Source organism: Adiantum capillus-veneris, chromosome 1 (assembly GCF_014529385.1).
Source record: "Adiantum capillus-veneris isolate H3 chromosome 1, ASM1452938v2, whole genome shotgun sequence".
Lineage (NCBI taxonomy): Eukaryota > Viridiplantae > Streptophyta > Polypodiopsida > Polypodiales > Pteridaceae > Adiantum > Adiantum capillus-veneris.
The window spans coordinates 13,388,267-13,460,355 of record NC_140931.1 but is presented as its reverse complement, the minus strand read 5'-3'; the positions used below and the strand labels follow the sequence as shown (position 1 = coordinate 13,460,355).

At 43.3% G+C, this 72,089-nt stretch overlaps 1 protein-coding gene across 2 annotated transcripts; it reads left to right on the top strand.

The window, feature by feature from the left end:
- Positions 1 to 28,325: 28,325 nt before the first annotated feature.
- Positions 28,326 to 60,018, top strand: LOC147464345 (beta-glucuronosyltransferase GlcAT14B-like). Of its 2 annotated transcripts, XM_086514306.1 has the most exons (5): positions 28,326 to 29,006; positions 58,564 to 58,639; positions 58,731 to 58,846; positions 58,928 to 59,447; positions 59,720 to 60,018. In XM_086514306.1, exons 1-4 carry the CDS (start codon positions 28,373 to 28,375, stop codon positions 59,440 to 59,442), a joined length of 1,341 nt encoding a protein of 446 aa, XP_086370432.1. In that variant the 5' UTR covers positions 28,326 to 28,372; the 3' UTR covers positions 59,443 to 59,447; positions 59,720 to 60,018. The 2 variants fall into 2 exon arrangements, with proteins under 2 accessions (XP_086370432.1, XP_086370424.1); XM_086514298.1 differs by lacking the exon at positions 59,720 to 60,018 and having other exon boundaries at positions 58,928 to 59,466.
- The last annotated feature ends 12,071 nt before the right edge of the window (positions 60,019 to 72,089 follow it).

The following is a 72,089-nucleotide window of genomic DNA, read 5'->3' as shown; positions in this document are numbered from 1 at the left end:
TGCTTTGACAATTCAAAATCTTAGTTGCTACTCTTCTTAGCTTTTAAAAGTAAGCACCTAAGTATCTACACCCACGGCTTGAATTGGTTAATTATAGAGAGTAGTGGAGTGGGTCTAACATAGCAGAGTTGCCGAGGGATAGCTCCTTTCGGACTTCTTATGGCTCAATAATGGTAAAGCCATAGGCAAGTCTAAGAAGACTTCATTATTAAGACCAAAGCTCCCGAGGTATGCACCATATCCCACATAGTGGGCTCAACAAAACTGATTATAGATCCCAATCCCACTTACCCTAATATAATTAACAAAATCAACCATTAATAGTCTACTTAAGGACCTCTCTTCTTAAGCAAGAAAAGAGAAACCAAATGCTCTGATACCAATGTAATGGAAATGGCCTATCAACTTTGAGAGTAGTGAAATTAGGAAATTAGATGAAGCACTTTTGTGAGATTACTTTGTGAGCATAGCGGATGAACTTAATTGATGGTAGCAACATAAACATGGTACTTAGTTAACTTGACAAGAACAATAATTTTGCAAGAGAGAGAATTTAGAGAACATGACAATAGTTGAGGACCTGATTCAGACTGAGGCGGTCCCCCCTCCAATAGGCATTTGTATTATAGTTTCTCCCATCAAGAGAGACTTGGTACAATACGATCTTTGTGTTCCTTGTGACCTAGGTGATGCAATGAAGATGGAAAGTTTGATGCATCACAAGCATAACATAAACTTTGTAGAAAGCATTAACTATCCCAAGCCTCGTTCTGAAGGCCTCAAACACCTTCGAAGGTGGAGAGAGCTAGCTGGAAATGAGGGTAGGGAAGAGGAAGGAAGAAACATTCCATAGGAGAAAGAAACAGTTCCTCACTTATCATCGCTCTTCTTGCTAGCATACATAATAGCATAGTAATGAAGATGGAGGAGATGGCAAGCTTAAGCATTGAAGCATGGCTCTTGGTTGGATTTGCATTCCATAGCCAAGAGTGTTGGTGTAGGCTCTCACTTCTCGCAAGCTTGGAGAAGAAGGTGTAGTTCCTCTACTTTCACCAAGCGAGAATGAATCCACCAAATGAGTGTGTGTGTGTGTGTGTGTGTGTGTGTGTGTGTGTGTGTGTGTGTGTGGTGTATATCCCCCCAGCACCCCCCTTGCTTGCTTGGGGTGAGTTGTAGCTTTTGCACAGGTTTCAAGCTCATTGGACCCCTCTCCCCCCTAGCCAATCACATGCAGCATGCATTCAAGTACATGGGTAGTCTTTGTTGGGGTGTAGGCCAGGTGGCCGTGGGAAACCACCCTTGTACACTTTATCTCACCTAATCAATATAGGGAGAAAAAGAGGTAGAGTTGACTCTTCTCTTTCTTCTCCACTAATCCACACAGTGGCTGCCTATGCATCTCCCCCTTCCCCATATCTCTTCTTCCCCTCTCTTGCACACACTCCGTACGCGCTACACACGCTCATCAATTGGTATCAAAGCTCAGGGCATCCGACCCCGAGCCCCGACTCACCGTGCACGCAGCGACCCTCATCGGAATTTGGGGAGCGTTGAAAGCCTTGGAAAATCAGAGCTAGTAGGTCGAGCATCACAGAGATCGAGGAGCAATCGAGCCTCGTAACTTGGCTTGGGGATTTTGGGTAGCCTGTACCGGGCAGTAGGAGCCATGAGCAGTCTCGATAAGGGTCAAAGCTAATCGAATAGCTCAAGAGCTGCGAGCACACAGTAGCTTTTCCTTGTGTAGAAAAGAATGCACTCTGTTGTTGTAGTTTTGCCAGCATCGATGTGCGCCATGATACCAATATTGCGATAGTCTTTTCAAGGGTACTTCCCGCTTTTCGCCATCAGCTGCCATGGCAATCACAGAAGCCCTTTTGGAAACACTTCTATCTGAGGGAACGTGAGCCTATCTCATGGTCTTGTACCACTGAGAAGTAACAGCAGAAGAGGAAGCAGTGGGGAAGCTCGCTCCATTCTTGAGGGCAGCAAATGAAGAAACGCCATTAGACTTTCGATACTCTTGAGCACCCTTGCTACTGGACGCATGCAGAGCAGTGGCTGAGGAGCTGATTCTAGCCACAGTAGAAGCCATTGGGGGCTGCGAGGAAGAAGAGGGCGACGTCGCCCAGAGACTTAACCAAGACCCTAACAGGAAGAGAATGAGGTGGTGAACTACAGCTTGGCTAAGGTGACGTAGCTTGAGGTATTATAGCCTTGGATGCAAATCAAATGCACAACAAGAATTCAGGCTGGTAGCGAAGCTTTGGGGAATCGGGCATTGTGCAAGCAGTCAAGGCCAAGCAATGCAGTAATTAGTAATTCGGGCAGCAATGCCGTGAGCAGAGGAGCCTATGTGTGTGTATTCAGGCAGCGCTGACCAGGGCCGAGCAAGACATCCACACATACACAGTGCCGCAAGGCAGCGAGCTTGTGATGGTGGTGGTACAAACACACACACACACACACACACACACACACACACCATAACCCCCTGCAGCTCGTCAGATTTGACTGAGAAATCGATTTCTTTTTTTTTTAAAGCCATAAAACTTCTTTGTGTGCAAGGGCTCTCTCCCATGCGAGACCTCAACCAACCTCCCTTAATCACCTCGTAGTTAAATCCACGAGCCCCCCCCCCCCCCCCCCCGGACTCCTTGATCCCGCTTGAAACACAGCTGACAACACAAGAAGCACTCTTTTCAGCCACCTTGGAGACAATAGCTTGAGAGAGAGTGAGAGAGACAGATAGAGAGCTTGACACCGTGCTTGCGAGCAAGCACAAGCGACCGAGTCCGACAAATTTGAGGCAATCTTCGTAGATCGAGCAAAATCTGCAATCGATACCGATCCGACTCAGTATTGACCGCTCGAGCATTGGCGTTTTACGACTATTCGGCTAGCCACTTCCGCTCGGCGGCGGAAGGCGACATCGACATCGACACCGCTCATGCGCACTGGCTCGACACTCCTCATTGCGGCGGATTTCCTACATCCGACCCACATCGGGCGCTTCCCCACACGAGCGCGTTCCCGCGATCGACGACCGTGCTTGCGACATGCACGGGTGAGGTACCTCTAGCATGGAGGAGTGACACCCGGCATCGGTACCAAGCGCACCGATCACCTTGTACTACACAGTTTATGGATACGACACCTTTGGCGGCTATTCGACTAGCATATTTCTGCTCGGCGGCAAAAATCGGCACATAGCGACACCGACACGCAAGTTACAAGCTACAGGGGGGTTTTTCAGCCCATTCATGTTGAGATAGTCATGGGACATCCCTCTACACCTCATTTGAGTTGATGTTGACACCTTAGTATATTTGCTGTAAACACAAGAATAAGCCATGTATAGGCATTTGTGCCAGCGGTATAATATCAAGGCCCTATATAAAGCCTTGTGCTGCACATATAATATAGGCTATGCAATATGATATCCTACTTTTGTGTGTACATCAATTTGTCCCTTTAGTGGTAGTGCATCTTTTATTAAGTGTGTGCAGCTCACTGTGTAACAATGGAGCCTTTCAACTTTGAACCTCCTTGAGCTCCCTTTCCCCTTCCGATCCTTACAACTGGTATCAGAGCCAGTGAGCACCATAATTAGCTTAGCCATCTTCTTCTCATTACATAGACACCCCACTTGCCCACTTTCTACTAATCACACAGTCGATTAGAATCCAATTAACATTCTTAATCACCCTCCTAAATTGTGAGAAAATTAGCCTATTCACTTGGAATTACGCCGATCGGAATCCACGGATGTGAATACCGGAGAGGCATTTTGTCTTGCAACTTCCGATCAAGAAAAGGAGCAATCTAAGCCAAGGCAAGGAGACGAGACTGAGCAAATTAGAGCCACGACACTCTTCACCATTGCATCAAAGTCTGAAGCCGGGCACCAGTGAAATCAGGTAGCGAGTAAAAGCGCTATAAGGTGTATTCAATAGAAATTGTGCTGCATGAGGGAGCTTGACAGCGCTGCAGGAGGAAATCACTGATCTTGTGAGCTTGATTGCTTCACACACACACACACACACACACACACACTCAATTGCAGTAGATAGTGGGCAGCAAGACCGAGCTGAGAGAGCACACAAATCGAATTGAAGCTTGGAGATTGGAGCAGATTGGATAGCGCTACTTCATTGGGGCAGACTGAATTGAGCAAGACATGATTGCTTTACACACACAAACTGTAGCGCTAGCCTCACTCAATGCAATTCAAAGCTCTGCTGTAGCGCTATCTTCATAACACACACACACACACAAACACACACACACACACACACACACGAGCTCATCATCAACATGTTCAACAAAATCCCGATCAGCCCACAAGGATGCCATCACAACAGCAAAGCGCTCCGAATTAGCTCCTCGATTTTCGAAATGGCTTAAGCTTGCACTCCCAAGCATTTCAACGGGTCCTGCTCGTTCTTGGCAATCGACAGATTTCGGAAGCTTTCATTTTTAATTTATTTTTTAAACTTTTTATGATATATAACCCCTTGTACCCACCCCTTGGCTCACTTATCCCTTTAAGCAGCATGTCCCACATGCACTGCGTATTGCACAATTATAAATCATTTGCAAGTGTAGCACCATAGGATCCTTATCTCATGGCGGCTCGACAACATCGACAAAACTCTCCGCAACACATAGCAACAAGCAACAACAAGCAACAACTTTTTTGTACAAAGTTTTTTTTTTAGCTTTTGTAAATTCCCTACAAGCAACTAGTGCAAAGCTGATAATCAAAGCTCTCCCTCGACTTCAGGGCTAAACCTTCTTTGTTTGTGAAGAGGAACTTTGCAAATCCTACTTGCAAAGAGTGACTTAGCAAGTTAAGCATAATCCGACATTCATATTACCTCCTGTAAAGGGCAAGACACTGCCATAGAGATAGTATCTCTATTGGTAAGACCGAGACCCTCTGCGTTTGGAACCACTTTGCATCATGGGAGAGAAAGGGATTGAAAAATTCAATGGAGATGGTTTCCACACTTGGCAGACCAAGCTGCGAGGATATCTTATGAAAAAGCAACTATGGTCTGTTGTAAAACCGAAAATAAGCGAACCATCCACTTCTGCTGAAGGCACTCTCACTAGAGCCCAAATCGCACAGGCACAAGCTAAAGATGAACAGGCACTCGGCATAATTATCACATCACTGCATGATAATTATGTGCATTTTACAGATAGCTGTACCACTGCAATCCAAGCATGGGATATTCTGGAACATAACTTCGGTGCTAAACAAAAGCAAAGTAAGATTAGCTTAAAGAAAAACCTTTACAAACTTACTATGCTCCAAGGGGAGGATGTTTCAAGCCTCGTTAACAAACTAATGAGCATAATCACGCAGCTCACTTACATTCAGTGCCAAGTCCCGGAAGAAGATCAAGTCGCTGTGCTGCTAAGTGCTCTACCTAAAAGTTTTGACAACATAGTAACAGTCTTAGAGCAAAAGGAACCCATTCCTTCTCTGCAATATGTTACAGGGGCAATCCATGAAGAAGAAAAGAAAAATAAGAAGAAATCTGAATCAGTGGGAGGAGCTTATTTCACATCATCATCATCATCATCATCATCTAGGGCGTCATCATCATCACCTAGATTAAATAACAAGAAGTGTTATGAATGTGGGAAGCCTGGACACTTCTCCAACGACTGCTACAAGAACAAATATTGTAGCAATTGCGGCATCAAAGGTCATCCACCATCAAAGTGCCAAGGAAGCAACAAAAATAAAGTCAATATTGCAGAAGAAAAGGACGGAGATACAGCTGAACAGGAAGAGAACTGTCTCCATGTGTGTGCCGCCCCCAACTACTTTTGAAAATATACTGATGTACTGTAAAATGGATAGTCTTCCACCTTTTCTGTTTAAGGGGAGGACTTCTTAGTCTGTGTGACACCATGTAATGAGACCACTCACTCTGTGTGACTATAGTCTATGCGACTACCTCGGTCTGTGTGACCATTAGCCTGTGTGGCCTTAGGTCTCGATTCAGCTTCATTCAGTATAGTCCATGCCTAAGGGGAGGATTGTTGAGATAGTCATGGGACATCCCTCTACACCTCATTTGAGTTGATGTTGACACCTTAGTATATTTGCTGTAAACACAAGAATAAGCCATGTATAGGCATTTGTGCCAGCCGTGTAATATCAAGGCCCTATATAAAGCCTTGTGCTGTACATATAATATAGGCTATGCAATATGATATCCTACTTTTGTGTGTACATCAATTTGTCCCTTTAGTGGTAGTGCATCTTTTATTAAGTGTGTGCAGCTCACTCTGTAACAATGGAGCCTTTCAACTTTGAACCTCCTTGATCTCCCTTTCCCCTCCCAATCCTTACAATTCACTCACATATTCTCCAGGTTACCAGACACAGTGCTTTGATGATTTGGCATTCATTTTGACAGCAGATTCTCTGCGGACACATGCGTTCACAGATGCATTTTGTTGTGCGCACACATAGTGCTACTGAGCTCTTTTGAGAGCAGATATCCCCGCAAGGATCACTTTCACTGCATGCAGCAGTTCTTGGCGCCTGTTTGAGCGCGGTTTTACTCATGTACGTTGAGTTGCGGACACTGCCCACTGTACTACGTGTGGAGCCATTTTTGGCTATTTTGGTAGTTTTTTTCCCGGCCGTTTCTGAGACTCGGACCGGAAGAGCCCTTTCTGAGATTGTGGCTAGTCCATTTGTGTTTGCATTAGCCTTTTGGAGGGTCGATAGTGTGAGGTTTTCTTTGAGCTGGGGTGTGCTCGAATGTTGAGACACCTTCGATGATACAGGTAGCTGGAGTTTCCCTTTACGGTACCCTCGCCATAGGATATGTATCTGGACGGTTATTTATGCTTTTGACGCCAAGTTGGCACTCACATAGCAGTGGTTTTGTGCAGCAGATGCCCAGTTAGTGCAGTTGGCACATTTATATACATTTTGAGTTGAGTTTTGACTCCTCATACAAAGGAGACTCTGCCGGATTTACTTCCCGCGAGTCGTGCCTTCCATAGTTGGCACTTTTGAGTCTATTTCGGTTGAGATTTTACTCCCGACACAAAGGTTACTCTGCCCAAATTTCTACAGCGTCTCGCCATAGTTTGGCACCTCTCAAACCCTCTTATCAGCGATGGCTTCTTCTTCAGAAAAGGAGGAGTATTTCATTCGGAAGTTCGATGGCAGCAACTTCACCATGTGGAAAGAGCGCATGAAAGATGTTTTGATAAACAAAGGCCTCTCAGAACCGTTGAAAGAGCGCGCAGAGGATGATGATTATACACAAGCTCAATGGGAGCTTTTGGATGCAAAAGCCATGGCTATGATACGTCTACACCTAGCCGAGTCAGTCTTCTTCACTATCATAGGGAAGAAAACAACCAAGGAACTTTGGGATAGCTTATGTTAAGCATGGGAGATCAAAAGTGCATCCAACAAAGTTTTTCTCATGAAAAAGCTTATGAAGCTCAACATGAAAGAAGGTAGCACAGTTTCCAGTCATTTAAATGAGTTCAACTCCTTGTTCAGTCAACTGACATCTCAGGGCTTTAAGGAGTTTGACAATGAACTCAAGTCTATCTTCTTGTTATGCTCTCTACCCAGTTCATGGGATATCTTTTGCACAGCCATTAGCAATTCAGCTCCGAATGGCAAGTTAGAGTTCAATGCTGTCGCAGATGCGTTGCTCACTGAAGAGATTCGTCGTAAATCTCTCGATAATGCTAGTCATGGAGATGCATATATGGCTGGCAGTTCAACAAAGCCAAGAGGCCGTGACAGGAACAAATACAAAAGCAAAAGTAGAGAGTGGAATCCTCGTAGTCCTAGCAGACACAGGAACCAAAGTAAAGACCGCAATGCCAAAAATGTCGAGTGTTACTATTGCCACAAGAAGGGTCATTACAAAAAGGATTGTCGCAGTTTCCTAAGAGATCAGAAAAACATGCAAAAGGATAATTATGGCAAAGACAAAAGTACAATAAAAATTGAGGAGCTCAACATTGTCGAGTCTCCCATGCCTACCACTGCAGTAGAGGATGCTCCTCCTCCAATGATGCTCATTATGCCCACAGAGATTCATGCCGAGGTGACAACAGATGCCTCAGATGTTCTCATTTTCACTTCAGATCTCACCCCAGATGCTTTGGTTGCACACGATGAGGGTTATGCACAGAATTGGATCCTTGATTCTGGTGCAAGATTTCATGCCACACCGCATAGAGAGTGGTTTTCCTCTTATGCATCCATGCATGGAATAGTCAAGCTTGGTGATTCCTATGAGCTTGACATTATTGGCAAACTTCAGATGCATAATGGTACTACTTTTGTGCTGCAGAATGTCAGACATGTACCCAAGCTTACGAAAAGCTTACTTTCTATAGGGCAATTGGATGATCTTGGCTACACTACAGTTTTTGGTAATTGTTCTTGGATGATCCGCAAGAACAACCTTATCATGATGAAAGGCAATAAAAATGGATCCCTGTACTCTTTGTTTGTTTCGAGTGTCGACGAACACTCTATCTATGTTGCCGAGCTGCCGTCTCCTGAGTTGTGGCATAGCCGGCTAGGGCATATTAGCCAAAAGGGAATGAAAACACTTTAGCGTTTTGGCTACTTACCTGTGTTAGATTACACAGACTTTCCATTGTGTGAGCATTGTCTATATGGCAAACAGACTAGATTGACATCTTCGCCATTGAATAAGAAACTAGGCGAACCTCTAGACTTGGTGCACAATGATTTGTGTGGTCCAATGCCACATAAAACTCTAGGGGGGGCGAACTACTTTCTCACATTCATAGATGATTCCACCAGAAAGGTGTGGGTGTATCTCCTTAAGCGTAAGGAAGAAGTTTTTTTGACATTCCAAAAATTCCTCGCCATGGTTGAGAACCAATCAGGAACAAAGCTCAAAGCTCAAATCTTTTCGCACGGACAATGGTGGAGAATACGTCTCCACAGAGTTCAAGGATTTTTGCAATAGAAGAGGCATTCGGCGGCAGTTTACTGCTCCATACACACCTGCACAAAATGGGATAGCTGAAAGAATGAATCGTACGATTCAAGAACGAGTTGTCTCTATGATGTCTATGGCGAAGCTTACTCCAGAGTTTTGGGGGGAAGCTGTTCTGACAGCAGTGCACATCATCAACAGGTCACCTAGTTCTCCTTTGAATTTCAAAATTCCAAAGGAATTATGGACTGGCAAAAGGCCAAGCTATGATCATTTACGTGTATTTGGATGTGAAGCATATGCACATGTGCCCAAAGAACTTCGTTGCAAGTTAGATCCCAGATCACACAAATGCATCTTTATTGGCTATGGTGCAAACGGAGAGATGGGATATCGTCTCTGGCACCCAGAATCAAACAAAGTCATTCGTAACTCACATGTGATTTTCAATGAATCAAAAATGCACAAGAAGCCCATCAAAGATGTTGAGTAGAGACGTGTTCATTTTCAGGATGTAGCCTCTGAACCAACTCAGTTCAGTAGTGTTGCACCCACTCCTCAAGTGCAAGATACTACTATTGCTCCGGAGAGAGCGGAGTCCAGCAGTCAGGCACTGAGACGCTTTGAGAGAGTATCACGTGCGCCCGAGTGGTTTGAACCGGGTATACACCACATTTTGGTCACTGACAGTGGAGAGCCAACCTGCTACAAAGAAGCTATACAAATGGAGGATAGCGTTAAGTGGGAACAGGCTATGCCATCAGAATACAATTCGATTCTGGCTAATGAGACATGGGATTTAGTTGAATTACCAAAAAGCAAAAATGCTTTACCTTGCAAGTGGGTATACAAAAAGAAGTATACAACGGAAGATCCCGAGCCTAGATACAAGGCTCGTCTAGTTGCCAAGGGTTTCAAGCAGCAAAAAGGTGTGGATTTTGATGAGATTTTCTCTCTAGTAGTCAAGATGACTACACTTCGCACCGTGCTTGGCTTGGTTGCTATCTAGGACATGGAACTTGTCCAAATGGATGTGAACACAGCATTTCTTCACGGGGATCTAGATGAAGATGTCTACATGAAACAACCAGAGGGATTCGTATGTGAAACCCAAAAACCAACGAGGACAGAATTGGTTTGTAGACTTAAAAAGGCACTCTATGGCCTCAAGCAAAGTTCAAGGCAATGGTATCAAAAATTCGACAAATTCATGCAGTCTCAAGGTTACATAAGAAGTCAAGAGGATCACTGCTTATACACAAAAAGGTTGAACGATGGTTCTTTAATCATCTTGATCTTGTATATAGATGATATGCTTATCGCAGGAAAATCCATTGATGAAATCAATCAGTTGAAAAAGATGCTAAGCACTCAGTTTTCCATGAAGGATTTGGGAGATGCCAATCACTTTCTTGGTATGCACATCAAGAGAGACAGGCAACGTGGACTTCTTGAATTATCTCAAGAAAAGTACATTCACAAAGTCTTGCACCGTTTTAGTATGCAGGGGGGGAAGTCATTGAGTACCCCAATGCAAGCATACTCCAAACTTAGCAAGGAAGACTCTCCCAAGACAGTGGCTGAGAAAGAGAAAATGGCGAAAGTACCATATTCTTCAACAGTTGGCAGTTTGATGTACGCTATGGTAGCCACAAGACCATACATTGCACATGCAATGGGAGTGGTTAGTAGGTACATGGCAAACCCTGGCAAGAAGCATTGGGAAGCAGGGAAGAAAATCCTCAGATATTTGAAAGGTACAGCTAGCAAGTGTTTACGCTTCGGAAACAGTGATGCATCTATTGTAGGTTACACGGATGCGGATTATGCGGGTTGTGTGGATCGTAGAAGATCCACATCTGGCTATGTGTTCATGTTTGCTGGAGCAGCTATCTCTTGGAGATCGTGTCTCCAAGATTGCACGTCTTCATCTACCACTGAGGCAGAATATGTTGCTGCGTTTGACGCAAGCAAGGAAGCCATATGGTTTGCTCGTCTAGTGGGAGATTTGGGCATTCACGAGGTTCCAGTACTACATTGTGATAGTCAGAGTGCCATTGCTTTGGCAAAGAATCCAGTGTTTCACTCAAAGTCAAAACACATAGAGGTCAGATATCATGTCATACGAGATGCATTGGCTGGCAAGTGTATCAAGCTTGTCAAGGTTCACGCTGACGACAACCTCGCAGATGCTCTCACAAAGAGCCTAGCCTCGGAGCGATTTACACATTGTATAGAACTTATGGGTGTAGGATGAAGCCTCGGCAATGCTTCATCAATTTTGTATAGACTAACTATACTAATGCCACTATTGGCCACCATGACCTTCAAGTGGGAGGTTGTTGGGGTGTAGGCCAGGTGGCCGTGGGAAACCACCCTTGTACACTTTATCTCACCTAATCAATATAGGGAGAAAAAGAGGTAGAGTTGACTCTTCTCTTTCTTCTCCACTAACCCACACAGTGGCTGCCTGTGCATCTCCCCCTTCCCCATATCTCTTCTTCCCCTCTCTTGCACACACTCCGTACGCGCTACACACGCTCATCAGTCTTTGGACAAGTGTCCTCCTTACACCTTAGAGAGAGAGAGAGCTTGAAAATATCTAGATATTTGTTGGATGGAACTAGAAACTCATTGGACCCCTCTTTAGCCCAACCAATAGCATTCAAGCACACCATGTGGTTAAGAATAGGGAGAGTCTGACATGCGTTCCATGTGTCCTTTTGAGAAAAGGGGTGCCCTTTGGGTGAGTGGAAGGTTAAGCCAAAGATTCCCCTAACTTTGGTTCTTTCATGCATAGGAAGCTTCTCGAGCACTTTCCTCGTTAAGTTTGTAGGGTCTCTTTTTTACTCAAGCACCTTACCCCCCAAGCATGGGAAGCTTCTCAAGCACCTTCCTCATTAAGTTTGTAGGGACTCTTTTTGACTCAAGCACCTTACCCCCCAAGAATGGGAAGCTTCTCAAGCACCTTCCTCATTAAGTATTACAAGAACCTCAAGTACCTTAGTCATCAAGCACGACAAGCACCTCAAGCACCCTAGTCATCAAGCACGACAAGCACCTCAAGCACCTTAGTCATCAAGCATGGCAAGCACCCCAAGCTTAGGTCGGGTTCCCACCTGAAGCTCAGCCCTAGCTTGCCTAAGGGCAAAGGACTTTTAACACTAACCATTGGAGGTCTTTAATGAAGCTAACCCTAAGGTCTTTTAAGCTGCATTAGATGCACATTGCTCTTTGATAGACTACCTGCTTTTGAACCCCTATTGAGATGCAACCATCTCTCCTTTTGGTCCCGTGTTGAGATAGGTCTAGAAGCACATGTCTCTATTCTAACTCTTGTTCCCATTTATTCTCCCACATTAAATAATCAGTTTGATATGAGAAAATCATTTGGTAAAGTTAGATAGTATATTTTATGACAGAGGATGTATCTCCAAGGGACATAAGCATGTTTGAAGAAGTCCAAATAGAGGAATTATGCATAGATAAGTCTAGGTGTATGACTTATGGTCTCAATGTGATGGATGTTGTGGACGACATCAAGGGAGATGCTTCCCTTCTGCCTTGTCCATAATTTTATGAAGCAAGAATTGAAAGCTTTTTGACAGACGTTGATTATATACAAGATTGTACCTTTCGAGAGGATGTTGTTGTACTTGCGTGTCTAGATGTTGATAGTGTGGATGGAGCTATATGGGATAAAGTGGTTCTCCATAGTGATTCCAACTACGAAGTTGGGATGTCTATGGTGTGGAATTGGTTTGATAAAAGATGTATGATGGTTCCAAAGCTAGAGAGAGAGTGAAGATGGTGAATTGGCTTGTCTGCCAATGCTACAATGGAAGCAAAATTAGAAGGAAACACTTGCTAGTCTCCTTGGAGGGTGTGCAAGTTATGATTGGCTTATAATGCTTTCTCTTTTCACAATTGTCAGTGATGTTATGACTATTAGTAAAAGGAAGTGATTGCTCTTATTTGTATGCTAATAGACAGCTATTGTTTTCAATTACCAATGGGCTATGGATGCTTTCTTTTGATTTACAGATGGTTTTGATTCATTGTATGGATCATTGTTGTTGTGTTGTACATGCATGGATACATGCGCGGGAGATGGAAGAGGAGAAATGAGTGAGAGAGAGAGAGAGAGAGAGAGAGAGAGAGAGAGAGAGAGAGAGAGAGAGAGAGAGAGAGAGAGAGAGAGAGAGAGAGAGTTGGAACCGCACTACAAGAAATGTGTTTAGGATTCCTTTATTGTATATATGAGAAGGAGAAAGTATGAGTGAAAGGTCAGTGTGTAGGGAGTTAGTCGAGCAGGGCTGCCAGTGGCTCTTTACCTCAACAATCTCTCACTTAAAAGGTCAATGTGAATGTGGCCATATGTGGCTATGAATAAAGTTAGTACGTACACACCTTCCAAGTGGAATACTCTATAAAGGTCACAAAATAGCTAGCTCCTTCTAAAGATTAGGATTGCAAATGTTGCTATAAACAAGTTCCAGTTTGCTACAAATGCTTCTTATTCAATGGTGATGAAGGGTTCCTAGTTTGTTTTCCATAAATGCATTGTCACACATAGAAAAGTAAAAAATACTTAACACGGGTAAGTAACCAAAACGTACCAATGTTTTCATTCCCTTTTGGCTCTTATGGCCTAGCTGGCTATCCCAAAACTCAGTAGACGACAGCTCGGCTATGGATATATAATCTTCTTTTACACATGAAACAAACATAAAATAGAATGTTCCATGCTTTTAACCTCTAAGGATAGCAAGGTTTTCCTTCTTGATCATCCATGAACCATTCCCAAAAGTTCTCGTGTAACCCATGTCGTTAAGTTGACAAATAGATATCAAACTCTTAGCTAGCTTGGGAACATCTCTTACATTCTTGAGTATGGACTCCGTGCTATTATGAAAAAATAGTTTAATGTCTCCAATACCATGTATCTTGAGCTCATAAGCATCATCAAATTATGCCACATGTATGTATATAAGTAGAGAGCCGGTCTCTATGAGGTGTCACATGGGAGTTGCTCCAAAATCTTTGCACTCTGGGTGCTCAAAGAGTGGCTCTATTTGACCTTTTTGGATTAAGAAGATGTCTTGAAATATCCAATTTCCATATGAAAAAGTCCATGCCATCACACTTCCTTATGTTGCAAATGTCTTTCTTAGAACAAGAGGTTGTAATTGCAAGAGTTAAACACTATGGCAAGAATCCTGGGGAAATTTTGAGAGAATATCCTCTATAACAGGAGCAAAATCTCAACTCAAAACAAGACTCAAAATGCCAAAAATGTATAAATTAGACTCGCGAGATTTTTTTTGTAGATTCTTCTCTATATAAAGAGTATAATCTCAACCAAATAGAGCATAAAATCAGACCTAGACTAAAAAGAGGATAAGTTGTGCGTATATAAAGTCATAATTGACCCAAAATAGACTACCAACACAGTGTCAAATGCACCTAACCCTCTCTATACATAACCTATAGTGAGGCCTCGTAAAAAGGGTGCTCCAATGGACCGGTATCACCAGAGGTATCTCAACTTTTGAGAGTACCACAGATCAAACAAAACCTCTCCATGACCCTCCAAAGTCTCAACACAAATGACATCTACAATCCTGTCTTAGAAAGGACTATCTTCCAAACCAAGTCTCCAAAAGGGTTGAGTAACTGTGAAAAAACAAGCCAAAAAATTGGCTCCACAATCGTCATACAAGGGCCATGTCCACAACTCAATAAATGAGTGACTAGTCTCTAATGTGTGTAGTAGGACCCGCACACAAACAAGCACCAACAAGTGCAAGCAGTTGTGAATTGGGTACTTGTTACCACTTGTAGTCTCAAAGTAGATATGTATGCCTCCGACCCAAGGAGTGCCTCAAAAACTACGTCTCTTGAGAGACCACTGTGGGTGTGTAACTCTTGCATGTTTGTGTTTGAGAGTGCAATAGTGGGATGTTGATGTGGATGTGAGCCATTAATGTTGTGCCTCTACTACGAGACGAAGGTGCTGCCTTCGAGAAAAAAATGCTCACTGGAGTTGTGAGTCCGGGAGCCGCAAAAAGAAGAAACTGCTAGCTAGCTCATGGGCTAGCATACTGAAAAGCCAAGAAAAATGCAAAAAACTCGATGATGATGCCAAAACCTGGATGTTGAGACCAAAGTGTGTTTGAATGTGTGTTAGAGAAGAATTGGTGGGTGTGTGCCAATGTAGACGGAGAAAAAATTGAATACTCTATCTCTCTCTATCGTTGAAGCTCTAGAGTGGCTTCGATAGGCTATGATGCCCTCTCTCTCTCTCTTTAAAAGTTGTGTGTGTGTGTGTGTGCACTGGAGCACACACTCTCTCTCTTCCTTCCTTGTGAGCGCACACACACACCCTCTCTTCTAGACCTATGCAATATCTTTTCAGTTCAGTGCTATAGCTTGCTTTTTGCTCCAAGGCCTCTTAATTTCTAGTGTTGCTATTTGCATGTCCTTGCTTGCCTTATTTTACTAGGTGTGCTACTTCCTTTTTGCAAGCTTCTTTCTATTGCGTTGAATTATCATACGCTCCCTTTTGGATCACTTTTCCAAGACTCATTGCCTTAATTTTTGTACTTCAGCACTACTACAGGACTGTCGATTACATTTTTCTATTTTGCAAGGCCATTTTGGTTGCATTAATTCACCATGAGCTTTTAGCACTGCCAAGCTACCCCTTTGCTTTCACCATTTTGTGCATGTCATCACTCAAAAAGAAACTGTGTTGAGTTTGGTATCCCCAAATGAAAGTTCTGCGTAAAAATTTATGCTATGCTACTTTGATTTGATTTCTTGGATGTGCTAAGATTGAGCCTTAGCCACTCCCAATGGAACTGCATGTACTGGAGAAGATCCTACTTTTACCACTACCAAGCTACCCCTTGCTTTCACCGTTTTGTGTTTGTAAGTCACTCAAAAAGGAACTGTGCTGCCTTTGATATCCCCAAATCAAGGTTTTTTGTAAAAATTTATGTTGCACTACTTTGATTTGATTTCATGGATGTGTTAAGGTTGAGCCTTAGCCACTCCCAATGGACTTACATGCACCAAGGAAGATCATGGCACTGCCACGCGTGATCTCTAATACCGATTGTTGTGTTGTGCCTGCACGGATGTGTACACGAGAGAGAGAGAGAGAGTTTGGGGTGAAACAATACTACAAGAAGTGTGTATAGGGTTCCCTTATAGTGCATATGATAAGGAGAAAGGACGAGTTAATGGTCAGTGTAAAGAGAGTTAGTCAAGTGAGGCGGGCCATTGGCTCTTTACCCCAATAATTGTTGCTATTTTTGTCTATGGCATTTGATCCAGGTGGATCCAAAGGTTTTAGAAATCATATTCAATATGGCTACATGTTATTAGATGTATGCTATGGTGGTATGTTGTTTGAAGTAGATAGGCCTTCTTCGTTGTTGTTTGATAACATATAAGTTATGTTGTACCATGGTGCTTATGGGTTTTGGCAGGTTACTTACATGTGCTATAATTCAGGGAGTTTACTAATTATTGAAGGCTTATGCTATGTTGACAATTAATTTTTGAGCTTTTGCTAGGATCTTGCAGGAGTTTTTGCATACAATGGGCAAAGAGTGGATCCTTACTGATAACATGTACACAATGTGGAGATAATTGGGTGCTTGCAAGTTTTGTATCTAAAAATCTAAATGTGGCCGGCACATGTCAAAGGATATGGAGGTTTAGAGGGGATGCATGTCGTGCTATTGTTTAGGTACTCCGAGAAAATAAAAAATTGGATGGCACTGGTGCATTTTTGTCGAGTTGGTACAATATTGTACTTGATTTGTGTGCCATATGCAACTACAAATGGTGGACTATAATTTTTCAATTTGAGAAACAATGTCAAATACCTACGAGTTGATCCCAAGTTCAAGCTATATTTTCTTAGGGTTTGGAACGGGCCCAATACGTTCAATTTTGCTCCACTTATGAAGGTTTTAAGGGGTTTGAGAAATTATGGATGCACGTCAATTCAATGCAATGATCAAGGGATTTGATGATTTGCAAGAAAAAGTCAGGTTTTAAGTGATGGACATTGAGACCGAGGTCTGGTAAGGCTTTGTAGGGTTCAATTTGGACCCAAAATTGGGCATCTAAATGTTGGAAAACCTCTTCAATGGTCAAATTGTGTGGGGATTTTTGAAGTCCAAAGGGGTGGACGCACCACAAGATTCCGCGCTCAATCTGCATGGCAAGCGACCATCCCATACGCAAAGGCAACCAAGGGATAGTCATGGTATAAAGGCATTCTTTCTTGGGGTATCATATGTTGGCAGCTCCCCATTGGGGAGCTCGACATTGAGGTTGGCTATGGCTACCCTATTTCGACTCATGCCAATTGCAGGTGCAAGTGTGGGGGAAGTGGTGGCACTATTGATTGATTCCATAAACGAAAACAATGCACTAGAATTCGTCGGTGGTGCCCTTGGAAATGTTCACATGCGGGTGGCCCCAAAGGGTTGGCCCTTATGCATGGGAGAATTCACCTGTCACGGTGTCATGACAAATCCAAGTGGAAAGATTGCATGAGAATGTGTGCTTGGGGTACGAGTCACTTAAAATGATAGAAAGGGCCATTCTTTTGGGTGCTGTTTTGGATGTCACGTGCCAAGAGGTGAAGATTATGAAGATGGGGATGGATAATTCTGATGAGCACTCTCATGCAGAGTAGGGAAGAAGGGCAAAGAAGGGATTTTTTGGGGCTATTATGGACGTTCTTTTGGAGGGTATCGGGGATTCATGTTTAGACTGTTTTTGGAGGAGATGATGATTCATGGGGTACAAGTTTTGAAGAGCTCCCTTGATAGAAAATAGAAGGAAGGTCGCTTGCTCTCGATTCAAAAGAGAAGAGGGAGAATCAACTCTGTGTGTGTGTGTGTGTGTGTGTGTGTGTGTGTGTGTGTGTGTGTGTGTGTGTGTGTGTGTGTGGGAAAGAAGAACTAGAAGGAAGGATTGAGATCTTTCTCTCAATGTGGAAGTGAATTCGATGGCTTTGGCTTGATCTCGTGTGAGGACTAGTGAGCTCTCTCATAGGGAGTTGTGGAGTGGGAAGTTTAAATGTACCCGTGGGGGGTGGGGGGGAGAAGAGGAGGATTGGGGGGCTCCTCTATTGAGCTCTCTATCTTAGTCTCTCTCCCTCGGAGTTGAAAAACGAAGACTTACATGGATAATATTAGGAAACAAAACATCGAGCTCTCTCCCAAGGAATCCAAAGGTGAATAAGAAGAGAGGATTGCTCTCTCTTGAGGAACTTGGAGATTAAGACAATGGGAATCTTTGTTTTTTTCTTCTTCCAAAGCTATGATTTTCTCAGTTGGTTTTTGTGCAAGCTGTCACGTTTGCACGGAGTTGATTTGAATTGGATTTAGTGCCTATCAATTGACTCAAGCATCGATTTTGTTTCAAGGTTTACACAGTTGAGGTGTGCACCGATTGCTATGTGTATGGTCAAACTATATTCTTTATGAGTTGCAGGTTTCAAATCGTTCCTCTTTTTCTATAATCTATGTTAAATTTCATCATCCTCTACGACTAGCAATCAATTAGCTAAATTTATACTCTCTTCTCTTTGATTAATCTTCTCTCTCAATTCTCTCACATTAAGAGACTCAATCTCCCCTTGAGAAGGATGCACTAGGACACTATCCACGTGGCACATAAAGCTTCAATTGCCATTTAAGAAATCCATTTTCGATTGAAAAAATAAAAGATGGACTTGATTTAGGACTACCTTACAAACTAGATGAATAGTATCATCAATGTTTACAAATTGTGGATCGATCCTAAACTTTATTGATTCCAAATCATAAATTTCTAGTTGTGCTTCTTTGATTTCTTGAAGTAGAGTATTCTCTAGCACAATAAAACTCATGATATACATAATACGTGATAATGCCCCAATGATAACAATATCCTTGCCGTTTTTATATAGAATTTCTAGTGAAATTTTGCCATTAGGTCGGCTCGTTTAGCTTGATGGCTGTAAAGATAATGACATCGAATTATTAAGTGCTATTATTTGTGCATAAATAATAGCATAAAATTCTAGCTCATAAATCGGCCACTTTAATTGTGGTAACAAAAGCACTCAAAGCCATTGGCCTTCTATCTTGACTAAGTACAACATCGACAACGATACTACTAGCATTTGTATGTAGATCAAAAGGTTTTCCTAGATCTACAATTTTAAGCAGTCAAGTGAAGATATTGCTTGCTTCAGCTATTCAAAACTTCTTTGTTGCTTGCTAATACACTCAAAAGGAACTTTTCTTGCAACATATCGATCATAGGGGCGATTATGAAAGAGTAAAACTCAATAAATTTACGACAAAAATCCAATAATCCGCAAAACAATCTCCAAGCTATCCCACTATGTGGCACTAGCCATGGTAAAATCACTGCTACTTGCTTAGGATCCATCTTGATCCCTCAAGTGTAAATGATGTGACCTAAGTATACAAGCTCAACCATGCACGGGAAACTTTATTCTATATTTACATGCAAACATGTCTCTCTCAAACATTGAAAATTGCATACAAATGTGGCTCTTGCTCTTATAAACTTTTACTATAAATAAGAACATGATCAATAAAATCAACAACAAAATGTCCCATGAATTGTCTTAAAACATTATTCAATAACATCATAAAAGTCATTGGAGTATTACTTAATTGTCTTAAAACATTATTCAATAACATCATAAAAGTCATTGGAGTATTACTTAAGCTAAAAGGCATGGCTAAATATTTGTAATGACCAAACCTTGTCCTAAATGCGTTTTCTTCTCTTACTCTAATGTGATCGTAGCCATTTTTTAAAGTCTATCTTACTACATACTATGGCTCCACATAGAGAATTTAAAAGATCACCTCTCCTTGGTATATGATATATATGATTAATGGCAAGTTTATTCAAAACTCTAATATCCGCACACACATCCTAAAGAAACCATCTTCTTCTTTACAAGTAAATTTGTTGATGCAAATGGAGACAAAATATGTCGAATCAATCCCTTCTCCAAACACAGCAATAGCTTACATGACCTAGATCTCCTCCTTCAAACTCATCCTAAATGTCAACTTGTTGATTAGAGATGCCCTTGGTACAAGTTCTATCTTGTCCTCCATGTTTTTGTGTGAAGACAAACCAAAAAGTGATTCAAAATTAACATAATAGCATTTTTCTTGTATCTTTTCAGGGAGATTACGAGGATTTTACTTTATCTCCACGTCGTGTCGTGTGGTCCACTTGGAGATGCACAAGAAATACTGAAAATATATCATAAATTGAATACTTACATTCTAATTTTGAGCATCTTTGTGGTCTAGAAAAGATTTCCTTTTAGAAAATCAGGCTCTTCGCAAATGAACACCCTTTTTCCATCGAACACAAACTGTAAGACACGAGTCTAAAAAATTGTTCCAAGAGGATCCCAAAGCAAACTTGTGCACTTGCAAAACATCAAGTGCGTGCTCGGGAACTTTAAGCACTAGCTCCATGTCTTTATCTGCATATTTTTGCACAATTTTTTTTGTGACATGAAAAACCATGCATCAAGAGCGCTATTGTGCTCATCAGCATTGTACATATTTATTGTTAAACATAACTTTAAAATCTTGCAATGTAGCTCGCACAAGTTTATCTTGTTTAATTTTATGCCACCACATATGTGCTACATCTAACAAATTGTATGTGGCATCCTACATTTTTGCTTCATTGTCATGTATCTCACATAAAAGAAAAAATTGGTCCCATTTTGAGAGCCATCGATCATTTGCATATGCAAAGTGGTTATGTAGGTATAAGAGGCTAGGGACTAGCACATGCAACTCCCCTCCCAACCATGCCTAATATAGGCCCTTGGCCTACTAAATATAGGTTTCTCTGTACCACATATGTGTCCTAGCCCTTGGCCTCGGCCCGTCTTTCCCTAGGCCTGACTTTATCACCCCCCCCCCCCCTTCTTCTTGGAGAAGCGTGTTTTTTCTATTAAAAAAAAAGTGGGCATATCTTCATAGGAATGCTAATGTTTCCACACTGACATCCCTCGTGGATCCAACTATCCATTTGATTGGAACATGGTTCTGTAGGAGGTTCAATAAAATCAAGAAAAACATCTTGATTTTCCACATTGTTGTCCCTTTGCGACCGTTGTCTGTAACTGGTCTATATCTAGCATAGGGTGTAAACTTTATTTATAACTCACTAGAGTATGCTAAACGAGTTACCACAACTAAGAGGTATCTAAAAAAATACCTCTTTTTCCTTTCCATCAAAACAACATGCTGACATAACTCGTCGGCAAAGATTAAGTCCTTGATTTGTTATTATTCCTAATGAGTAAACAACTCCACCCTAACTAGTGGTCGAGGTTAACAAAACATGAAGAGACTACACTTAATTGCAACATGCTTTGCCTCATGGTAAGCAAACTCCAACTAGAGAGATAACGTTTCTAATTGAATTGCTTTGTGCTAACGTACGTGCTTAGCATATCCTTAAGCACAAGATTAACACTTGTAAAGTGCCTATCTACCTTTGGATGACTAATAGTATTGAGCTGTGTTTCCCAACCATTTAAAGACAGTCTTTCAAAAACGACTGGTAAACTTGGGGCACAGTTGCACCATTGCTGAGTAATCAACAGTGTTATGAACAACCAACTTGGTTAACTATAGAGATTGAAAAGAAAACTGGATAAACTATACAAAGTTTAATCAGCTTATCTACAAGCACCCACGACGAGTCATGACCTCTAATGGCGAATCTCATAGAGATACTACACATATAGTGCAAAATGCTTTAGAAGCTATTAATTTATGAATTTGCATGCTGCTCCAAATCAGCCTTTGTTAAACACTAGGGCCCATAACACCGAGTGTGCATGCACTTAGCAAAAATTGATCTGAGCTTGCATTTTCATGATTGTAATTGCCAATGCTTATGCAATTGTTATGCTCTCAGCACATGGAGAAAAGGGAAATACTTTCTACTGCAATCACATAAAAAATGTGCTAACATATTACTGCAATCACATAAAAATTGTGCTAACATATTTGGACCATAATAGAATGTGAAAATCAATCGCGTCTAGGTACTAGATGAAGCATATTCATTAACAGAACATAGCTTTGCTACAATGTGTAAAAAACCATTTGTTAAAGTTGTTTAACAATACTTGTAACCTTAACAAGTCTTACTAGGTATTCAACAATTTTCAACCATTGAAATTATTCTTGATAAGACGTGCTCAAAATGGTCGAATAAAAATATCTGACCAGCACCAAGGGACTTTGTCATGACACATCATTTAAATAACAAGCGCCAATGTCGGTCCATCCCAAAGACTCATATTCTCCACATGTGGAATACATTTCATATTAGGCCTATTATGCGAAAAAATGACATCCACACAAGATGTACTTGTGTATGGATGTAATTATAGACACTCATTGACGTGACTGAGAGGGACCTTCATAAATCTTGTTCCATGGTGGCTAAACCAAATTCCATGAGTTCCTATACCATGTTGGACCCTTGTCACTAACAACATGTGCCAAACTAAAGTGTAGGGTGCAAAAATGTATCTGGTACACTATTGTCCAAAAGTCTTTACTCCTGCATGACCTTGTCATGTGTCTGAAGAGCAAAATGTTTGAAAGCATTCTAGCATACATCCTTCTTGGAAAACTTAATCAAAGCATATTCAGAAATGAAGTGAAACCAAATTATATGCTTACATGGAGGTTGAAAATAGCGTCCACTTACCCTAAGTCAAGTGCACTATCTGAACTTAAAAGGTACAATCTAAAAAGTACATTACCAAAAAAACAACCTCAAAAGACCTAGTATATCTTTGACCTATGAAACACTAATTAAAAGAATGTGAAAATAAACAAATATTTAATTGGTAACCTTGGGTGTTGCCTTGGCAAACCAAACCCTTTGGTTAGATTTTGCATGGAAACTTCTTAAACTAGAAGTTAACGGTGACCAACACAGCCTATTGTGTCCAATAATAATTGTAATCCACTTGTGAAGTTGAACTTATCCACTACCCCTTGGTAGACTGAAGACTTCTTTCCTTGGAAGTGCTAATGTGAAGAGATCAATCAATGACCATCAACACTCATGGAGTGATTTGGCATTATCTGGGTCATACCCCTAGAAATACCACTTCAATAGACACAATTAGTGCAATAAATTAAATAACAGATCCTCCTCTCAAGTGGGAATCTTATTCACAACTAGATCTTGAAATAATCATATCTCTCCTTGAACAAAAGAGAAAGATTCCCAACACCCCAAAGAAGGTAGTCATACTAGATTTTCTTGGGTGGTCAAACAAGAGATTACCTGCTTTATGGCTCTCTTAGTCTATTTATCTCATCCACGAATAATTTGCTTGATAGCAAGGCCATGCCTATTTGCTACCCACAGAAAGCATCATCTACATTGGTTGCACCTTGTGCATAGAGCCAATGATGTAAAATGCCTGCCGCTATAGACATATACAACGATCACGAGTAAATATAGTAGCCTCAACTCTTCTTGAATAGAGTAGCTGATTGGCCCTGGCCTGTCTTACCCTAGGCCTGACATTAGGGGTCCGATATACTTTGGGGGTTTCAAGGCTTTGATTTTCCATCTTGGCCCCTTGGCCAACATCTTACTAGATCTTGCCTCCCTATTATGACTTCACTTAGCCATGGGTACATATCATGTACCCCGCATCCCTATTTTGCCTTTACTTAACCATGGGTACATATCCTGTACCCACATCTGATTTTGTTTGCCTTTTTGCTGTTCTTTTACACTATAACGTGTCTCTAAAGGTAATTACTCTAGCAACTTGTTATATTCCCTATCAGAAGCGATGCTAGTAAGTTTTATTTTTTTAAGAGACAAGCATAAACGTCAAAGTGTACCATAAAAGATGAAGAAACTTCTCAAACTACAAACCTTATGTACTTCAAAATCATAATAACAAAATGAAAAGCATTTGTTTTATTGTAAAATATTTACATGGTTCACACATACAACATCTATAAGCAAAGAAGAATACCCAAAAAAGAAAGAGAGAAATATTTGTGTATGTGGCTTGCGAAGGAATCCTTGTGCTCTACACCATCGATCCCAAGATTTTGCAAACAAGGTGAAGGTAATCTTTTTGGCACCAAGATCATTTCAAAGTCGACGATGTGGAAGCATGGAACAATGGGGAGAATACATGAGAGAGAGAGAGAGAGAGAGAGAGAGAGAGAGAGAGAGAGAGAGAGAGAGAGAGAGAGAGAGCTGAACCAACCAACCTTGGCAATGAATTGATGATTTACAATGGGGGCACGGTGGTGCTTATATACTAGGCTTAGCAAATTTCCCTACCCAAAGTTTGACAAATAAGTAAATTAAATACCTAAAGCCAAAATAAATATTGGGATCACATTGGGCTATTCACTTGATATGCCATAACTTTAACATATTATTGTATAACAATTAAGCTTTATTAATAATATAATAGTACCAACTATTGCAGCTCGTGTGTTGGAAAATTCATACACCCAATGCACTCCTAGCACTACTAAAAAAGAGCTTCATGAGAAATTCTTGTTTTTCATGCTGCCTATAATTTGCCTTTCACCAACCCAATTTTTTTTGTAGCATTGTTTTCTAAATCACCTACATTTAAATAACGCAAAGTATAAGGGTCATTGGTTGCTAAAATAATATGCGCACCAAAGGAGAATATTGCGTGCAAATTACGCTAGATAGGTGATGAAGGTAGCTGGCTGTGATACCACTATTGGAAGCCTAGACTATAGGAAGTGGAACCCAACCCCCACACTGTTTTTCATGCTAGCCCTCTGTGAGGTCTCTTTCCCCAATTTACCATTCTACCTTGTTCAATATCTCTTTGGAAACTCACATCGACGTCTTTAAAAAAAATCATTGGCAAAATATGAAAACTCTCCACTTATCCAATGTATCCCCAATTTGACAGTAACTAGTTTTGTTAATATCTCGCCCTCTCCTTGGGAATAGACCTAGATCCTGGCATTGGATATTCATCCATCACCACTTATCCTTGGTCATGGACCATCCCAACCCTCTCATCCGAATCCTTAAGTTCTTAAGATTGGACCATCTCTACCCTCTTAGTCAGATCCTCAAACTCATCCTTAAATTATTATTCTTCATACGATTTACTTTCAAGTGTTTGTTTGAGCTTTCTCTTTCGAAATGAAAACCATGGCTAGAGGTAGAGTTTTTCCACTATTTTACTAGTTATAGCTAAACCATTTACACACTCCTCGTAGGAAATGATATATATATATATATATATATATATATATATATATATATATATATATATATATATATATATATATTTGCAAAACTCACAATTGTGAGTGATTGTATTTGAATGTCATAGAGAAATTTACAGATCAACCTCAACCCCATGCCGAGCCTTAAGGTTATGAGATTACATCGGATTCAAGCTGACACGCTATTATCAAGAGCATTGTTAAGGACTCGTCCGAATGGCCCGAGTTGCCCTGAGCCAGTCATCCGAGTTGTGACTTTTACCTATCACATATATAAGCTCCTCAAGCAAAACCTAACAATTTGGGTACAAACAAGAAGGGTATGACTTTGAAATTGTTTCCCCCCTAGACACAAATCATTCTTGAAGAAGCCTATCTTCCACGTTCTTTGTATCCACTTGCACACCTTCCCTTCCATTCCTCTAATAGTCGAACAATCCATGAAAAGGTGTGTGAGGTCTTCGCTAGCCCCTTGGCACCCTGAGCACCTATCGGATCCTATGCCCAGTCCCCCCATAGCACCTTCCACAGAAACAACCTCATATACTGGGGCCACTGTGGCCCCTAAATGTTCATCGTGACCATAAGCCAACGGGCTTCCGTCCATTGTTTTTTCCATTGTTTGTTCAAGGGGGCAAACCAACTATCCTGTGCATGAGCTCTTGATAGATGTTCTTGGTGTGAGGTTTGAAGAAAAGGCTGCTCTTGGGCTATTTCTAAGCTTTCCAATCAAAAGTGGATTCCCGAATCGGCATCAGCCGGGCCTTTTATCGTTCTACATAGAAGCACCTTTTCCATGCCATTTAGTTGAAACTGGTTAGCTCAAAAGTCAGAAGATTTCTAGCGCTTGCTATTTTTCATCCCAAAAATGGATCAGCGCTAGAGTCCTTTATTGTTTAGCCTTCTAGCAATTTCCCTTCAGTAAGGTTTAGGTTAACTCCAACTGCTTTGTCAACCAAAAGGACCAATGTGAGGTTGAGTTCTGAAAATACCTATTACTTCCCCCCCATTCTAGAACCCATTTCGCTCTATTGCACTTTCTCACTAGCTCCCCCGTTGTGCCACACATTTTCAGATTAGACCACCCTGGGGCTAATAGTTTGTCGTGCACCTTAATCTCTTTCCATTGACCACCGTCAAAGCAAAGCTTTGACTTGTTAATCATGTCCTTGGTCATGACAACTCATGCTTGTTCTTGTTTAGCTATAGAGACCACAAACTTGGCACAAAGAGCCTCGACATGGACAACAGGGTTGAGGATTCCGAGGCCACCTTGGGTAACTGGGCGAGCTATCATTTCCCACTTTGCGTTCACCATTGCCAAGTGTAATTAGAATGAGTTTGAAACCTGATAAAAGACTCTTATGGAAGAACAACACTAAAGCCAGGAAATGATTCTTTTTAAGAGAAGCTTTAAAACTACTCAGACTGATACATGTGTCAACAAAGAACGATGTGTCAAATAGCCTTTGTTCACTTATGTGTTTTGCTAAAAGTGGTGTCAATGATTGTGTTTTTTTTGCACCGTCTACCATACTTTTACCTTTAAGTTTTTTATAGATAGGTCAAAGTTTCACATGAATACGTTTTGTATATTTAGGATGGCAATTTCACACTGCATTTTCAAAGTTTTCAACATTTCACAAAAAGTCTTTTGCACGAGTGGAGATTCACCAGGAAGTCGGGTGAGATTATATTAAACCAAGGTCTTACGGGACATTGCATTAAAGCCTCTCTCTCTCTCTCACTCAAAAGAAATTCAAGTTCTTTTGAGATTCTCCCCTCTGCCCGGGCCCGCCATGTGCCTTTATTGCCCTCCCTCGCCTTGTTCTTCTGCCTGCCCATCAACATAGAGGGCATGCAAACACTATGTGAGGCCTCGTCACATAGCCCTGCCACCAGTGTGATGGTTGAGTCGAGGCTCATGATGACCATGGTTGGAAATGCCTTCCCCTCCCCTCCCCTCTCTTGTAGTCTTTGCTCATGCAAGAGAGAGACTTGCATCCACAGACCCGACTAGCAATCTCACATGAATTCCCCCTGATGCTACCATATGTTGCCACGGGCTTGTAAGTGGCAAGCATATCTCGTTGGCAAAAGCATCTTAGTGAGAGGAGCACATGCATGGAAGGGTTTTTGGATGGAGAGAGAGAGAGAGAGAGAGAGAGAGAGAGAGAGAGAGAGAGAGAGAGAGAGAGAGAGAGAGAGCCAAGCATCTTGGAAAGATCTGTCCATCGTAGATTTTTCCAAAATTGAGCAGATATACTCTCTCTCTCTCTCTCTCTCTCTCGCTCTCTCTCTTGCATACATACTGATATACATAAATAAAAATCCATTAGTCATAGGAGTCTCTATAAGATTCCCTTTCTCGCTCTCGCCCTTGCCCTCACATGCAACACTTCGTCGTCCTCGCCTTGCTCTTGTCCCTCTGCATGCAACACCTCCCACCCCCCCTGCTCCGAGCATTTCCCTCCTTGCCTCGCCAGGCAGCCTACATTCCTTGCCTACCAATCGCCTCAAGAATTCTCTCAAGGGTGTAGAAATTAGAGGTGAGGTGATTGCTTCTAAGTAAGGCCCTTCTTCGCATTTGATGTCAACAACACAAAGCCTCCCTAACACAACCGCACTTTGGACCCCACAATCAATGACGAGAGAGAGAGAGAGAGAGAGAGAGAGAGAGAGAGCATACAAACTAATAGTGGACAAAACGTCCCTACCTAGCGTAAAGGGCCCAATAGAAAGTCGCCCCTCGAAGGTAGAACGCAACTGGCCCTGCGTAAGCAAGTAGCATCCTTTCTTAGGTGGCCTCGTGTTGGGTGTTTTACCCATGAGGGAAATAGAGAGAATCTCCCTTGTGGTCGGTCATCTCCCAAGCAATCTTGAGATTTCACCTCGTCTGCCCGTTGCTCTCTCTCTCTCTCTCTCTCTCTCTCTCGAAATTTGCCACTCTTTTTTTTCGTTAGGCCCGGAGGCTTCATTGCACTCCCTAGCCTACTTCCCATTCTCTCGCTCTCTCTCTCACATTCCATGACGGCCCCGCACCAACAACTGCCAGTGTTGCTTTGTAATAAGTTGCGGAGCATGAAGAAGCTGTCGCAGAGCCTGGGCGGTTCCTTGGTGGCCATGGACAGAAAATGGCTCATCCCACTGCTGGCCAGCTCTCTCTTCTCGCTGCTGCTGCTCCTCTTTCTCACTCTAACCCTCAGCTCCTCCCCCCTGTTTTCCCTGATGCCCTTTCGAGGCCCTTCTGCCCACGATCTGTTTGTAGAGGCCAAATTGCATCCGTCTTCTGCATCATCTGACGCGTTGCCTGTTCCACCCAGGCTTGCATATGTGATCTCAGGATCCAAGGGAGATGGTCTTCGCATGCACCGCACCCTGCAGGTCCTCTATCATCCCCGCAATCAGTATGTGTTACACTTGGACCGCGAGTCTCCAGCCCGCGAGCGCATGGAGCTTGCCCGTTTCATCAAGCTCCATCCCATTTACATGGAGGTGGGCAATGTGCATGTTATTACTAAGGCCAACCTTGTCACTTACAAGGGCCCCACCATGGTTGCCTCAACCCTTCATGCTGCTGCCATCCTCCTCAAGAAGAGTAAACATTGGGATTGGTTCATCAACCTCAGCAGCTCTGATTATCCCCTGATCACTCAAGACGGTACGTTTCTTGCACACTTCCCCTTTCCTGACAACATACCACAGTTTGCTGTGGGAAAGTAGGAATTTGTGGTCTTTGTAATATCTAGTTGGATGCTTATCCAAGCAGATCTGAATCTTAAAATAAACTAGTGCTCTCCACTGATATGATTGCATTAATTCTTGAATTTCTGAGGGCAGCGCACTCTGTGTAGGGAATTTTTTAGTTTAGGGATAATGAAGGATGAATGCATGCACATTGGGGAGTCACAAGCAAGGGATGAATTTTTTCTTCTTTCAATGTTCTCTTCTTATCAACATGGCTACCCATTGTATGGTCTTCAAGTTCATTGCTAAAATCCATGTCGCTTGTCCGTAAGATTAGATCATGCAAAGAAAGCATAATTGACATGTCATGCACGTGTTAAGATTTACAGAATTGGAAGATAGAGTTTTGATTCTCATAATATGTGTTACATGTACTCCATTTTGTGGAGCACACTAGGCTCCTCTATTATTTTTCCACCTTAGTCAATCACCAGTTCAGAGAAATTTTGGACAGTTATATTGTTCGGGTTTTAATGGAACAGTCATACATTACCCACTTCGGTTGAGCGATCAGAGTTTCACAAATGTACATACGATTGAGCAATATACACAGGCTTTGATACATTTCAAATATCTCAAGAATACTTGTGATACACTCTTGGTATTGAATATTTTACGTATTATATCTGATTAGCTAGAGGGGAGCAAGGTGCATTAGTGTTCTTGGTTCTTGGTTCCTTAATTGATAAGCAAGGTGCTACTGGCTTTCCAGAATAAAGTGGCCAAAGTCGCTTTTTCTCATGAGATAGAGGGGCTGCTTTGTTACAGACAGGTAATGAGACAGAGGTTCAAGAGGTTCACTGAGGCAGAGCAGCCCCCAGACAGACCTCCTGAGAAGAGGTAACCAGATCAGGATTGAGAGGAGGTCCCAGAGCAGCTGGACAGACATGAGGATTAGTAGTCGCTGGTAGTTCAGGAGTAGCCTGAGTTGCCTCAGGATAGGCCAATTCAACAAATTCAGCAAGCCTTGGATCCCTTGGAGATTGTTATGCGTAACAAAAGTGATTGATGGGATGTGCAACCGTCGACGAGGCTATGGCTGATCTCCTATGGCCGACATTGAAATTTGAGGGTGGCTGAAAACTGAAAAACGCTGGCTGATCTGAGGGCTGAATCTGAAAACGTTGGTGTGATTGTTGGATTTGCGACAATACGGCGAGGTAATGTCTGAAAACTGCTAATGCTAGGGCTGATCTGGTATTGTGGGCTGGATTTGTTGCTTGTCACGTGACATCAAACCCTATGTTTCTGTGGACAAGCTACAGCATGACTAGGGTTCAGGCAGTCTAGTCAGTCTAGATTAGAAGTGATCTAGCACTTTTTGTGAGTCTATTCGTAGACCGTGCATGCCCAGTCACTTAGTATAGGTGCATATCCTCTGGTTGCACAAAACATGATCATAAGCATTCCCATCAGAAGCCATCAGATACTTCAGGGGAATTTTCCAGTGCATTTAGCCTATTTTACCTATTTTTGACATTTTTCACTTATTATTTTTAAGTGACTTTTGTTGGAAAGTAGGTAGGGAAAATTGAGTAAGTTTGTATATAAGCAAACCTAGGCTAACACTAAAATGGCAGAAGAGGCAGCAGGAGCACCTTGCTCAACAGGCAACTTCTCAGCAAGACAAACCCCCGCGACTACTCTGGCGTTTTCTCCATAGAAGACCTGGCGTTTTTGCATCAGATCAGCCTTGGCGATTTGTGCACAACAGATCAGCCCCGACGTCGTCAAGACACAGCAGATCAGCCTAGTGTTTTGCTTTTGCAGAACAACCGACGACAGCAGCAAATTTTCAGCCCTAGCGTTTTTGGTTTGCAGCACAACCTCAGCGTTTTTGCAGATCATCGCGACAGAATCAGCCCTAGGACCAGCGTTTTCAGTTTTCAGCGCGTTGTCGTCGTACGGTCGTCATCGACATAGAGTCAGAATTCAGCAGATAGAAGATTTGTAGATTTCAGCCCTTAGAGTTTCCAGATTTCAGCCCGTCTCATCGTCGTCCTCATCGTCGTTGACATCGTCGGCAAGTCCAAGCATTGTAGAGATTTGTGCAATCATAAGTAGACCACTCTCGCCATAGAGGGTGGGGCCTTCGAAGGAGGGTTTTACAACAGTCTCTGGTGTCGTATTTCTCTTCTCTCTCTCTCTCTCTCTCTATCTCTCAGTCTCATACACTTGCACGCACAGTGTCCATTCACTTTGTTATGATCATTGCACTCTCTCATTAAGAACGGAAGGCTCTCCCTTCCATAAGAACAAAAGGAACCTCGAGCACAGTTTGAAGCACTCATCTTGAGCAAAGTTCAAACATTCATTCCGTTGCACTTAACATTGGTATTGAAGCTTTGGCAATGTACTGTATCACTCAAGGAAAGAACCACAAGAATAACAAGAATTTTTTTGCTTGTTGCGGTCGCACGAACCCAAGTTCTCTTGGGCGTGTCGATTCCTAATCGTGTTTTCGAAGAGTGATAGGAATCCCAAGAAAGAAGGGCTTGTCCAGCCTCCCCTTGTGCCTCTTTTGGCTCTCATTGAGAGCGGACCGTGCACTTAGCGGTCGGCCAATCGAAGTGAGGTGGGAAAAAGCAACCTTGGTGTGAGCGCAAGGCCGCCTAGGGGTGCGCCCGCAGGAAATAGAAGAACTCGGGTGAAGAGAAGATCCTTCTTTAACACAGATTGCAAGCGAAAGAAAACCTCAAGAACCTCAAGAACCTCAAGACCCGCAAGAACCCAAGTTCCTTGTGAACTTAAGAACCCAAGTTCCTTGTGAACTTAAGAACCCAAGACCACAAGAACCCACAAGAACCCACGACTTCAGTGGATGGTCATCACTCGAAGCGGAATGGATACTTCGCTTGGAGGTGATGAGCATGAGAGGCAAAGAAGAATTTTCCCCACCAGGAGGTTTTTCCGACCCTGCCCCTTTCCCACCTACGCCAAGGATTGCACTAACTCCTATGGAGGAGTTGGAGCAATTGTTTATGGAAAGACAGTTAGAATGCGAAGAAAGAAAATCAGAAAGAGAAGCAGAAAGAAAGGCCTATGAAGAACGAAGGGCAGCCATAGATCGTGAATACAAAGAAGGAATGGCAGCCATAGAGCGTGAGCACGAGCAAGCACGCTTGGAAGCCAAAGAAAGACGAGCAAAATTTGATCGCGAGAACAACGAAAGACAAGCAGAATATGATCGCGAGAACAAAGCAAGACAAGAGAAGGGCGACCAACACATGAAAGAGTTGTGGCGACTTTTTTCTCAAGTGCAGGCGTACTATGCACAGAATCAAGAAAAGGAGCCTCTCTCACTCCCTTCTTCTCCCAAGCATGACACACAGGATTTGCATGATGATAAGCATGATGATTTGAACGATAATGATGAGCATGATGATTTGGATGACAATGACAAGCATGATGATTTGCATGATCAAGATGTGATTTCTCACAAGCATAATGATTCGCATGAAGAAGATGTGATTGTTCACAAGAAGGATGATGAGTTAATGAATGCTTTTTCTAGCGAAGCTAACCTCGTTGCAGATTCGATCAATCACGAAGAATCGATCTTGGCTCTCGAGCCTATGTCCAAAGAACCCCTTCAGGAAGAACCGATCTTGGCTCTCGAGCGTAGGTCCAAAGAACCCTCACACGGAGTATTTGATGTTCGCATGATTCATACGCACGCATTGTACGAGTGTTTCATTCGTGATCGTTTCCTATATTTTCGTCAGCATCTTTATGTGATCCCTTTTACTAGGCATGACATATTGTGTGTTGAGCACGTTTCACTCATGGATGAGCACGAATGTATGCGGATTTTTCATGAAAAGCTGAAAAGTATGCATTCAAGGAAGTCACATTCCATGTCTCTTCCTTGGCATGACACATTTGTAGAAAGAAGCATGACACTCGACGAAGTTGAAGCATTGAAGGAGCCACAAAAGACTTTGTGTCGCTTTCGGCGCGGCCCAAAGAAGCAAACCTTGCAGACCTTTATGAAGTTCAAGTACCGCACGACCCACACATCAGAGTGGGCCGGCGAAGAGTCCCTTCCAAAATTCCGGATGCTATTGGTGATCTCCCTCGACGCCATACAGTTCGGTACCAGTACCTCACTTGGAAAAGGAGGGGATATCACGTGACACATCCAACCCTATGTGTCCGTGGACAAGCTAGAGCATGACCAGGGTTCAGTCAGTCGAGTCAGTCTAGATTAGAAGCGATCTGACACTTTTTGTGAGTCTATTCGTAGATCGTGCATGCCCAATCACTTAGTATAGATGCATATCCGTTGGTTGCACACAGCATGATCATAAGCATTCCCATCAGAATCCATCAGAATCCTTCAGGGGAATTTTCCAGTGCATTTAGCCTATTTTACCTATTTTTGACATTTTGCACTTATTATTTTTAAGTGACTTTTGTTGGAAAGTAGGTAGGGCAAATTGAGTAAGTTTGTATATAAACAAACCTAGGCTAGCACTAAATGGTAGAAGAGGCAGCAGGAGCACCTTGCTCAATAGGCAACTTCTCAGCAATACGAACCCCCGCGACTACTCTGGCGTTTTCTCCACAAAAGACCTAGCATTTTTGCATCAGATCAGCCTTTGTGATTTGTGCACAGTAGATCAGCCCCGACGTCGTCAAGACACAGCAGATCAACCTAGCGTTTTGCTTTTGCAGAACAACCGGCGACAAAAGCAGATTTTCAGCCCTAGCGTTTTTGGTTTGCAGCACAACCTCAGCGTTTTTGCAGATCATCGCGACAGAATCAGCCCTAGGACCAGCGTTTTCAGTTTTCAGCGCGTCGTCGTCGTACGGTCGTCATCGACATCATTACCGACAGAGTAAGAATTCAGCAGATAGAAGATTTGTAGATTTCAGCCCTTGGAGTTTCCAGATTTCAGCCCGTCTCATCGTCGTTGACATCGTCGGCAAGTCCAAGCATTGTAGAGATTTGTGCAATCATAAGTAGACCACTCTCGCCATAGAGGGTGGGGCCTTCGAAGGAGGGTTTTACAACAGTCTCTGGTGTCGTATTTCTCTTCTCTCTCTCTATCTCTTAGTCTCATACACTTGCACGCACAGTGCCCATTCACTTTGTTATGATCATTGCACTCTCTCATTAAGAATCTCTCATTAAGAACGGAAGGCTCTCCCTTCCATAAGAACAAAAGGAACCTGGAGCACAGTTCGGAGCACTCATCTTGAGCAAAGTTCAAACATTCATTCCGCTGCACCTAACATTGGTATCAGAGCTTTGGCAGTGTTCTGTATCACTCAAGGAAAGAACCACAAGAATTTTTTTGCCTGTTGCGGTCGCACGAACCCAAGTTCTCTTGGGCGTGTCGATTCCTAATCGTGTTTTTGAAGAGTGACAAGAATCCCAAGAAAGAAGGGCTTGTCCAGCCTCCCCTTGTGCCTCTTTTCCCTCATTGAGAGTGGACCGTGCACTTAGCAGCCGACCAATCAACGTGAGGTGGGAAAAAGCAATCTTGGTGTGAGTGCAAGGCCGCCAAGGGGTACGTTGCAGGAAATAGAAGAACTCGGGTTAAGAGAAGATCCTTCTCTAACACAGATTGCAAGCGAAAGAAAACCTCAAGAACCTCAAGACCCGCAAGAACCCAAGTTCCTTGTGAACTTAAGAACCCAAGACCACAAGAATCCACAAGAACCCACGATTTCAGTGGATGGTCATCACTCGAAGCGGAATGGATACTTCGCTTGGAGGTGATGAGCATGAGAGAGGCGAAGAAGAATTTTCCCCACTAGGAGGTTTTTCTGACCCTCCCCTTTCCCCATCTACGCCAAGGATTGCACTAACTCCTATGGAGTAGTTGGAGCAATTGTTTATGGAAAGACAGTTAGAATGCGAAGAAAGAAAATCAGAAAGAGAAGCAGAAAGAAAGGCCTATGAAGAACGAAGGGCAGCCATAGATCGTGAATACAAAGAAGGAATGGCAGCCATAGAGCGTGAGCACGAGCAAGCACGCTTGGAAGCCAAAGAAAGACGAGCAAAATTTGATCGCGAGAACAACGAAAGACAAGCAGAATATGATCGCGAGAACAAAGCAAGACAAGAGAAGGGCGACCAACACATGAAAGAGTTGTGGCGACTTTTTTCTCAAGTGCAGGCGTACTATGCACAGAATCAAGAAAAGGAGCCTCTCTCACTCCCTTCTTCTCCCAAGCATGACACACAGGATTTGCATGATGATAAGCATGATGATTTGAACGATAATGATGAGCATGATGATTTGGATGACAATGACAAGCATGATGATTTGCATGATCAAGATGTGATTTCTCACAAGCATAATGATTCGCATGAAGAAGATGTGATTGTTCACAAGAAGGATGATGAGTTAATGAATGCTTTTTCTAGCGAAGCTAACCTCGTTGCAGATTCGATCAATCACGAAGAATCGATCTTGGCTCTCGAGCCTATGTCCAAAGAACCCCTTCAGGAAGAACCGATCTTGGCTCTCGAGCGTAGGTCCAAAGAACCCTCACACGGAGTATTTGATGTTCGCATGATTCATACGCACGCATTGTACGAGTGTTTCATTCGTGATCGTTTCCTATATTTTCGTCAGCATCTTTATGTGATCCCTTTTACTAGGCATGACATATTGTGTGTTGAGCACGTTTCACTCATGGATGAGCACGAATGTATGCGGATTTTTCATGAAAAGCTGAAAAGTATGCATTCAAGGAAGTCACATTCCATGTCTCTTCCTTGGCATGACACATTTGTAGAAAGAAGCATGACACTCGACGAAGTTGAAGCATTGAAGGAGCCACAAAAGACTTTGTGTCGCTTTCGGCGCGGCCCAAAGAAGCAAACCTTGCAGACCTTTATGAAGTTCAAGTACCGCACGACCCACACATCAGAGTGGGCCGGCGAAGAGTCCCTTCCAAAATTCCGGATGCTATTGGTGATCTCCCTCGACGCCATACAGTTCGGTACCAGTACCTCACTTGGAAAAGGAGGGGATATCACGTGACACATCCAACCCTATGTGTCCGTGGACAAGCTAGAGCATGACCAGGGTTCAGTCAGTCGAGTCAGTCTAGATTAGAAGCGATCTGACACTTTTTGTGAGTCTATTCGTAGATCGTGCATGCCCAATCACTTAGTATAGATGCATATCCGTTGGTTGCACACAGCATGATCATAAGCATTCCCATCAGAATCCATCAGAATCCTTCAGGAGAATTTTCCAGTGCATTTAGCCTATTTTACCTATTTTTGACATTTTGCACTTATTATTTTTAAGTGACTTTTGTTGGAAGGTAGGTAGGGCAAATTGAGTAAGTTTGTATATAAACAAACCTAGGCTAGCACTAAATGGCAACAGGAGCACCTTGCTCAATAGGCAACTTCTGAGCAAGACGAACCCCTGCGACTACTTTGGCGTTTTCTCCACAGAAGACCTAGCGTTTTTGCATTAGATCAGCCTTGGTGATTTGTGCACAGCAGATCAGCCCCGACGTCGTCAAGACACAACAGATCAGCCTAGCGTTATGCTTTTGCAGAACGACCGGCGACAACAACAGATTTTCAGCCCTAGCGTTTTTGGTTTGTAGCACAATCTCAGCGTTTATCATGACAGAATTAGCCCTACGACCAACGTTTTCAGTTTTCAGCGTTTCGTCGTCGTTCTGTCGTCATCGACATAGAGTCAGAATTCAGTAGATAGAAGATTTGTAGATTTCAGCCCTTGGAGTTTCCAGATTTCAGCCCGTCTCATCGTCGTCGACATCGTCGACAAGTCCAAGCATTGTAGAGATTTGTGCAATCATAAGTAGACCACTCTCGCCATAGAGGGTGGGGCCTTCGGAAGAGGGTTTTACAACAGTCTCTGGTGTCGTATTTCTCTGCTCTCTCTATCTCTCAGTCTCATATACTTGCACGCATAGTGTCCATTCACTTTGTTATGATCATTACACTCTCTCATTAAGAACGGAAGGCTCTCCCTGCCATAAGAACAAAAGGAACCTTGATCACAGTTTGGAGCACTTATCTTGAGCAAAGTTCAAACATTCATTCCGTTGCACCTAACAGTACTGTAGGCCGATGCTAGGCAAAAACGCCTGGGTTGTTGGAGGTGATTTTGGAACAGACTAGCGTGTTGAGGTATTGCAGGTACTTGGTGCTTGTACTGAGGGTACTGACTTATTATTGAGAAGTGACTCCTAGGGTCACTTATATATGGAACTAAAGCTGGGCCGGACAATGCCAATAAAAAAACCCACGATTTTGATTGGTTAGCTAAAATGTCACTTACTAGTAAGTTAATGTACTCACTTATAAGAGGTTCTTCACATTCAGGTAAATACCTAGGCTGGGTACTAATGTGACTATATGGGAACACTCCCCAGTGCCTACACCTAGCACTGGCTGTACTCATGGTCAATCAAAGGGTATGCAACTAATCTAAGTGCCTGGACATGCACGTCTTGCGTATAGGCTGACAAGGGCGCCAAAACACTTCCTAGGCCGTCCTAAACCCTAGGATTAGGAGTTAGCTTGTCCACATGCACATGGGGTTAGGTGTGCAGGTGATGTAGATTCAGTCACATGTGCCTCTTACACCAGGCACTATTGAGGGTGAGCAGGAGAGTAAGTCTCCTCAGTTTGCAGAGGTGTTTGACTATTCATCAGGTTTTGCATAACCAGCGGATGGTAAGAGGCACTATTGAGGGTGAGTAGGAGATTAAGTCTCCTCAGTTTGCAGAGGAGTTTGACTATTCATCAGGTTTTGCATAACCAGCGGATCCTGTTAAGTGGATGAAGATGATTTTGGAGGCACAACTGTAATCATTGCCGGCATAGTCACAAGGGACGCGTCTCGAGGAGTGGGGACGGGGCTCAAATGGATTATTAGTGTAAAAAAGAGGGCGAGACGGCAAGTGGGGACGGAAAAGTGGGGAGAGGAAGCCCAAAAATGGGCGTCCCCTGTGACTATGATTGCCGACGAGGGATTGGATGGAAGCACAGAGATAACTGTAATTGGCAACACTTTTAGTGCTTTAAAACATTCGAGAAAGAGAGAAATTAGTTGACACGGCACGACGGAGTTCCGAGCGAAGACGCATTGCCCCAAAAATTGGCGCCCCTTCTATATTTCTTTATTATTACGCTTTGCAAATTACAACTCCTGAGGGCCCAACTCTCTGGAGTCTGCAAGACTCTACGTCTAGATGCTCTACGGATGAGTGGTTCTCTCGGCCCTTATAAACATACAAGGGATGCCCAAAAGTAGAGCCCCAAACGCTTTTGTCCTAAAAGCACTTGAATCCAAAAAGCATCTGCACCTAAAAGCTCAGGCAAAATCTGTCCAAGGCTGCCAACGCAAAATGTGGAAATCCGTGCAACAATGCCACGTGGCAGTCATCGCAAATCCCGAGCGTCCGTATTACAGTGCCATGTCATCGGTCCTTTTACGCAATCTTTTGTGTGTGCCCCTTAGCGGAATCTTTATAAGTTGGTAAGTCTTCTGTGGACCACCTTTCTAAGGAAAGTGAGTATGGGGCGGGCCAAGCGAACACATTCATCCGATGCGTCTATGACCTCGTCGCAGAAACTTGAACTCTAAAACCTGTCACATGACACATACAACCTTCTAAAATCAAAGCTATCGTCCTTGATTACAGGATATAAGAAAATGTCCACTCTTGTAACATTCATGTAGCTCAAAATTTTATAATTGGTCATTGAGTCATGCATTCTTGTGTCATGATGCCCGTGCACATAAAGAGAGAAGCTAGTTGTAGACACGTTGAGTGTGTCCGAAAATCCGGCATATGGTCAATTATCTTAGCCAATGCCTATAAAAGGTCATTGAGTCTTGCTTGGATGTCGATCACACACCCAAGATCATAGTCTTAGCCGATGCCCATAAAAGGTCATTGTTTCTTAATCTTAATTATAATTATAGTCATTCTTCATCATAATTTTATACAAATTATAAAATTCATTGTTCTTTCCTTCAACTCTTGATTGCTAGCTCGTCGCTCCGGGAGTAGCTGGAGTACTGAAGTCCAACAATAACTCTTTGTTCTTGTGCTTCAATTGGATCGTTCGTTCTCTTGCGTTAAATTGGACATGATATTTGTAGAACCAAAGCATGCTCAATAGAACATCACATTCTCCCGAATCCATAATGTAGAAGTCAACTGGATCTGGAATACCTAAACTTGAAGTTGAAGTGATCCATCCAATGGTGTTGATGATGTGTAAGCCCCATTAGCCATTTGTGCTTCAATGTGCGTCCCCTTCCTCAATCCTAATCTTGCAGTTAATTTTGGGGAGATAGAATTTTGCATGGAACCTGAATCAAAGAGGATGAAGGCTTCTTGATCTTTAACTTTTCCCATATGGTTCATTGGATGGTTGATGGTAGGAAGAAATCAATTCAACCGAGGGTCGGGGCTTTTTGTTTTCTGTGTTTTCATATGGAAGTGATCTTTTGGTATTCAAGCTTGTCGAACAATCTGTGAAGGCCACATTTCTAACACTTTCCTTCTTATCGGTACTATGCCATCTCTTCGGAAGTCAGGCGTCACGTAGAAGTATTGGAGACGTTATTTCACGGGTGTCAAGTATCTTGGGCGGAGGATCGTGAACTTTGGTTTCTTATTGGCGAAGGAGCAGTAATGTTGGTAAATACTCGTTCTTTCTTCATACTCTTGCATGTGACATAAGTTGACGCAAATTTGGGACCACTTTTCCTATACAGTAATCTCGCAATGGAAAAGGTAGGCCCACAATGTATTTCTCAATCTGTTATGCAAAAGTGATGTCTCAAAAAGTGGAAATTGGTAGATAAGCGTCCCAAAATTTTTGGTTGTAAGTTGGAAGAGTGTCTGGAGGTATATCCAGAGGCCAGACTAGGCTGCAATTATGTCTACTTCACCCGTCTCATCAAGGAAGCTTGGGTAGAAAGAGAGTTTAAAGTCAGGTTTTTGGACTGTCAGGTTTCTTGGTTAGGGCAGCCCACCATGTCAAAGGCACAATCTTTTAGAAAGGAGGTAACTCACAGCAACTTGGATTCTTCTGTAAAATTTCCGTTACTGAACAGGATGTCAAATTGTTGTAAGAACTTGATTGCAAAAGGCAAGGTTAACGGTGTTGCAGAAACTACATGCGGTCGTTTTCTTGAAGCCATCTGCGTGAAAATGCCTCCCAGAAAGTGAGACATCTCCAGTGCTCTGTCATGATGAGGTAACCGGATGATTTTGAGAAGGGTCAAGAGGAAGAGAAGAGTAAATCTAAGAAGGTCGGGAGGGTTAGCAGGAGGATTCACGATGCCCAAATAGCTGTGCAAAGCTTCCAAGTCAATTCTTTCATCCGTCGGTCTCTGTTTTTGTTGTTCAACTAGATATACTAACTATCGAATCACGTACTGAGAATGTGTCTCCGGGTGCTTGTGAGTGGATGCTCGGATTTCCTCCTTCCACAGTGTGATCTCTCGGTGCTCTTTCCATGTTGACAAGATCATGCTTCGATTTGCAAAGGGCAAGCTGTGCCGTGATACCACTATAATCACTTCCGACGAGGAATTGGATGGAAACACAAAGATAACTGCAATCTATACACTTGACAACACTTTTAGTAATTCAAAACAACTGAGAAAGAGTGGAGAGAGAAATTAGTTGACAGGGCACGGTGGAGTTCCGGCAAAGACGCATTGGCCCTAAAAACTGACGTCCCTTTCGGTATTTCTTTATTATTACGCTTTGCAAAGTACAACTCTCGAGGGTCCAACTCTCTCCGAGACTATGCGTCGAAATGCTCTATGGAGAAGTGTCCCTCTGGGCACTTATTAACGTACAAGGTATGCCCTTAGGCAGGCAGTCCATGGCCTTTAGGCTCCTATAGGTTAAGAGTTATTTTCGAAGCCTTGCAAGTATTTTCTTTAGATCCCTATGGGCTTCTTGTGTGCTTTTCCCACCTTTTCCCTATTTATGAGTTCTTGGGGGCAAGCTGATTTCTGGCCGACCATGTGACGGGAAGGCACCACGTGCCAACGGAAAAGAACAGGCAGAACAGACTTTAGACGCTTCAAAACAACTAAACTGAAAGAGATACACTGCACACGAGACACGGAGTGGTGGAGTTTCATCCCAAGAGAGCACTGACCCCAAATTGTGGCGCCGCTTTTAGTATTTCTTTACTTTGAAGTTTGCTTCAACTTAGTACAACCGCTGGTAGCCCTATGGGCAGTTTTTCTTAACTAATGGAAGGACCTTTTTCTCCGGAAAAAAAAAGAAAAACTCAGTACAATGCCGACAACACTGCTATGCATCTCCACGCGGAAGCATGCAAGAGAGTGAGCCCTTGGCCATCAAAAGCAGTTTACATGAAAAGGAGCTTATCCAAAAGCATTAGTCCCCAAAAACTGAAAGCCACCAGCGCAATTTGTGGAAAATCCGTACAAATGCCACGCATTAGCGCAAAACGCGGGAGTCGGTAGAGCTGCCACGTCAACAGCATGTCAGCGCGATTTTTGGCGGTTCATACAGCCTGCCACACGATTATATTTTTAAGCAAGTTTATTTGTGTGTATGTGTGGTTGCTTTATTTTTAGGCCCCATCGAACGGGGTCCCATAAGTTGAGGTTGGGTTAGGATTATTAAATCCTAACCCCTTGTATTATTAGGCCGCTTGGCAAGAATCTTCAAGTTGGTGAGAACTTCATCTTCTTTTGCTTTTGCTAGGGTTTAGGCCCCTCGACCAGGTTTTATAGGCTGGCTAGGGTTAAGCTCTTCAGTGGCTTGATACGTCAGCAGTTTGTGACATCCCCGTCAGGTGCACATCTAACCCTGTGCATGTGGACAAGCTGTAACTCCTACTTCTAGGTTTAGGTCAGCCTAGGGAGTGTCCAACCACCCTTGTGAGCCTGTATGCAGGACGTGCATGTCCAGGCACTTAAGTAATTGCATACCCTTTGATTGCACAAGCCATTAGTACCTAGCATTAGTAGCCAGCACCAATCATTTGCCATTTGCCGCATGTGAACCTCCGCTTGACCGCGCGTGAACCACCTCTTATGGGTCACTTAAATTATAAGTGACTTTGGCAATTTAAATAGAAATCATGGGGGCTAATTTAGGGCTGCTTGACCCAGCTTTTCCATCATATATATGCAGTCCTAGGGGCACCAGAAGAGAGCAGAGGAGCAGTTGAAGGGCCTCTCAAGTACCAGCAAGACCAGCACCTGCCGTTTCTAGCAACACCAGCGTTTTCTTCAGCCCTTGCATCACCGTTTCTAGCCTACCAAAAACGCCAGCAGCCATCAACATTTTTGACGAGCGATCAGCCCTTCATCATCGCCATCAGTTTCCCATCGCAGTAGATCCTTAACGTTTTCAGTTTTCAGCCCTCAGACCATCAGCGTTGTTCAATTTTCAGCCCTTAGACCATCAGCGTTTTTCAGTTTCAGCCCATCGCCGTCAATGACGATAGCGGATCAGCCCATAGCCTCCTCGTGCATTCGCAGATTCCAGCAAGTATCCCTAGCGTTTTCAGCATTTAGCCACAACCTCGCAGTACCTCATCTCTCCCAAGTATCATCATCGTATCACCTTCGTCGTCGTCATCGTCATCAAGCATCGCCAAGCATCTCAGCATCTAGAACCATTGTACCAGACTTAGTGCAATCTAAAGAAAATATCTCTCTAGCAATAGAGAGGGGGGCCCTTGGAGGGGGGTTTGGGACCCCATCTGGTGTCGATCCTCTCTCTCTCTCTCTCTCTCTCTCTCTCACACACACAACACTTTCTCTCACAGTTTTCATCCTCTCTTGTTTTGATCCATTGCACAATTTCTCATAAAGTAAAGGGGGGCTCTCTCTCCCCTTCATTAAAAGGAACCTCGGACACGAACTGAGCACTCATGCTGAGCACTCAGCATACACCATCATTCACTTCCGCTGCACATTACATTGGTATCAGAGCTCTTTGGTAGTGTTTGGTATGATCACTCAAGGAAAGAACCATAAAGAACCACATTTTTTTTTTTCGCTTGTTGTGATCGCATGTAACCCAAGACCACTTGGCCGTGCGGATCCCCAATCTGTGTTTTGAAGAGTGGCAGGTAATCGAGAAAAGGAGGGCTTGTCCAGTCTCCTCGTTCCTCTTTTTCACTCATTGAGAGCAGACCTTGCACTTAGTGGTAGGCCAATCGACGTGAGGTGGGAAAAAGCAACCTTGGTGTGAGCACAAGACCGCCAAGGGGTGCACCCGTAGGAAGGAGTTGAGCTTGGGTAAGAGAAAAGCCTTCTTAAACGCAAATTGCAAGCAATGCCAAGTACCGCAAGTGCCAAAGTACCCCAAGAACCCAAGTATCCCAAGTACCCAAGTATTCAGTGCATGGTCATTACCAGAAGCGGAATGGATACTTTGCGTGAAGGTGATGAGAGTGGAATTGGAAAAGAAGAAGTCTCTTCTCCAGGATGACAGCTTCTCGATCCTCCCCCATCCCCATCTATGCCACAGATTGCACCAAACCATATGGAGACTTTGGTAAAGTCTATGATGGAGATGATGCTACAACAAGAGGCTCAACGTGCCGTCATGGATAGAGAAAGTAAAGAACGGAGGGCAGCTATGGAGCCCGAGTGTGAGCAAGCACGCGAAGCTCAACGCATAGCGTTTGAAGAAAAGAGGACAGCTATGGAGCTCGAGCGTGAGCAAGCACGCGAAGCTCAACACATAGCAACCGAAGAAAAGCAAGCGGCTATGGAGTTAGAGCAAGAGGCGCAACGGGATTAAGAAATGAAAGAGTTGGTCCTATAGGTACTCGCCCCGAAGAGCAAGCCACTCAAGGAGGCCGGCAAGTCATCACGTAGCACAGGTAGAGACGACTCCTCCAACAATCCCGTCATTGAGAAGTTGACGTTCAATAAGTATGATGGTAGATGGATGCTTCTTTGATTCATTCTTGGTTGCATCAATTTACTGCGTACTTTGCCACTAACAAGAAAACCAACAACAATAAAGTTTTGACTGCTGCCATGTATCTAGCGGGTGATGCCATTAATTGGTATCAAGCTTGGCAGGAGGCACATTTTGAGCATGCTGCGGATGGCGTACCACTCTTTCAATTGGGTCGACTTCCAAGATAAGCTCAAGGCTCGTTTTATGCCACGGCAGTACATTGATCGGTTAAAAGAAGATTGGCGCAGCCTTAAGCAAAATGGCACTTATGTTATGTCTTTTTCTAACCGTATTTTGCAGATTGGCGTTCAGTTGCGTAAATCGGATGCAGAACGCAAGGAGGCTTTCCTTTTTGGGTTGGATGAGTACATCAAATTCGATGTGCAAGCTTCAACCCTACGGACTACAATGACGACGTCAGGATTGCTCTAGCACAAGAAATGAAGCACAACAAAGGTAAGCCGAAGAAGAACAAGTCAAGTATCCCTATGACTAACAGAATGGTAAGAACAACAATAATTCTCTCTTTTCTTAATCTTCTTCTACACCTAGCATGCACTCATCCTTCACGCATGAATGTCCTAATGTGACGGTCTTAGTTCAAAATGTCGGTTTTCGTTGCAAGTTTGTGGTTTCTTCTCTCAAAGGACGTGATTTGATTTTTGGCATCAAGTGGTTTAAAGATTATAATCCAGAAGCTAGTTGGAAGGAAAAGTCTCTCTCTCTCTCTCTCTCTCTCTCTCTCTCTCAGAGTCGAAGGTGCCGCTCCGGTGGTTCTTTGCTATGACAAGAATATTCTGTCTGTCATTAATCTCTCTCTCTCATGTTTTGAAAGAGAATAAATTTGCAGTCTCATAGTCTCTCTCAGTACACTGTCCCAAAGTCCAGAAAAGAGTCATTCTTTTTATGAAAAGGAACCTCTCCTTGTCGTTCCTTCTCCTAAGCACGACACGCATTTTGTTCATGATAGCGATTCAATTGCTCATAAGGATCATCAAGCCTTCAAGTTGCTCCAGTTTGTACCGAGTACATCTTGGAGTGACCGTCAAGCTAGATGGTTTCAATCTTGTGAGCAATGTGGTGGTTTGATTGATTGTGTTCCTAGTGAATCTAACCCCTTGCAGATATGATCAATCACGCAGGACCGATCTTGGCTCTGGCGTCAAGGTCTATAGTATCCATTCAGGAAGTATCTTTTGTTTGCATGACTAGTCAGTATGCATTGTCCGAGTCTCTCATTCGTGACGATCTCTTGTATTTTTTGTCACCGTCTTTGTGTGTTACCTTTTCATAGGGAAGCCATATTGCATGATACACATGATTTCCTTATGGATGAGCACGGAAGCATGAACAACACTCTAGAAAAGATAGAAAGTTAGCATTCAAGGAAAACACAATGTTTCACGATTGTCAGTTATGTCAAATCATTTTTTCATGCTCATTCCTTGGCAAGACCCGGTCAAAGCAAAAGCACTAGCACGTTTGTCCATCAAGCATTGGTATTCCCTTTGTGGTTTGCCACAATTGATAGTTCTAGGTCGAAAAGTCAAGTTTAGGTTGGGACTAAAGCAATATGCTACAAACCTTGATTTTGGTGAGATCTTTAACTGGGTACAAAATGGGAGGCAGTTTTAGGGTGTTTATTCAAACAAGGGTTTTTGATTGGAAAGACCATGTGTGTGACTCGTGGTCTGAGGCAAAGGTGTTGATGGAGTGCCACAATCCTCCTTTTGTTGGGCATAGAGGCTAGAGGTCATTCTTAAGAGTGTTGAGAGATACTTCTTGTCACGTGCACATCTAACCCTATGTGCACGTGGACAAGCTGTTCCTACTTCTAGGGTTTAGGTAGCCTAGGAAGTGTTGTGGCAACCTTGTGAGCGTGTACGCGGGCTGTGCATGTCCAGACACTTAAGAGTAGGTGCATATCTGATTGCACACACCATGATCATTAGCATCAACACCTAGTACCTAGCATGAGCATGTTCCTCCGCATGGACCTAGTTTTGTGACTGCATGTGAAACACCTCTTATAGGTCATCTTATTAATAGGTGACTTGTCAGATTCCAAATCGTGGCATTTTGGCAAGGACTGCTGACCCAGCCTTCTGGCACCTATAAAGGGAGGCAAGGGGCGCTAGCAATAGGTAGAAGAGGCAGGGACACAAGGAGGTACAACAATCGGCAGCACCTCAAGCTTCCTAGCGTTTTTCTTCAGAAGCAAGGCTAGCGTTTTGCATCAGCAAGACCTGCATTTTCAGCCCATTAAACCAGCGTTTTCAGATCAGCCCTTAGCCTCGTGGTACCTCACCATTCCGGTAGCAAATCCTCGCCACATTTGCCCTATCGCAGCAGATCAGCCATCGATCAGAATTCAGCCAGATTTCAGCCAGCGTTCAGAGTTTTCAGCCTCTAGACAGCCAGCGTTTTTGCAGTTTTCAGCCATTGCATGCATGGACAATTGCAGATCCCGCCCTGTAGTAGAACCGCAGTTGTAGATCCCATCAACATGATTAGCGTTTTCAGATTTCAGCGTTCAACCATTAGCCTCGACGTCGACATTGTCGTCGTCAAGTACCACAACATCTAGAAGCATTGTACCAGACCTTTTTGCAATCTAAAGCAAATACCTCTCTAGCAATAGAGAGGGGGGGCCCTTGGAGGGGGGGTTTGGGACCCCATCTGGTGTCGTCTCTTCTCTCTCGCTCTCTCTCTCTCTCTTGCACTCTCAATCACAATTTGCATTCCACTCTCTTGTTTTGGTCATTGCACATTCTCTCTGTAAGCAAGGAAGGCTCTCCCTTCCTCTGAAGTAAAAGAAACCTTGAGCACTCATTGATCACTCATCTTGAGCTTACACCATCATTCACCTCCGTTGCACTATACATTGGTATCAGAGCTCTTTGGTAGTGTTCGGTTTCATCACTCAAGGAAAGAAGCATAAAGAATCACTTTTTTTTTTTTTTTGGTTGTTGTGGTCGCACGTAATCCAAGACCGCTTGGGCGTGTCGATCCCTGATCTGTGTTTTTGAAGAGTGGCAGGTAACCAAAGAAAGAAGGGCTTGTCCAGCCTCCCCTTGTTCCTCTTTTCCACTCATTGAGAGGGGACCTTGCACTTGGCGGCAAGCCAATGGATGTGAGGTGAGAAAAAGCAACCTTTGTGTTACAATGACGTCGTCAGAATTTCTCTGGCACAAGAAATGAAGCACAACAAAGGTAAGCCGAAAGAGAACAAGTCGAGTACTTCTCAGAATCAACCGCACGGTAAGACAAATGGTAAGAATGACGGTAATTCTTTTTCTTAATCTTTTTCTACACCTAGAGCTCACAATGATGATAAAGGAAAGACTAAAACTCAAGAAACCCCTAAGTTGACACTTGATGAAAAATTTGCTCTAGGAATCTTAGGAGGTAGGTCAACTCTTGAAGAACGAGCCAAATATGCACGAGACAAAAGATGTTTTGAGTGTGACACTAAAGGTCACATTAAATGAGATTGTCCTAAGAAAGCACCTAAAGAACCCACAAAATCCACATCATCTGTTAATGCACTCAATGAGAACACTAATGTGTCTTCGGTTTCTAATGATCATGTAGGTGAGTCTCTCATGCAGTGTTATGGTCATGTGAATACTCAACGCTTTGTGATCTTGTTTGATTCGAGTAGCATGCATGATGTGATTAGTGACTTTCTCGTGAAGAGCGCACGTTTAGAAGCTCTTCCCATAGATCCTATTGTGATCTCTGGTTTTGCTGCTACATGCACTCTTCTTTCACATGTAGGTGAGTCTCTCATGCAGTGTTATGGTCATGTGAATACTCAACGCTTTGTGATCTTGTTTGATTCGAGTAGCATGCATGATGTGATTAGTGACTTTCTTGTGAAGAGCGCACGTTTAGAAGCTCTTCCCATAGATCCTATTGTGATGTGTGGTTTTGCTCCTACATGCACTCTTCTTTCACGCATGAATGTCCTGATGTCACAGTGCTAGTTCAAAATGTCGGTTTTCGTCGTAGATTTGTGGTTTCTCCTCTCAAAGGATGTGATTTGATTTTTGGCATCAAGTGGTTTAAAGGTTATAGTCTATGCATTGATTAAAAAGAAAACACTCTTTCTCTCACAGTTGAAGGAGCACCTCTCATGGTTCTTCACTGTGACAAGAACATTCCGTCTTTGCTACTAGTCTCTCACTCTTATGTTTCGAAAGAGGATAAAATACGTAGTCTCATAGTCTCTCTCAGTACACAGTCCTACAATTTAGAAAAGACTCAATCATTGCATGGAATGAAATCGCTCTCTGTTATTCATTCTCCTAAGCATGACACCCATTTTTTGCATGATAGAGATGTGATTGTTCGGAAGGATCATCAAGCCTTCAAGTTGCTCCAGTCTGTACCGAGTACACCTTGGGATGACCATCAAGATAGATGGTTTTAGTCTTGTGAGCAATCTGGTGGTTTGGATGATTGCGTTTCTAGTAAAGCTAACCTCATTGCAGATACGATCAGTCACGCAGGACCAAGGTCCAAAGAACCCATTCAAGAAGTATTTTGTGTTCGCATAATTAGTCAGTACACATTGTTCGAATTCCTCATTCGTGATGATCTCTTGTATTTTCGTCACCGTCTTTATGTGTTACCTTCTCATAGGAACTCCATATTGCACGATGCTTATGATTCACTCATGGATGTATGCAGATCACTCTAGAAAAGATAAAGAGTTTGCATTCAAAGGAGTTCACAATGTTTCACTATTGCCTGTTTTGTCAGTCGGTTTTGCATGTTCATTCCTTGGCATGACACAACCACAGGAAAAGCAGGAGCACAATTTTTTATCAAGCATTGGCATTTCCATCGTGGTTTGCCATAGTTGATAGCTTTAGGTCGAAAAGTCAAGTTTCGATCACACTTTTGGCATGTGTTAGGTGAACGGTTTGACACTCTGTCACATTGTTCATCTGCATTTCATGCACAGTCATTTAGGAAGAATAGTCTTTCTTCCGTCACTCAACAAGGAACGAATATATTTACGGTTTGTGTTTGAAGTGGTTTCAGGGATATTTGTGAGCGGGGATTTCTAAAGAAGATGAACCTGAGATCATAGACGATGTTAGAGCATTGGAGCCGCAACAACTTAGTGTGTCGCTTGCGGCGTGACCCAAAGAAGCAAGCATTGCAAACTTTCTTGAAGTTCAAGTATTGCGTGACCCATGCAGCAGAGTGGGCCAGCGAAGAGTTCTTCGCAAACTCCCAAGAGTTGTTGGCGGACTTTATGGGAGCCATATAGCCTGGTACCAGTACCTCACTTTTGAGAAGGGGGGGATGTCACGTGCACATCTGGGTTAGATGTGCACGTGGACAAGCTGTTCCTACTTCTAGGGCGTAGGTAGCCCAGGAAGTGTTGTGGCAACCTTGTGAACCTGTACACGGGCCGTGCATGTCCAGTCACTTACTGCATACACTTTGATTGCACACACCATGATCATTAGCATCCGCACCAAGTACCCAGCATGAGCATGTTCCACTGCATGGACCCAGTTTTGTGACTGCATGTGAAACCCCTCTTATAGGTCATCTCATTAATAAGTGACTTATCAGATTCCAAATCGTGGAGTTTTGGCAAGGACTGTTCGACCCAGCCTTCTGGCACCTATAAAGAGAGGTAGGGGACATAGGCAAACGAGACAAGGAGAGGAATTCCAAATCCTGAGCGAGTTTTTTCGAGCAATTACTAAACCGAGCAGAAATTATCAATATACAATTTTGAAAATCCCAAACTATTCAAGATACTTCTACTTAATTTAATAATCATTCATACATGTGTTTTTATTTAGTTCTTACACTCTAGTCAAGCCAAGATAGAGGTGCTGGCTATTAGAGGACATTAAGTTGAGGATGGATGATGATAGCACATTGCAAAGGATAAATACTAGACTCTACATTCCCTATCTGCAACCTTCATGTATGCATTGTAGGGAACCATGATGCGCATACTCTCTTTCTCTCTCTCTCTCTCTCTCTCTCTCTAAAACATAAACAAATGTCTTTGTCTTATTATAGGGTTGAAAATCACGGAGTCGTTTGTGGAGTTGCTTGTAGCGCCATGTGTTGATACATGATGCTATTAGAAGATTCATAGGAGCTAATTTAAGCACTTTATGGAGTTGCTTGTAGCATCACGTGTCCACATCTGGTGCTTTGGGAAGCTTCAAAGAGGATAATTTAAGAGCTTTGTGGAGCTTCTCGTAGCACTACATGTCAACATCTAGTGCTAAAAGAAGTTTCAAAGAGGCTAATTTAAGTGCTTTGTGGAGTTGCCTATAGCACCATGTAATGACACGTGGTGCTAAAGGAAGTTTCAAAGAGGCTAATTTAAGTGCTTTGTGGAGCTGCCTATAGCACCACGTGACGTTTGAAAGAGGCTAATTTAATATCTTTGTGGAGTTGTCTATAGCACCACGTGTTTGTACGTAGTGCTATATGAATGTTCATAAGGGCTAATTTAAGCCCTTTATGGAGTTGCCTGGAGCACACCCTTGTAACACCATGTGTCGACAGGTGGTTCTAAATAAAGTTTCAAAGAGGCTAATCTAAGCGCTTTGTGGAGTTGTATGTAGCACCATGTGTTGACACGCGGTGTTAAAGGAAGTTTCAAAGAGGTTAGTTTAAGCGCTTTGTGGAGCTACTTGTAGCACCACGTGTCGACACGTGGTGCTAAAGGAAGTTTCAAAGAGATTAATTTAAGTGCTTTGTGGACTTGCATGTAGCACCATGTGTCAACACATGGTGCTAAAGAAAGTTTCAAAGAGGCTAATTTAAGCTCCTTTGTAGAGTTGCTTGTAGCACCATGTGGTGCTAAAGGAATTTTCAAATCGGCTAGTTTAAGCGCTTTGTGGAGCTGCTTGTAGCACCACGTGTCGACACTCGGTGCTATAGGAAGTTTCAAAGAGGCTAATTTAAGCGCTTTGTGGAGTTGCCTATAGCACCACGTGTCGAGTGTTAAAGAAATTTTCAAAGAGGCTAATTTAAGCCATTTGCAAAGTTGCTTGTAGCACCACGTATCGGCACGTGGTGCTAAAGAAAGTTTCAAAGATGCTAAGTTAAGCACTTTGTGAACCTGCTTGTAGCACCATGTGGCTACACGTAGTGCTAAAGGAAGTTTCAAAGAGGCTAGTTTAAGCGCTTTATGGAGATGCTTGTAGCACCACGTGTCGACACGTGGTGCTACAAGAAGTTTCAAAGATGCTAATTTAAGCGCTTTGTGGAGTTGCATGTAGCACCACATGTCGACACATGGTGCCAAAGAAAGTTTCAAAGAGGCTAATTTAAGCGTTTTGTGGAGTTGCCTGTAGCACTATGTGTCTACATGTGGTGCTAAAAAAAGTTTCAAAGAGGCTAATTTAAACGCTTTGTGGAGTTGCGGCGTGTAGCACCACATGTCGACACATGGTGCTAAAGAAAGTTTCAAAGAAACTAATTTAAGCGCTTTGTGGAGCTGCTTCTAGCACCACATGTGGACACGTGGTTCTACAGGAAGTTTCAAAGAGGCTAAAGTTTCAAAGAGACTAATTTAAGCCATTTGCAAAGTTGCTTGTAGCACCACGTGTCGGCGCGTGGTGCTAAAGAAAGTTTCAAAGAGGCTAATTTAAGTGCTTTGTGGACTTGCTTGTAGCACCACATAGTGCTAAAGGAAGTTTCAAAGAGGCTAGTTTAAGCGCTTTATTGAGCTGCTTGTAGCATCACGTGTCAACACGTGGTGCTACAAGAAGTTTCAAAGAAGCTAATTTAAGCGTTTTGTGGAGTTGCATGTAGCACCACATGTCGACACGAGGTGCTAAAGAAAGTTTCAAAGAGGATAATTTAAGCGCTTTGTGGAGTTGCTTGTAGCACCACGTGTCGACATGTGGTGCTATAGGAAGTTTGAAAAATGCTAATTTAAGCGCTTTGTGGAGTTGCCTGTAGCACCACGTGTCGACACGTGGTGCTAAAGAAAGTTTCAAAGAGGCTAATTTAAGCGTTTTGTGGAGTTGCTTGTAGCACCACATGTTGACACGTGGTGCTAAAGAAAGTTTCAAAGAGGCTAATTTAAGCGCTTTGTGGAGCTGCTTGTAGCACCACGTGTCGACACGTGGTGTCACAAGAAAATTCAAAGAGGCTAATTTAAGTGCTTTGTGGAGTTTCCTGTAGCACCACGTGTCGACACATGGTGCTAAAGAAAGTTTCAAAGAGACTAATTTAAGCCATTTGCAAAGTTGCTTGTAGCACCACGTGTCGGCACGTGATGCTAAAGAAAATTTCAAAGAGGCTAAGTTAAGCGCTTTGTAGATCTGCTTGTAGCACCACGTAACATAGTGCTAAAGGAAGTTTCAAAGAGGCTAGTTTAAGCGCTTTATGGAGCTGCTTGTAGCACCACGTGTCAACACATGGTGCTACAAGAAGTTTCAAAGAGGCTAATTTAAGTGCTTTGTGGAGTTGCATGTAGCACCATATGTCGACACGAGGTGCTAAAGAAAGTTTCAAAGAGGTTAATTTAAGCACTTTGTGGAGTTTCCTGTAGCACCATGTGTCCAGAGGTGCTAAAGAAAGTTCCAAAGAGGCTAATTTAAGCGCTTTGTGGAGTTGCCTGTAGCACCACGTGTCGACGCGTGGTGCTAAAGGAAGTTTCAAAGAGGCTAATTTAAGCATTTTTGGAGCTGCCTGTACCATCATATGTCGGTATGTGGTGCAATAGGAATATTCAAAGAGACTTTAAGCCATATGTAGAGTTTCTTATAGCACCATGTGTTGGCACGTGGTGCTATTGGAAGCTGATGGCACAATCTGTCAGTACGCGGTGCTAAAAGAAGCTTCAAAGAGGCTAATTTAAGTGATTTGTGGAGCTGCCTGTAGCACCATGTGGTGCTAAAATAAGTTTCAAAGCATTTAATTTAAGCACTTTGTGAAATTTTCTATACCATCGCGTGTTGGTACGTGGTGCTATAGGAATAATCAAAGGGAGATGCTTGTAGCACCATGTGTCAATACATGATATTTTAGGAATCTTCAAAGGGGCTTTAAGTCTTTTGCAAAGTTGCTTGTAGCACCATGTGTTAGCATGTGGTGCCATAGGAAGCTTCATAAGGTCTAATTTAAGCATTTTATGAGCTCCATGTAGCACCATGTGCCATCATGTGGTGCTATAGGAAGCTTCAAAGGGACTAATTTAAGCACTTTGTAGAGTTGCCTATAGCACCACGTGTCGGTACTTAGTGCTATAGGAAGCTTCAAAGGGGCTCATTTAACCAATTTGTGGAGATTCTTGTAGCACCTTGTGTTTGCCCATGGTGCTATAGCACCACATGTCGTCACATGGTGATGTAGGAATCTTCAGAGGGACTAATTTGTGAGTGCGTGATGCTTGCATGCACGGTGCATAAAGGGGAAGAGGAGAGATGACATGGGGAGTGGATGGGCGACCTCTCAAAAGTGAAGTGAGAGTACTCCTTATTGCTTGTATATGTTCAATCAATAATGAAGGCACTTGAGGTGTGTGTCCATGCTAAGGTTGGTCTATTGGTCACAAGGTGGAAAGGTACGTAGTGTACGGTACGGTTTAGGTACGTACGGAACGTACTTCCGTACTGAACCAACCTTCAGGTACGTGATAGGTACGTACCATTTGTAAAAAAAGAAAATTACACCAAATTTAAGTTCACATACCTTTCAAAAGAGATTCTTTTGTAATCTTGGTCGATTAAAAAAGCCTAAGGCTCTCTCCCTTTCACCCTATTATCCCAATCTGAAAGCTCTAGCGCGAGTGGTCCGTGGAGAAGATGGCCCCCCCCCCCCCCCCCCCCCCCCCCCACAAAAAAAAAAAAAAAAACTTGCCGTACTGTTCCGTACGGTACGTACTGTACTGTACCGTACCGTACGGTTGTACCGTACGGAATCGTAAGGTACGTACGTACGGATTCCACCTTGATTGGTCATCGCGTGCTTAAATACTATGCAATCCTTAGCTTGATGACCATACCTCTCACAGGCATTGCAGTTCCCATTGAATTTTACTCTAAAAGTAGGGCATTCATTGGTACTATGCGGTCCATAGCATACTGAGCACCATTGTTGGTCCCTTCTTGGATCCATATGATTGTTTTGCGGAGCACTATTGTCTCTAAGACTCTCTTGAATGGCCTTGGTGAGATATGCTAAAGTCATCTCAGATATCTTTGGCTCCTTAGCAATAGGCTTTAGGGTCATTGGCTGATGTCTCGATGCTTGCGAGCTAATAGATTTAGGCTCAACAGACACTCTTTCTCTTTGAATCATTAAGTTATCCTCCAATTGGATCGCATTGGTGGTGACTGCTTCCCAAGTGGTGATACTCTAATGACTAGGCCATTGTAGATATCCTCATGTCATAATCTCCTAATGAATCTATTAAGCAATTGATTATTATTGAAGCGCTCATTTGGATTACAACGAGAATTCAAATGCTTCAAGCGACTAATAAATTCTCTTACTGACTCTCCTTCTTCTCATTGGGCTTTCTCGACCTGAGAGGCTACACCCCAAAGCACTCCTTCTCGTATATATTCTTTCAAGAACAGTCTCCTAAGAGTAGGGTAAATCGTTCTTTCTTCCACCCTTAGGGTTCTATCCCAATTCCCTGCCTTCCCACTTAAGGTTAGGCTTAAAGCATTACTCTTATGCAAGTCATTGTGTTCTCCTAGAGAGTCGTATATTTGTTCAAACACTTCGATATGCTTTCTCACATCCCCGTCTCCAATAAATTTCTGTGTGAGCTTGGCTATTTGTACTGCCTTACTTCTAGGTTCTCTATCAGGCGTGTTACGCATATTCTCAGCAATAGATCGACCGATAGCTTGAGCAAATGTTGCCAGTCACCAAAGTGAGCAGGAACCGTGGGTGGAGGTGCTCCAGAGACTACATGTGGAGTAGGTATTGACATTGGGTTTGACGCATAGGAAGCCTTGGGTTCCACGTTTGGTACGATGTTGTGCCATGTGGCGGTCCAAAGTTCATATATGTGGCCCTAGGCATAGCAGACGTCGGATGTGACATGCTAATGCTAGCCGGTATGGTCCCATGGAAATAAGAGCTTGGGTGTTGTGCTTGTGGAGTATAGGTAGTTGAAACAATGGGAGGGGTAGGGACTACCATGACTACGAGGACCTATAGGTATATACGATTGGTGCACACTTGTAGGTACTGTTGCAGGCATTGAGCTACCATGTAGTGGTGCTTTACTAACAAATGAGGTCCATGGTGTGTTTCTTGGCATGCCCATCATTGGGGTAGGCATGGTAGCCGTGGCATCATCAAGGGAAAGATGAGCTAGACTTGGAAAAGTAAAGCTATCACTGGTGGGCTCAGATTGCACTGAGACCCCTGGCCAAACATTATATGGGGGATCCATCGGACTTACCAAGGGAGTCTCCATTTGCGATAAGGTTGGTTGTTTAGCCTTCCCTGTATCCAAGAATCTCATGAGACTCGTTGAAGGCATGTGGATCCTCTTGTTCAGTCTCTCTCGCTCAACAATCCTATGGATGACCTCACAAACTTTTGTTGTTGATCCTCCACACTAGTAGCACCCGTTGTGGATTGTAGGACATCTAACCAACTCACGTGATAGGTGTGACCTGTGTATAGGTTGGTTAGAGTTTCCGTTTGTAGTTCGTACTTCCAGTTCTCATTTAGGAACGCTCCATATAGGCTTGAGGTGCGAGGGGTGTCCTTTGAATTAGATGCAATGTGGCTCTCTATGGGTTGACTCTTAATGGTTGCTAAGTCAGGAGCACTCGATTGCTCTCCTAGCAAGGATATTGACATAGGAGCTTTGGCTTTTAACTCTCTTCGTTTCTCCGCCTTGTGTAAGCTCTCAATTTCCTTTTCCCTAGCCGCAATGATATATCGCTCTCGGAGGGAAATAGCTCTGAAGAGTCGTGGGATGCAGTGAATGGAGTATTCACGTGTACACTCTCTAAGAGCATAGGGTCTACGTTGGTCATGAATGATGAATTTACTTCTCCACCCTCCTCATTTACATCGCTAGCTCCATGTTCGGAGTGAGTGGCTCTACTAAAGGTTTCCTTCAAGCGGCTAAGCACGCTTGGCCCGGACCGTGGACCCATGGCATGCATGTCTTGCCTTGAGCTATTGGGATTAGGCATTGGGAAACCCTCCATGACGTCGTAGTTAGAGGAAGAGTCATTAGCCGCTATGTTTGGGTCTTGGTTTGTACTACCTTGGGTCCTCGCCGAGTGCCCGGAACCTAAGGTAGGTGGATATTGAGAACTCGTGTAAGTCGAAATGCTCTCTAGTTGCTTGGCCTCTAGCACACGGCCAGAGCACAGATGCATGTGTCTTTGGTACCTTACAAGCGTCAACGAATAACCTCGAAGGTTAACCGCTTACTTTTTTAGGCGTCCGTTTTCACTCGTTTTTTTAATGTTTTTGAATGATCGATTTTTGGATTAGAGCGTGTGATAGCTCGAAATGAGCGTATCGCTCAGGGGGTCGTGGTGTACTTTACAGCACAGCGTTCGATTACCCGAAGCTCTGTTGGTCCTCAAAAAGGTCGATTTTTACCTACGCAAAGCTAAAATACGTAATTTTAAAGAGGGATTAAAGCCTGAGCCTGAGTGTGGACTTGGGTTTGGGGGATATTCTTAATTCCGGTCATACCTTTCTTTTTTTTTTTTTGATAAGGTCGCCGCGGCTGCGCTGTGCGCGCGAGCACACACACCTCTAACCTACTTACTTGCAATTAATAGAGCTACTGTTACACACTAAAACACTACTACAACAACTCATTAGCTAACAGAACTACTTACTTTACTTTACACAGAATTAATATTATGGATCTGCTACCTTAATCCTAACACTTTATCATAGAGAAAACACCTTATGATCAGAAAAAACACAATACCTTTCAATATCTTATTAACAAAAAAATACAGAACAACAAAACAAACTCCTTCTCAACACACACACACCTTCCTTCTTTACCTTTCCTACATTTCAAAATGCACCACAAAGTAGCATAAAGTGCTACTCGAGCTTAATGCAGGGCATTCCATGGCAACGGCGCCAAAAATGTGCGCGTCTGTCGCACGTGTCAATGCAAGGGACTTGCCGATACACTGTGTGCGAGCCACAAATGGCGCCAAGCACACAACTAGAATAATCTAGCAAGCTCAAGAGAGCAAGGGGGTGTCACTCACCGCCCTACGCTCGCCTTCGTGGAGGATTCCTCGCCGCGAAGAAGAAGGAGCCACCGCTATGCCGCGCTCAACCGCTTCACCCCCGCCGTACCGTTGTCGCAATGCTCGAACACACACACACACACACACACACACACACACACACACTCTCTCTCTCTCTCTCTCTCTCTCTCACGCGCGCGCGCACGCGCGCACACACACACACACACACACACACACACACACACACACACAAGGAGATGAAGAAGAAGAAGATGAAGATGGAGCAAGAGCATTCTTCAGTTGCACAAATGAGAGAATGAGTGATTTTTAGGTTTAGGTGACTTCTATATGAGTTTGCCCCATTCACACTTTGGGGCCCATACTTAGCCAACTAACTTTTGAATGTTCCTGTTAGAGTGCGCCTCTCATCGGCGATCACTTTTACCCTTTTCCTATTGGACCGACAAGCCCGATACCCGACTCTACCCAATAAATAATATGGCGTCTATCGTAGGTGATAGGAATGTGCGTGAGGGTTAACATATAGCAACGGACTTCATTTTTGATCTTCGTAAGACTGAGAGTCAGCATTTTAGTATTTGGACTATTATGGATAGACCCACCAACAGGTTCATTTTGTACCAGTGAAGAAGACAATGAAGATTGACCATTTGGCAAAGCTGTTTGTCTTACACGTCTTTTACTTGCATGGGCTGCCAAGTCTATCATGTCAGATAGAGACCCCTGATTTATTAGTTTGTTTTGGAGAGCAGTGTGTGAGAATGTGGGCACTAAGCTCAAGTTCTATTTGACTGAAAAGCTAACACGGATGTTGACATTGACATGCAAGGAACCATTCCTTCCTGTTCAATGTACTATGATAATCAAGGCCTAGTAAAGTAAGGTTGATCAGTTGGCTGGTGTGGTATATGGGAGTCCCCTGTATGCACAGCTCTATTCACAAGATCGGAGGGAAAGATTCAGGAATGTATCCTCATTTGACACAACATGACTCAAGTACCCTCCTTATTAATTGCGTAACGACTGCAAGTAAGGTTTCGATATTGGTATACTCATAATAATAAAATGTAGTGTCTCTAGGGTGTGGTCCCCTGCCGACCATCCTACACCAAGAACGTTTCTGCATCCTGTGTAGTAGTAGCACATCATAGGAGCCAGTTGTTGGTTTTCTGTTTTGTGCAAGCGTTTTAGTCCTTATTTTAGTTCGTACATTTTGACTTTCTGACCTTATGGATGAAGGTAGATGCATTTATTTCCTTTCAAATCTATTGTTAGTCATCGAATATCTTGTTGGGTTTGCAGACTTGCTTCATGTGCTATCTTATCTGCCTAGGGACCTCAACTTTCTGGACCACACAAGCGACCTTAGTTGGAAAGAGTAAGCTTGACTTACCTCTTCTTCTTCTTCTTTTCATTTTTTTATTACTTTATTTCAGTTTCCCAAGCAATTTACCCTTGAGCACATTTAGGTATCAGAGAGCGCGGCCTATTATAATTGATCCAGGACTCTACTCGTCAAAGAAGTCTGATATTTTTTGGGTTACCCAGAAACGGGCTGTGCCCACGGCCTTCAAGCTTTTCACAGGTACAGTCACAGCTGTGTACGCCTGCAATGCATTTTTAATTGTCTCCTTCAAAAACGTAAACAGTAGGTGTTGTTGGACAGGTTCCGCCTGGGTAATATTGACGAGACCGTTTATGGAATACTGCATCTGGGGCTGGGATAACTTACCTCGCATTATGCTCATGTATTACAGCAATTTTGTGTCCTCCCCGGAGGGATACTTTCACACTATAATCTGCAACACGAAGGAATTCAGCAATACTACTGTCAATCATGACATGCATTTTCTTAAATGGGATACTCCCCCAAAGCAGCATCCCCGCCTGTTAACAGTCGATTATTTTCAAGACATGAACAAGAGCGGGGCTCCTTTCGCCAGAAAATTTACCGAGAATGATCCAGTTCTTGATAAAATTGATGCAGAGCTGCTTGGTAGAAAGCCTGGATTTTTCACTCCTGGTGGATGGTGTATTGGAAGCCACAAAAATGACACAGATCCATGCTCTCTGGTGGGCGATGCATCTATCCTTAGACCAGGTCCTGGATCAAAGAGGCTTGAGAAATTAATTTACAACCTTATATCGGAGAAAAATTTTCGTTCAAAGCAATGCAAGTGATGAAGGTCTTATTTCCTTGTTCAACATTTTGTTCTGTGCTTTATGGGGTAGTAGGTGATAGAGACGCATGTTTTATGCACATGGTTTGTGGTTTCACACACACATTTGCACATCCTTTATATGCCCGCACACACACAAGTTTGTATGCATAGCTATATGATCTGCGTGTACTTCTCTGTGTGTATATATGCATGTCCTTTACATGCATATGTGGTGCATTTATATGCCTGCACACACAAGTTTGTATGCATAGCTATATGATCTGTGTGTGGTGCAGGATGGAACTATGGGAGAGGTAGAGCAAGTCGAGGGCACAGGGAAACAGCCTGAGTGCAGAGGTGATGAGGGGGAGGGTTCTAAAGTTTTGAAATTCAAGCTTGTTGATTCTTTGAAAATGTCAATTCAGATCTTCAACGCTCGTTGTCTGATTTGACTTCAATCATCGGGCTCAATGTGCTATCTTGTAAGTCATAAAAAGCCTTCCAAAATCTAATGTATTAAGGCCCTTTGTCCTTTTCCCTACAAAAATGAAGGTATGTAGATCACACTTGAGTTTGAGTTAAGCAAAGTCGCTCCTCCAGTTCTTGATGGTTTTCGGCATGGTTCTCTATCTGATCTCAATGATCTTGGGTATCCAATAAGTTGGAGCTTTCCATCTCTTGTTAGCTTAAAGGTTCTCTGACCATTGGAGTGCAACTCTGCACTTTGCGGGCATTGGTGGGGTAGAAGCTGCAGACTCTAGACGTGTGCGCCAAAAAAAGTGGAAGATTTCTTGGGTATAGGTTATGACCTCTGTCTCTGTGTGTTAGTTCCACCTAGAGCTATATGTAACCTCGCACCTCGTTGGAGCCTATGTGGCATAAAGTCTTGCGACATCCCATGTACCCTTATGGGGCTTGTGTGCTTGAGCTTAAGTTCTAGAAATGTGGGTTGAATTGAACAACTTGCAGCTAGTTATTGGTCAGCTCGATTCGCTTCTCCTTCTTACACACACTTCTCAATAATGCATGAAAGTTTCTTTTTTACATTATGCATGCTACTCTATTCTAGCCACCTTAAGCTAACAATTGGTATCAGATCCCAAGGGGGATTTGACATCTTTTGGTCCTTAATCCTCCTATTAAGGTCATAATTAGGCAATCATTAGGATTAAATACTTCACTAACCTCGATATAATCCTGCAAGTGTGGGTATGTTCATGGGATTTTATTAGGCAACTATTCCTAGTATTATTGCCATTGATTGGTGAAGAGGTGTGTATAAGTGTATGCATTGACATCAAGGTTTGGGCCTAATGTACATTAAGACCTCTTCGAATAAATTCCGAGTCATTATAACTCTTGATTACTAATTGGAGAGCCATTCTTGGGCTACGTTTGATCCCCAATTTAAGATCAGATCCTTTGATTGTGACAGCAGGGTTGTCTTTTCTTCATCCAAGCTTTGATTTGTGTCCATTCTCCAATTTTGTTATCACACTTTTTTTTTTGTAGTGTTCATACGTGTGTGTGTGTGTGTGTGTGTGTGTGTGAGAGAGAGAGAGAGAGAGAGAGAGAGAGAGAGAGAACCATTGCATATGCTAAGAATGAACGCTTTACTTTTGGTCTCCACACATGAAAAGAGCCACTTGAGCTTGGTGGCTAGCCCAACTTGGTGGCAGAAGTTGTGGCAGATCTCAAGGCCTATTTTTGGCATGAAGCACCATACATGGGGAAACTTGAAGTTAGTGGTATATTACGATCGAGAGTCCCTTCAGGCATGTGGGTAGTGTCTATTCACATTTGGGGGGAGGGGGGGTCCACAAGCATCGGACTATAAGGGGTATGAGCCTCCCGGAAACGGCCACGGGATGGGGACCCCCCACCTAGACATGTTAGCCCCACTCCACGCACTCGTGCACCGTGGGGGCTCCACGCAAGGTTCCCCAGGGCACGCTATGACCTTCCTTTGAGTGCGGGGGAGCTTGGGGCTACGTGGGGCTAGGGACTCGGAACGCGAGACCCTTGGAACACACCACGGCCGCGGACCCACGGAACGGAACGCGACCTGAGCTGGCCCCGACCCGAGCCGGGCTTTTTGAAGGCAAACATGCCCACCACGCACCTCCACATGACGCGCCCAACTTCGGGCCGTCACACTTGGTATCAGAGCTTCAGGAAATCAACCAAGCCGAACCCAAGGAAGGGGGAGGCTCCAGGACTCGAAACGGCACGTACCCAACGTGCGGGGCCGCCAACGTTGCTGCTACAACCACTGTTTGCCGAACCCAAGAGGGGGGGGGGCCACGGGCAAAACTGCGTCCCGCTACTACTGCTACTCAGTTCGCCAAACCCAGGAGAGGGGGAGGCTACGGGCAAACCTACGACCCGCCACTCAGTTCGCCAAACCCAGGAGGGGGGAGGCTACGGGCAAACCTACGACCCGCCACTCAGTTCGCCAAACCCAGGAGGGGGGAGGCTACGGGCAAACCTGCGACCCGCCACTCAGGCTACTAATACCACTCAGTTCGGCTACGGGCAAACCTACGACCCGCCACTCATACTACCCATTCAAGTCTACAAGAGACCAAAGGGGCACCGAGCTAGCCCTCCAAATGAGGTCCACTCTAAAGATTGAATCTAACCAAGTAACCTTACCCGATTCAAGATTCAGCGATTGGAAACCAAAGCTGGTGTCAGCCTAAGTCTACAACGCGCGTCAAAATGATGGTAAGTTTCCTTGCAACTTCGTAAGGGCTGCATTGCGATGGACTTTACTTCAAATTCGGCTTTCAAAGAAGTCTCCGCGCGGGCCAACGCAGCAGGTGGCTCCGCGCACCTCGGGTTACCTTTTGGGGAATGCTCAAGTATGGGGAATTCTACTTGGGTATTCAAAGAATATCTTTTTCAGCTTTCTGCCAAAACACACAAAAATACACACACTTTATTCCAAAAATTTCAAAAACAAAGCATGCTATCTACTTGCATTTCGGGTACAGTTTCCACGCACTTTGCACTATATGCACCCCTTAGACCTTTGGCCCATGCATAGCCAAGCTCTCTTTTCTCCCTTGTTCGACGAGGACTTCGAACTTTCTTCAACCGGGGGTGTATATAAGGGGTATGAGCCTCCCGGAAACGGCCACGGGATGGGGACCCCCAACCTAGACATGTTAGCCCCACTCCACGCACTCGTGCACCGTGGGGGCTCCATGCAAGGTTCTCCAGGGCACGCTATGACCCTCCTTTGAGTGCGGGGGAGCTTGGGGCTACGTGGGGCTAGGGACCCGGAACGCGAGACCCTCGGAACACACCACGGCCGCGGACCCACGGAACGGAACGCGACCAGAGCCGGCGCCGACCCGAGCCGGGCTTTTTGAAGGCAAACGCGCCCACCACGCACCTCCACATGACGCGCCCAACTTCGGGCCGTCACACGGACATTAAAGCCTCTAGAACACCAACTCGATAAGGGGATTTTGGTGTGACCATAGTCAAGTGGGCTTTTGGAGACTAGGACTGTCAGCAATGCTTCCCTCTGCTAAGGGGATTGCTACACAAAAAATTGCAGAAGAGAGAAAAGTCACAACGCTTCCCAATCCTCCAAAGTTCTTAACTTGCAACCATTCATTCTCTCAGCATACAACTTGTGCACCACAAGACATCATAAGAGCTGTATGTTTTTTTTTTCCTCCATGGAAATGATCGTATTGTAATCCTTTTCTAGAAGAGGTAGACATTGACATTGAAGAGTCTTCAAGTAGTAAAACTCCTCCATGGGCACAATGGAGAGAAAAACATAAGAGTTTCAATGGAGACGGGCTTAACACATTGCAAACAAAGTTGAGAGGCTATCTACTGAAAAGGAACCTTTGGAATGTAGTTAAGACACCCCTAGATAAACAACCTCAGCTAGATGTCACACAAACTACAGCAACATTCTACATCATTAGTGCTCAACTCTTAGCAAAGGGTGAGGAAGTCCTATGGATAATCATACCAACATTTCATGATAACAATCCTTTTTGGTGTATGTAAAGAGTGCAAATCCAAATTGAGAAGTTCTTGATAAGAACTTTGGGGCCCGGGATAAGAAGAGTAAAGCAAGTGTTAGGGTTAGGAAAGAGCCATTCATAATGACTTCATCCCACATGAGATAATTAAACCAAAATAGATTCATTGAAATGAAAATGGGTACACAAAATGTTTTCTAAATAAGAGGTCAAAGGGCATGTAGGATGAGTACAATCATGTAGTACAACTCTCAAGAGTACATGCATCTCCTACTAACTCTCCTACAAAGAAAAGTTGATCCATGGAGATATAGACCCAAGTGCATGGCACATCACATGGTACACTGCCACGTAGGATCTGACTTGATTGGAAGTGGTACACATAAGGACTCATACAAAGCGTACAAGGTAGGGTTCTCACAAAGAGTAGTTGGTGGACAAAACCCATAAATTCAACAACCCTCCCCTCGGGGTTCATATCAATAACACAATGTAAAAGGACAAATGTAATGTCACAAAGACTAAGCATGTTCCCAAGACTAATGTTACAAAGTTTAGGTTTCAAATGGAGTGCAAGAGACATCCTCTTAAACTAAGGAGTCACGGATGGATCAAAATTGTCAAATCTACCCAAATGACTCTAAACTCCGCTACAAAGCATCATTGTCATCAAAATTAGGGGAGTACATAGGATTGTTACTCCCTTTTTCCTCTTTGTCCTTGTCCTTGTGCCTGACTCTACAACATATGCCCTCTCCTTTCTTGTTGTTGCTGGAATGGCACTTAGGAGGTTGGGTTCTCACAAAGAGAAGTATTTTGGACAAAACCCACATACTTGCAACCCTCCCCTCTTGGTTTCCACCAATGAAACAATAGAAAACGAAGACTGTAATGTCACAAAGTTTGAGCATGCTACAAAGACTCATGTCCCGAAGACTAATGTCACAAAGACTAATGCTACAAAGACTAATGTCACCAAGAATAATGTCACAAAGACTAGGCATCGCATGGATTGCTAGAGACATCCCCTCAAACTTCTCTCTTTAGATTCACATGAGACTTTTTGGTTATAGCCCCAAAAATCTTCTCTAAGACTATTCACGCATCATGAGTGCTAATCCACTTGTTAAAAAAATGCACTTAATTGTTATGGAGAGAAGTTATGATAACACCCAAGACTTGCTCATCTTTGAAGGATAACTTAGTGAGCATAGTGTTGGGGTATAAAGCCCAATGTGTTCGCCCAGGTAAGTGGGCAGGCCGCCAGGTATGTACACATATTCTTTTGTAAAAACCTAATAAGAACTCACTATGCTCTACACATTACAGTAGAGCGAGTTCACCATATCGTCGTGCTCTTCTTCTCGCACTCTCTCTCGTGTCGCACTTCCGCTCGTACTCCTTCAACTGGTATCAGAGCTCAGATCGAGGCTCGGGGCAGCACTGCAGGAGGCTAGAGTCACCAGCTCAGATTGGAGTGAAATTCGACAGGCGAAGACACGGCCCCAAATCCTGTGGGCGAGCCCGAAAGGCTCGGTGTTCTCAGAATTTCATTCTGAGGTCATCTCGGCCACCGTTCGGCTTCGACAAAGGTCTGCGTAGGCCATTTTCGACTACGTGGTCTCGACGGGTGCAGATCCGACTCTGCAAATTTGGGATTTTCGACCTACGACTGCAGGTGCTGAGGATATCGACACTCCCAGAGTGTTGATTTGTGGCTGTCTACACATCGAAGGACGGCTCAGTTCTTGGAGGCGTGTCACATACGACACGGACGCATCTACACACAGACTGTAGGCGACATCCACTAGTTCATCAGGTAGCTTGTGTTTGTTGCTTGATATTCCAGATTTCATCCTGACATTGCAGGTACTTCCACATGGGATGTATTGTCAGAGATGATGTATGTCTGTTGAGGGTTTGCTGGCTGTGAGTCACGCAGCAAACAACCGCCGCAGCGGTTACAACATACAGTGGGAAATTTGTGGATGTATGACTTTGTGGGAAGTCTATGTATTGTCAGATTTACTGCAGCCTTTGTTGAGGGTCGAGTGAGGTTTTATTGAGCTGGGGGATTCTCGAATGTTGAGATCTTTTCGGTGATACAGGTCTTGGAGCGATCCCTCGAGCACCCTTAGATAGGCAGCTAGGATGTATTGACTGTGAGTTAAACAGTTGGGATTGCATCTTTGCTTTACTGTCGTTGAGGCATTGTCGCAGTCTATGCTTACAGGACAGTGACAGGACAGTAAGAGACAGTACATGTGCAGGACAGGTTTACCCGCAGCTTACAGTGTCAGAGAGACAGTGTTTTTTGAGCTGTTTTTTGGTATGTTTTTTGAGTACACCAGAGCCATTTTACAAAGGAGACTCTGCCAAAATTTCTGCAGAATCTGAAGCTTTCTTGGTTCATTTGACAGGTTGATATTGGTTCAGAGGTCAGTTTACAGGGGAAACTCGACCGAATTTTTCCCAGGAAGATAACCCACTGTGAAGCGTAGCTATGGCTGGATCACAGGACACTGCTCTTTACAATATCAAGAAGCTGGATGGAACCAATTTCCCATTGTGGAAGAAGCAGATTTGACACGTGTTGGTACAAAAGAAGCATATAAAACCTATAAAGCTCAAGGGGATAAAACCAGAAGATATGGACGAAGATGAATGGAGCGAAATGGATGAATTGGCACTTTCTACCATTATGCTGACTTTGGTAGAAAGCGTTTACTTCAATGTAGCAGACGAGATGTCGGCTTATCAAGCATGGTTAAAGCTGAGTGATCTTTATGAGAAGCAGAGTGCAGCTTCAAAGGTATACTGGCTTAAGAAGCTTGTTGACTTGAAGATGAAAGAAGAGACACCTATGTCCAATCATCTGAATGAATTCAACACAATCTATAGTCAGTTGTCAGCTCAAGGTGTCAAGTTTGATGAACCTGTTAGAGCTATGTTCCTGTTGATCACATTGCCGGAAAGTTGGGACACTTTTCGCACAGCTTTGAGTAATTCTGCACCTCCAGATGGTTTGAAGATAGCAGGTGTAGAAGGAAGTCTGCTTACTGAAGAAACCAATAGAAAGACAATGGACAAAGGCAAAGGAACAGCCTTAGTTGTCAGGGGAAGGACCAAAGAAAAGTACAAAGGTGGAAAGAGGAATCAGTCTCGTAGCAAGTCCCGCAGTGCTAAAGGCAAGAGTGACATAGAATGCTACCATTGTGGCAAGAAGGGTCACATGAAAAGAGACTGCAGAGAATGGAAAGCAGAAAAAGGTAAAGAGAAAGCTGAAGACCATGGTCAGAAGAACAAGTCCTCAGTGAAGATTCAAGAAATAAATGTGACAAACACTGTTGCAGAGGATGACAATCTAGTGTCAGGAGACATCTACTTCTTGAAGAATACAATGGACTCAGCTCTTCTTACAACATCTGATGGAAATGCACTGAGTGACTGGATTATAGACTCAGGGGCATCACTTCATGTGTCTCCAAACAAGGAGTGGTTTACTTCTTATGTGACCACTAAAGATCATGTTCGGCTAGGCAATGGGCAGACATGTGAGATCTTAGGTGTTGGAGATGTTCAATTGAAGTTTCAGAATGGCTCTTCTTTCACGCTGAAGAATGTGAGACATGTTCCCGCAATTACAAAGAGCTTGATCAGCACAGGTTTACTTGATGATGCTGGCTACGTCACCACTTTTGGACAGAACATATGGAAGATATCCAAGGGTTCTATGACAGTAGCACATGGATTTATGTATCAAATGTCTCTAAAAATGTAATCAATGTAACCGAGCAGCCGAACGTTTCTTTGTGGCATAGCCGGTTAGGACATATGTCCAAGAAGGGAATGGAAATCTTGTCTCGTTCTGGTTATTTGCCTGGCTTTTCATTTAATGATTTTGAATTCTGTGAACATTGTCTGTATGGTAAGCAAACACAGCAGCCACGTAAGCATAGAAGTAGTAGAAGAGATACGCAGTTGGCACTTGTTCATAGTGATTTGTGTGGACCTATGCCTAACCTATCTCTAGGGGGAGCTTCTTACTTTATGACATTTATAGATGATTACTCGAGGAAAGTATGGGTTTACTTTCTCAAGCACAAGGATGAAGCATTTAGTGTTTTCAAAACGTTTGTGACACTTGTGGAGAATCAGAGTGGCAAGAAGCTTAAATGCTTACGCACTGACAATGGTGGAGAGTATGTTTCAAAGGCCTTTCAAGACTTTTGTGAGTCAAAAGGTATAAAACGTGAACTTACTGCTCCTTACAATCCTCCTCAAAATGGTGTTGCTGAGAGGATGAATAGGACCATACAAGAGAAGGTCAGAAGTATGTTGTCTAATGCACAGCTGCCAAATGGGTTTTGGGCTGAAGCTGTATCAACAGCTGTTCATCTTGTAAATAGATCTCCTAGCAAGGTTTTGCAAAAGGATTCAGTGCCAGAGATGGTATGGTCAGGCAAAATGCCCTCATACAAGCATCTCAGAGTCTTTGGCTGTGAGGCATATACTCACGTTCCAAAGGAATTTAGGAACAAACTTGAGCCAAAGAGTAGAAAGTGCATCTTTCTAGGCTATGGTAATTCTGGTGAGATGGGGTACAAACTTTGGGATCCCGAATCCAGAAAGGTTGTCCGTAGCAATGATGTTCACTTTAATGAATCCAAATATCATTCTAAACCAGAGAGGGTTGAGGAGATTAGAAGAGTTGTCTTCCAAGAAGATGGACCTGCACGTGCAAGACAAAATGTCAGGGCTCAAGAGGAGCAAGGACAGGATAGATTGGAACCATAGGTTGTGGATGAGCCTGAGCCACCTATTGTGCGTAGATCTGGACGTGTCACGCGACCTCCTTATAGGTTTTTTCCATCTATGAACTATGTTATGTTGAATGATTGCAATGAGCCTTCATGTTACAAGGAAGCAGTGCAAATGAAGGACTCCGGGAATTGGCAATTGGCCATGCAGTCAGAGATGACAGCTCTGCATAAAAACAAGACATGGAAGCTAGTTAAATTACCACAGGGCAAAAAGGCCCTACCTTGTAAATGGGTTTATAGGTATAAGATCACCGCTCATGATAGTCAGCCAAAGTACAAAGCAAGGCTTGTTGCCAAGGGATTTAAGCAAGAACAAGGCATTGACTTTGATGAAGTCTTCTCTCCGGTGGTCAAGATGACTACATTGAGATGCTTTCTTGCATTGGTTGCCATATTAGATTTGGTGTTGCACCAAATGGATGTCAAGACAGCGTTCTTGCATGGCGATTTAGATGTGGAAATTTACATGCAGCAGCCATAAGGGTTTGTTGAGAAAGGAAAGGAAGATTGGGTATGCCAGTTGTTAAAGAGTCTTTATGGCTTAAAACAATCACCGAGGGCATGGTACCATAAATTCCACAAGTTTATGCTTTCTCAAGGCTACAAACGTAATGAGTTCGATCACTGTCTATATACAAAGAAGGCTAAGGATGGCAGTTGGTTGATCCTTATTTTGTATGTGGATGACATGTTGATTGCTGGCAAGCACTTGGAAGAAATTTCAGCTTTGAAGTCAAAGATGGCAAAATCGTTTGACATGAAAGACATGGGTGAGGCAAGTCATATACTTGGTATGCGCATTGAGAGAGACAGATCAAAGAAGTTGATTTGGTTATCTCAAACAGAGTATATTGACAAGGTTTTTCAACGTTTCAATATGGAGAAGGGAAAGGCACTGAGTGTTCCATTGCCACCATATGTGAAACTTAGCAAACAAGATTGTCCCGTGTCTGAAGAAGAACAGGCTGAAATGGATAAGATTCCATATGCGTCTGCAGTGGGTAGTTTGATGTATGCAATGATTGCTACTCGCCCAGACATTGCATTTGCAGTGGGAGTAGTAAGTCGATACATGTCAAACCCAGGCAAGAAACATTGGGAGGCAGTGAAAGGAATATTGAGATACCTGAAAGCTACAAAGAGTATGCGTATATGCTATGGGAGTCAGGAGCTAAGTGTAAAGGGTTTTACAAACTCAGATTATGCAGGTGACTTAGACAACCGAAGGTCTACGTCAGGGTATGTCTTTACATTGGCTGGTGGAGCAGTATCATGGAGTTCTAGATTACAAGATTGTGTTACTCAGTCTACTACAGAGGCTGAATATGTTGCAGCATCAGAGGCATGCAAAGAATCAATTTGGCTTAATCGACTAGTAATAGATTTGGGAATCAAAGTGATAGTCAAAGTGCTATACAATTGGCTCGCAATCCAGTTTATCACTCAAAGACAAAGCATGTGGATGTGAAGTATCATTTCATCAGGGAAATGCTCGAGGATAAGCAACTTCAGCTTGTCAAAGTTCACACCACAGAAAATCCTGCTGATCTACTTACAAAAGGACTTTCCTCAGAGAGCTTTGCGCATTTTCGCAAGCAGTTAGGTGTAGGGTAGTACACCACTTCTCTACATCTCTTGTATATTAGCTTGTATAGTAGCTTCTCTCACACTTAAAGTACCACATTGGACTTTAAGTGGGAGGTTTTTGGGATATAAAGCCAAATGTGTTTGCCCAGGTAAGTGGGCAGGCCGCCACGTATGTACACATATTCTTTTGTAAAAACCTAATAAGAACTCAATATGCTCTACACATTACAGTAGAGCGAGTTCACCATATCGTCGTGCTCTTCTTCTCGCACTCTCTCTCGCGTCGCACTTCCGCTCGTACTCCTTCACATAGAAGAAGATGATGCCTTAGTATGTGTAGTATCTAAGTATGGCAGTTGTGCGATGGGTGCTTTGACTAATGCTTGCAAAATATTTTATGGATTTTGGTTCCATGTATGGAAACCAACTCCATTGAATTTTCAATCACTTTTTCTTCCCTTTGTGCTAATGAAGGGTCTTAGTGATCTTTAGGAGACTCTCCAAAAAGAGGCGCTAGTATCTACCTTCTTACACGTGCACAATAATCATGTCATCTTCAAAAAAGATGACTAGGAAACATACATTGCAAGGTTGTGATGGATTGTGCTTGGTTGGATTAATTTAAGTGCCAATGAGAGAGAATGTGTGTGTGTGTGTGTGTGTGTGTGTGTGTGAGAGAGAGAGAGAGAGAGAGAGAGAGAGAGAGAGAGAGAGAGAGAGAGAGAGAGATTTTATTATCGTCCTCAGACGTCAAATATGACCTATGGGACCAAAGTTATATGTGTAGTATGTATGAGGCTGATAGTTGATTTTTGATGCTCTGGAATTGTGGTGATGAGAGTTGCAATGGAGAGTTCACACTGTGGCTGGGAGAGGAAAGTGTGTAGGTCTAAGTATTCATGGCTAAAAATATGAGGGAAGCAAGTTCGGAGGTGACCAAAAGCTGAGCACTCTAGTAGCGTGTGGTACTCAAAGACTCTCAAACTTGCAGGGAGCATAATGTGCACAGTCAATTGGAATCTTCTCCATTGCCCCAATTCTTGGTCTTGCATCAAAGGGGTGAAAGCTAAGCCGAATGGCTGCAATAGTGCGTATCACTGACAAGGGAATAGACTCACGCATATAAGGGAGACTACGATTTTCTTTTTTAGTGAAGAACATGGTTTTTTTAGTTGGGAGCAATATGGGTGGTGTAATGTATGAAGCCTGTCCCATTGGATGTCTCCCAAGCCGTAATACATTGGTGTTGTAGAAAAGCTTCATTCACTTGGGCGTCTATTGAGGCATCGTGTAGCAAGTGTAATGCATTCCATCTCCCAAACCACTTCCTTATGTCTTGCATCCATCCCATGCTCAAGATCTTGCTTTTATATGTCTTTTGAACTTTTTTGCTTGCTTCCCATGCAATTTTAGGAAGTCGATGTGAAGGGTTTTGATGCATCTTTGTCATGTACTCTACAACCCTTTCATGCCCATAACCTCAATAAAAAAAGACCTCAATTCAAGAAGTAGGAGCATAGATGGTGTTTGTCTCTTAACTTGGAGAAAGTTTATTAGAAAACGCTTTTGGAAATTATTAAACTCTTTCTAAGTAGACTTTGAGATGCTCCCACCCCACACTTCAACTCCATATAAAGAAGAACCGATGTCACTAATGTGTCAAAAAGGTACTTCTTGAGACCCAACATTTGACATTTCCTGCATTACACATGTTTTCAAATGCATAATACGATCTCTTCTCAGCTTCCAAATGATGCACATCACATTCATGCCACTTGTGATTGACCAGAACCTCAAGGCTTAGGTACTTAAAAGCTCTCAACAACTTCAAGTGTCTCATTGTCGTACACAATGCATGAATTCTCCTTATGGTTGGTTTTCACAAGCATAACCTTTGTTTTGGATTCATTCACAATGAGCCCACTATGCAAGGAAAAGTTCCCAAGGACAAGCATAAGCTTTTATGAATCCTCTGTATGCTAGAAGCACTATTTTTTTTGCATACAACAAAAGCATAATTATCGTATTGCAAATATTGACCTTTTTAATGCCTTCTTCTTGCATAAAGCCAAGTAACATTTGTTCTAATTGATCAATGTAGAGAGCAAAGAGAGTTGGTCTATAACGGACATCCTTGTTGAACCCCAATAGCGCTTGCAAATTTTTTTGAAATGCATCTTCCCATGCACAATTGGCTTATTTCTTTCTCATAGATTTAAGACCTTGGCACTTGGAGTTCTTCCATC

Bases quoted from the DNA above. Each gene is read 5' to 3' on its own strand.
- LOC147464345 (XM_086514306.1), top strand. From the start codon at position 28,373: ATGACGGCCCCGCACCAACAACTGCCAGTGTTGCTTTGTAATAAGTTG. The intron at 29,007-58,563 runs GTACGTTTCTTG...TTGGGTTTGCAG, and splicing joins TCCCCTGATCACTCAAGACG to ACTTGCTTCATGTGCTATCT. The intron at 58,640-58,730 runs GTAAGCTTGACT...GAGCACATTTAG, and splicing joins AGCGACCTTAGTTGGAAAGA to GTATCAGAGAGCGCGGCCTA.